The following is a 72,089-nucleotide window of genomic DNA, read 5'->3' as shown; positions in this document are numbered from 1 at the left end:
TTGTTACATTTTACCTCAGCTTGCAGTGTTCCATTTTTTCTAAGAGTTGTGTTTGCATACTCACTGTGAAGTGTCAATTTTTGCCATGTGTTTTATACAAGTAGTTTCAAAGTCTACCCATAAAGTGTCTAGAGATGATATATCATATCATGGAGAACAACTTTTATTGGAGACAAAATGTTCCACTGATGACCTCAGATGTTAAGTCCCATAGTGCTTAGGGCCATTTGAACATAATGTTCACTGACACTACCCAACAACACTAGGCACCTAGTATTTGCTGGTCCTGAGACAATGAGATTTCGTCAAACTATCAGGGTCTGTTAACCAGATGCGGTGCATACTACTTATCTTAGTAAACTGTTAGAGTTATCATAATAAAAAGTGTCTCTAAGCAAAGAAACTTATTTTATGAGGGACTCAGGCACTTTAATTGGCTTGACCTACACCCTTTTATATGGAGCAGAGAACTGAATTAAAGGTAACACGCATTGCTTACACATATTGCAAAGTGTCTATGCCCTGCCGGCTCTAACAGGCACAGACAGTACAAAAAGATGCCTCGGCATCTGTAAATATTTTGTCTCTAACAAATATTGTTTCCTGTGATGTGATCTGTCACCGTTAGACATTTGATGCAAAAGCTTTGAAACACGCAATATATGGGCCACTTGGTTTGTATGTACTAAGTTGTTTTCAGACTCTGAAATTTTCTTTATCCAAGTAACCATCTAAATAATGTACATGCACGGCAACAGTAGAAACTGGAGTGTTTTAAATAGGGGTCTTCAAGGGTTTATGGGTGCTGTATTTTCAGTTGCCATATGATCCACTTTTGTGCTGTAAAGCAGATTTTGATAATTGGTAAACTGCCTCCTTTTTTGTATACCTAGTGAGTATTTTTATGGCATAGCTTGTTTTACTTAATTTCCTGTCAGAGCAGTTGATGTGTGTCTACCATTTCAGGTTTTCCTGAATCCATATTCCTAGAAAATTTTCAGACTTAATTTTTTCTAATTGTGTACTAAAGTATTTATAGAGGGGATTAATGGATGTTTCTTTTATATGGAATGAAGGAGAACTGCAACAGTTTTCTCTGTGTTAACAACAAGAATGTAAATGGTGAACCATTATGCAATGTTTGAAGTGCAGTTTTGTTTTTCATGCTTTAATTCTCTGGGAACATTTGTGTCATATATAAATTTTATATGTTTATGGAACTGCTGAATGATTCTAATTGTAAGTCATTTATAAATATAAAGAATAACAGCTGACCCAAAATGAAATCCTTGAGGCATGACAAAGGCTACATAATTTGTTTTCTTTTCAAATGGTACGTGTATGTAATATTCACTTCCTGATATGTGATTTCTGCTAATTGTTCTCTTCTGTTCTGATATGATTTCACATATTAATGTGCCAAGCCTCTAATTCCTACATATTCCAACTCGGAAGGCAGTAAGCTGTAACCTATCACATCCAAAGCTTTGTGAGATCCTGAAATATTGCTGACAAAGTTTCCTCCTGGTCTGTTGTGGTTGAAACATCATTCTCAAAATTAAAAACGGCAGTTTATATAGAGCTGTGTTTTCTGAATCCATATTTGGTATGGCTGCTGCAGTCTTCGGCCCAAAGACTGGATTGATGTAGCTCTCCACGCTCCTGTAACCTGTGCAAGCCTCTTCATCTCCAAATAACTACTGCAACCTAAATCTATTTATTTAGTTATTTATTTTCGAGTTCCGTGGTTCCTTGACGCGAATGTATTGCTAGGATGTAGAACATGTCAGGTTATTACAGTAGATGATCATGAGGCAACCAATTTAACATGTATAAGCAGATACATGAAAAAGGACATCCACTTGTCAAATAATTACACACAAAAGTGCAGATAATAGTACAGTAATGACATAGATGACTGCATAAATAATAGTGCACTAATGACATAGATGATTACATAAACAAATTTAAAGTAGTACATCTAAAAAATATTCTGCCAACAAGTGATATGCTGCTTGAAGGTCTCTTGGGCATGCAGCCGGGTTGACTGGTCATTGTCCCTTGTAGGGACAGTGAAGGACGATTTAGGATTCCGGAAATCTGGAGTTTATTTCATACTGTGTGAGTGTGGGAAAGCATATGTGGGGCAAACCATTCGCACCATCGAGGAAAGGTGTACTGAACACAAACGGCACACCGATCTCCAACAGCCTACAAAATCTGCAATCGCAGAACATTGCCTTGAGACAAATCATCGTATGGAATATGAGAACACAGAAGTCCTGCACAACACATCAAGCTTTTGGGACTGTGTATACAAGGAAGCAATTGAAATCCGGCTGCACGAGAACCTTATTAACAAGGACAACGGATTTCAACTCAGCCAAGCATGGAATCCAGCAATAAAAGTTCTGTAGGAGCAGTGGAAACGGGGCACCACACCCGCCGAAGGCAGCATGCGTACTGATGCCCATCAGTCATCTTGTCAGCACAAGCTACCCCCACCACCGCAACCTGCACATCCCTCAGTCCATACACGGAGTCAGTGGAGGGGAGAGGCGACAGATATATATACCGCACCACCCGCCGGCCTAGGACGTCAGTCAACAGGAGTAACCTGATGATGATGGCACGTTACGCTGTCGAAAATTCGTTCAACAACAACCAGTCAACCCGGCTGCATGCCCGAGAGACCTTCAAGCATCTCATTCGCCAGGAAAATCTACGAACACACATAAGTGATATGCTAATCTACATAATCAGTTCTATCAGCAGTGCATGAAATTAAACACAAATTCATGAAGTATTACACATTTTCAAAGAATTCCTGTAAAGAATAGAAAGAATTATCCAAAAGATAAAGTTTTAGCTCTGATTCGAATTTAGTAAGATCCTCAATGACTGATTTGATATGGAAAGGAAGTTTATTAAACACTTTTATACTTGAATAATGAACTCCTTTCTGTAGCATGCTGAGATTTTTTAAAATCTTTGTGAAGATCATGTTTTCTTCGTGTATTGTGATCATGATACACACTATTCATTTTGTAAATTGCATAATTTTTGTTCACGAAGCACATTAGTGACAAGATGTATTGACAAGGCATGGTGAGGATCCCCAGCTGTTTGAATAAATTTCTGCACTCTGCAAACTTTATTTGCTTGTAGTTGATTTCCCCAGAATATGATGTCATATGTCATAAGTGAATGGAAATAACCAACATATGCAGTTTTGATTGTTTCCATGTCACAAACAGAAGGAATTGAGCAGATGGCAAATGCTGCTGAATTCAGTCTTTTACATAGGTCAGTGATGTGGACGGACCAGTTTAATTTGTTATCAATATGTAAACCCAGAAATTTGGAAGATACAACTTTAACTATTTCTTTGTCTCCACATTTTATTTCAACATTTTCCAATTTTGTGTTTACTGTTCGAAACTGAATGAAATGAGTCTTATTAACATTGAGGGGCATACCATTTGCAGTGAACCAATCTAGAACTTCTTGGAATATAGTGGTCACAGTGTTCTCTAGACTGCAGTTGGGTACCTTGTCAATCAAAATGGTTGTGTCATCTGCAAATAGGGTGAAGTGTGCTTCTTGGGTCACACACCATGGGAGGTCATTTACAAAGATTAAGAAAAGTAAGGGACCAAGCACCGAGCCATGTGGCACTCCACATTTTAATGTACCCCAATCAGACCTGGCAGGTGCCTTTGCACAGTTGTTTAATACTACCTTCTGATTACTGTCATCTAGATGCAACTCAAACCACTTCGTTACTTTATCTATTAAGCCATAATGCTCAGCCTTTCTTAGTAGACTCTTGTGATCTACACAGTCAAATGCTTTGGCAGATCACAAAAGATTCCAACTGGTGACATTTTCTTGTTTATTGATTCAAGGAGTTGGTTGACAAATGAGAAAATGGCTTGTTCAGTTGAAACACCCTTTTGGAATCCAAACTGATTTTTATTAAGAATATTATATTTATTCATGTGAGCCATGATTCTATTGTACATAAGTTTCTCAGGGATTTTTGAAAGACTTGTTAACAATGAAATTGGGTGGTAGTTAGAAACCTCTGCTTTATCGCCCTTTTTGAAGAGTGGTTTAACATCTGCAAATTTTAGTCTATTAGGGACAGTACCTCGATTTAGAGACTCATTAAATATGTGACACAGAACTTTAAGAATATATTTGTGGTAATGTCTCAGTACTTTGATAGATATATTGTCCACATTAGTGGAATTTTTGTTTTTTATTTGGCATATCACCTTCTCAATCTCATCTGTGATGTAGTGTACATACATCAGGCTAATTTTTCTCTGCACTGCTTTTTGTAGAAGGTTCATGGCTTCATCCATAGACCCTTTACATCCCATTTGATCTGCTGCTGTCAGAAAATGATTGTTGAAGATATTGGCAACTATTTCCCCTTCATCTACCATGCTTCCATTGTGACACACTTAGACACTGTCTGTATCCCTGAAACTTTTCTGTCTCCCTTTTTACCACCTTCCAGATTGTTTATATTTTATTATTTGATCTGTCAATATAAGACTTGATAAACATACTCTTGGATTTTTAATAACACTCTTTAGGATGTTACAGTACAATCTGTAGTGTTCCCTATGCTGAGGTTTATCAGAATTTCTGAGTGAAACATAAAGTGTTCTCTTTTTTCTACATGAAGTTTTTATTCCCTTAGTGATTCACTGTCTCCTACAATCATTCCGGTTTGTGCTTTTTGAAATTTTCTTAGGAAATACAGCTTCAAAAAGGGTAACAAATTCATTTAGGAAAAGGTTGAATTTATCATTTACATTTTTAGCCAGATATACTGCCTCCCAGTCTAACTGCTCCAAATGCCTACTGAAGGTTTCCAGATTCTCGCTGTTGATTAACCTGTATGACGTACTGATAGAACTGCTCTTGTTAGCAGGGCTTACATAACGTATTTCCAACAGCTGTACATCATGGTCAGAGAGACCATTTAAGATTTTTATTACAAATATATTTTTGATTCTGTTATTATATACAAAAATATTGTCAATCAGACTTGTACAGTTCTTTGTTACCCTAGTGGGAAAGTCAACAACTGCCCTCAGATTGAAAAAATTCATTACATTCTCAAACTCTGTTCTATCATTGTTTAACCCGCTTACTGTATTCATTTCTTGGTCTCCAGGTACAATTTTTACTCCCCACACTTCCCTCTATTACTGAATTGATGATCCATTGATGTATCAGAATGTGCCCTATCAACTGATCCCCTCCTTTAATCAAGTTGTGCCACAAATTTCTTGTCTCTGCAATTCTGTTCAGTACCTCCTCTTTAGTTATATGACCTAACAATATAATCTTGACCATTCTTCTGCAGCACCACATTTCAAATGCTTCCATTTTTTCTTGTCAGAAGTCTTTATCACCCAAGTTTTACTGCCCTACAGACAAACGTCTTCAGAAAAGACCTCCTAATACTTAAATTGATGTTGAATGTACACAAATTTCTCTTCTTGAGAAACACTTTTGTTGCCATTGTCAGCCTGTATTTTATATCCTCTCTACCCGGGCATCATCAGTTATTTTACTCCCTCAATAACAAAATTCATCTACTATCTTTAGTGTCTAATTTCCTAAAATAATTCTCTCAGCATCACCTGATTTAATTTGTCTATGTTCCATTACCCTTTTTTGTTTTTGTTGATGTTCATCTTATATCCTTCTTTCAAGATACTGCCCATTCCATTCTGTTCCTCTTCCAAGTCCTTTGCTATCTCTGATAGAAGTATTGTGTCATTGACAAAACTCAAAGTTTTCATTTCTTCTCCCTGAAGTGTGATTTCTTCTTCAAAGATTTCTTTAGCTTACATTACTGCTTGCCCAATCCACAGATTGAATAACATTGGAGACAGGCTACAACCCTTTCTCACTCCCTTACCAACCGCTGCTTCTCTTTCATGCCCTTAAACTCTTCTAACTGCTCTCTGGTTTCTTCACAAGTTGTAAACGACATTTTGCCCCCTGTATTTTACACCTGCTGCCTTCAGAATTTCAAAGAGCATATTCTAGTTAACGTTGTCAGAAGCTTTCTTTATTTCTACTTATGCTATAAACGTAGGTTTGATAAATATAGGTGTGCCTTTCATTAACCTATCTTTAAGAGAAGTCGTAGAGTCACTACTGCCTTACATGTTCCTACATTTCTCTGGAATCCAAACTAATCATACCCAAGGTTGGCTTCTACCAGTTTTTCCACTCGTCAGTAAATAATTTGTGACAATATTTTGCAACCATGACTTATTAAACTGACAGTTCAGTAATATTCACACCTGTCAGAACCTGCTTCCTTTGGAAATGGAATTATTACATTCTTCTTTAAGTCTGAGGATATATTGCCTGTCTCAATACCTTGCTCACCATGTGGAATAGTTTCATCAAGGCTGGCTCTCCCAAGGATATTAGTAGTTCAGATGGAATGTCGCTACTCCAAGGGCCCTCTTTCTGCACAGGTCATTCAGTGCTCTGTTCAATTCTTTTCCCAATGTCATATCTCCTGTTTCATTTTCAACTACATCCTCTTACCTTCTATCAGCATCAACTGCATAGTACTGGTTTTCCATCTGAGCTCATTATATTTATACAGGCACTTCTTTAATTTCTCAGTAGGCAGTACCTATTTTTCCTCTCATTATATACACCTCTGTAGCCTTGCATTTGTCCACTAGCCATCCCTGCATATTTGTTTTGCACTTTTTGTTAATACCATTTTTCCATTTTGCTGCTTCATTTTCTGCATTTTGATATTTTCTCCTGTCTTATTTTTTCTTGTAGGTCAGCTTCACTAACTCCCTTGATAAAAAGGCTCATATTGTCTGCAAAAAGTACTGATTCTGCTCATTAGATGGTTGGGAAAATCATTAATAAAAACTAAGAAGAGCAAAAGGCCTAGAACAGAACCCATGGGGTACACCACAGTTGACTTTCAGATATGTTGAGTAATATTTTGTGCCATTATATATTATTAGTTCAACATTTTGATATCTGTTGCACAGATACAATTGAAACCAGCTGTATGCTTTTCCATGTACTCCATAGCAATACAGTTTCTCTAGCAAACTATCATAGCTGACGAGGTCAAATGCCTTGGATGGATCTAAAAATATTCCACAGTTTAAGTCCTCATTATCCATTGCAGTTAAAACCTGTTCCAAGAAGTGATATACAGCTGTTTCTGTAAACCAGTTTTTCCTGAACCCATTCTGTGCATTGGTTAGAATTTTGCATTTGTTTAGGAAACTCAACAGTCTCTCATACATAGTCCTCTCAATTACTTTAGCAAAATCTGACAATTGTCACAATGGTCTATAATTTTGTATGGTATATGGACAGTCTTTTTCATAAAGTGGCTTTATTATTTATTTTTTAATTGCAGAAGGGAATTCACCAGTTTTAAATGATGTATTAATAATATCAACTAATTCAGTTATCGTTTTGTTTGCACTATATTTTATGACCTTATTGAGAATGCAATCACATCCACAGGACATTTTATTTTTCAGCTTATTAATTGAATTTTTTACTTCTGAATGCATAATTGGGTACAAAAGCATTGTCTTTTCATTTGCTGGAACTTTTGACTTACTACCATTTGAGTTCCCCAGGTTCTTGACAAGATTTTGAGCACTGTTAATGTAGTAGTCCTTTAACATATTGGCAGTATATCAAGGGTCTTCAACAACTTTTCCTCCCTTTTTTTATGATAAGATTATTGTTTGAAACTTTCTGGCAGATTAAAACTGTGTGCCCGACCGAGACTCGAATTCGGGACCTTTGCCTTTCGCGGGCAAGTGCTCTACCAACTGAGCTACTGATGCACGACTCACGCCCGGTACTCACAGCCTTACTTCTGCCAGTACCTCGTCTCCTACCTTCCAAACTTTACAGAAGCTCTCCTGCGAACCTTGCAGAACTAGCACTCCTGAAAGAGCGCACACTCTGCTGCAGAGTGAAAATCTCATTCTGGAAACATCCCCCAGGCTGTGGCTAAGCCATGTCTCCGCCATATCCTTTCTTTCAGGAGTGCTAGTTCTGCAAGGTTCGCAGGAGAGCTTCTGTAAAGTTTGGAAGGTAGGAGACGAGGTACTGGCAGAAGTAAGGCTGTGAGTACCGGGCGTGAGTCGTGCTTCGGTAGCTCAGTTGGTAGAGCACTTGCCCGTGAAAGGCAAAGGTCCCGAGTTCGAGTCTCGGTCGGGCACACAGTTTTAATCTGCCAGAAAGTTTCATATCAGCTCATACTCCGCTGCAGAGTGAAAATCTGATTCAAGATTATTGTTTGTCACTTTGGATTTACCAATGTTATGGTTTATGACCTCCCAAACTGAATTGGTTTTATTGCTGCCTTTTCTGATGATTAAATCATTGTTGAGTTTTTTTGCTGCATGAATAACTTTTATGTAGCATCTAAGATATGGCTTTATGCTGCATTATGCTTTGAATGCCAACCCAGATTTCTAAGAGTACCTGCAAATTTCTTAATTACCGCAGTTAACCATGAATTAGATTTGAGAGAGATTTTTACATTTTTGAGGGGGAAAATGACATCAAAGCAGCATTTATAATCAGAAAAAATGACTCATATTTAGAGTCTACAGTTTTCTTTGGGTCTCTGTCCCATTCAACACTATGCAACATGCTATGAAAATTCTAAAGGCTAATTTCATTAATGTATCTTGTTTCTATATAGTTTCCACTGCCATGTTTGTTCCTATTCATATTTTTTAGTAAAAGCTTGATTGCCATGTGGCCAGAGAAACCAGTATCTGTTACTTCAACCTCATAACTACAGGTCTCGTTGTTAATAAACACCTGATCAGTTGTTGTCTCACACCCATCTCCATACCTGATGATATCAGTTACTGTGGCTTCTAAATTATCTGAGGTGAAGAGATTTAGCAATTGATTCTTGTGTGCATTATTATTACTTCTAAAATTGATGTTGAAATCACCCTGTACAACTGTTGATTTTGACCTAAGTCTCAATTCATTCATTAGATCCTCAAGATTTTTTAAAAATAGAGGAATATTCCCAGAAGGTGACCTATATATACAGACAATTACCAAACCACAGTCAGTCAGTTTACAGACACAGTATTCAAAATATTTTTCTATGCGCTTTACATTGCTTAACTTTACTTCTTTATAATTAAGATTGTCTCTGACATAAATACAAACACCTCCATATCTGTACTTTTCTCTGCAAAAACTGCTTATGATTTTAAATTTGGGATGGGCTGTTGTACATATTTGAGAGTTTTGTAACCAGTGTTCACTGTTACATACAACAGATACTTGGTTAAAACTGTCACTTAACAAGACTTCAAGTTCACCCAACTTATTACATGAACCTTGTACTTTCTGATATAGGACTGAAAACTGATTATGAGACGCAAAGTTAAATAAATTATTGCTTATCTTAATGCTGCTTTCTTGAAGCTCTTTGACACTAAAAAAATCCTTGAGGTGATTTGGCTGCCTCACACTACTTCTAATTGGTAGCCCAGAAATTATTGCTGCTGCTATATGTTCTGATGAAGTGGTTACTGAAGCTGGTTGTGGTGTTGGTTGGGCTTCTGGCATTGTTGCTAAGACTGTTGTTGTAGTTCCTGGAGTACTCATTGGTGATACTGTTGGTGGTGCTGCAGATGAAGCTGACTGTGATGCTTGTTGGGCTTCTGCTGTTACTGGACTAATTGGTAGCTCAGAAATTATTGTTCCTGCTGCTGCTGCTGCTGCTGTTGTTTCTGATGAAGTGTTTACTGAAGCTGGTTTCGGTGTTGGTTGGGCTTCTGCTGTTGTTGCTAAGACTGTTGTGGTGGTTCCTGGTTTACTCACTGCTGACACTGTTGGTACCTTGGTAGGCCATAATAATGGGAAGACATATGGAAAAACATGGAAAAGAATCTGCTTAATGTAGAGGAAGAAAAAAATCATTGCATAACACCTGATTGTTGTTTCAAAGTGAGGATTTCCATTTTCGAAATTCAGTGTTCAGTTATTAGCACATAAATAATTGTGATAATATTGTGTGTATATAATTTTATAATTTAAATATTTTCTGTTCAACTCATGAGTGCGAGTCCATATAATGTACTTTCTTAACAAAATGTATTAAAGTCCGCATTGTCTGAGCCTAAAATTCCTTTAAAAAAATAAAAATGAATAACAAAGTACACCAACAGAGAGGCCAGTATCAACTGGCATGTGTGTGAACATTTATTTCTACGTAGCCTACTTTCATATGATGGTCAACGTAACATGGAGTACTGGGTTGCTTAAAATGTGTTTTCCTCAGTGACAGTGGACATTAATAAAAAGAAAATAACAGAAAACAATCCCTTGGTTATGAACTATAAGATACTACTTTCAGTGAAAATACAGATTGCTTTGTTTTTGGAGTAATGTTAAAAACACAAAGACAATCTGTCAAATCTGGATTGGTTGACGGTACATAAAAGAATTCCAGAAAGTCAGGTTACCTTCCATTCGGAAGAACTGTATTCAAAGAACTGTGACTGATACCGGAACAACAGGGATTTACATGCATTGAGAATAAAAAATAGTGCATTGAGAATGGCTAGCTACTAGCTGAAATCTGGATTTGCATAATAAAATCTAAAAAGGATGACTGATTGCTGCACTCTATAATTTATAATTCCAGAAAGTGTAAAAAATATTCAGAAAAATTTGACTCTTGGTTCAACATCTACACCCACAAATCACCATGAAGTGCATGGCAGAGGGTACGTCCCACTGTACTGGTTATTAGGGTTTCTTCCCATTCCATTCACATGAGGAGCACAGCAAGAATGATTGCCTCTGTGCATGCTATAATTATTCTAATCTTTTCCTCATGATTGCTGTGTGTGAGAGATATGTAGGTTGTTGTAAAATATTCACAGAATCATCATTTAAGCCAGTTCTTGAAACTTTGCTAGTAGACTTTCTTGGGGTAATTTATGTCTATCTGCAAGAGTCTGATAGTTCAACTTCATCAGCATCTCTGTAACACTTTCCCATGAGTCAAACAAACTTGTGACCATTCATGCTGCCCTTCACTGTATATGTTCAATATTTCTTGTTAGTCCTCTTTGGTATGGGTCCCAAACACTTGAGCAGTGTTCTAGAATCAGCCTCACAAGTGATTTTTTAAGCAATCACCTTTGTAGACTGATTGCACTTCCCCAGTACTCTACCATTAAAACATAGCCTACCACATACTTTACCCACAACTGAGCCTGTGATCATTCCATTTCATATACGCCTAAATCTTGATAAAAATCTAAATTGGAAGATACACATGACTACTTAGCTAATAAACTTAACATCTTAGCATTTGCAGTGGAAAAGCAGGCCAACACAGCTACTTTGAGTCATTTATTCATTATGACATAATCTTGTGGGGAAATTAATCAAATGTCATGTTACTCCTAATATTACAAAAGAAAATAAATGGGAACACGTGTGTCACCATACAGTGGATATCCTGTTGATCACTGTTAAAAGATTTAAAAATAATATATGTTCCCATTCTTTATATATATGAGGTGTTGTTAATCTTATATAAAAATCAGTATACAGTAAACACTTTTTGTTTCGATCACAACTGCAGCATTCATCACAGACACCATTTTAAGCTCCTGACACACCACTTAGAACTCTATGTCCAAGCACCAGATTATTTCAGGTTTAAAATTTACAATAAAATAAAATAAAATAAAATATTTAACATGAAGCTTGGTACAGGGAAAAGATTATCCTTCACACTTCCAATGGAAAAGTGTTATTAGTCTATTTAAGAATTTATTGAGGTCAGTTTCACAGTTTAAAAAAGGTAATTATATATTTTATTTTAAATTGAAACTACAGTCCAGTATGTATTTGTATAGTAGTAGCTCAGTGTAAAGTGGTGTGAACTATTTTATTTCTCTTAAAAATGTTTCTTACTGTAAGTTTTCACAAGTCTCCTATACACCAAATCAAATGATTTGAAAATTGTATGTTAGGAAATGAATAAATCACATTTTTTTATACACTTTATCCGCTGTTAACATCACCTTGTCCAAAAAAGATATGTATCATATGAGAATAGAACTTGTGAAAAATCCAGGATGGAATGTAAAAATATTATGAAAAGAGTAGTTGGTACTCATCATATAGCAGAAATGATGAGTTGTAGATAGGCCTTGTTGACTGAAAGCTCACTTTCCAAGTCTTTTTATTGTGCCTATCTGTGACTCAGCATCTCCACTATGTGATGAGTAACAACTATCCTTTTCATAATACTGAGTACAGAACTGTGCAACAGATTATCCTTATCTGTAAAATCTGTGTGTGTGAGCTACATATTTTAACAAATCTGTGGCATCCTGCCTGATACAAAGCTGCTTCAACTCAGTCTCACATTACCTCATGACCAAAAGTATACAACTCAACCATGATATCATACACATAAGTTTTGAGTGTACAATGTATGTTAGCCAATTCTTCACTCAATAAATTTTAAATGACTCACATTGTAAAAGTAACTTCTTAAAAGATTATCTATGCATCAGGTTGTGTAAAATATATACACGAAAAAGATTAATGGGCAAACACAAAATAAATATCAAGATGTTTCCCTAAAGAGCCTAAATCACAGGTAACTGAATCCTGTACATGACTTAAAATTGCTGGTTACCAAATGTCGTCACTCAAGAGTTCTATTGTCCATATTTCAGTTGTAATCAGCATTTAGCAACAAAACTCATTACTTTTGCTTTTAGTAATATTTGTATTTATACATTATCTTCTGTCTATGCCATAAGCATATCATTACCTGCAAATAAAATACTATTCAATCCATTTGGTGGTGACAGTTATGTATCTTTGTTACATTTTTCCCTCTGGTATCAAATTATTGTTGTTGTTGATGATGATCCAAAGACTGATTTGATACAGCTATCTGTGTTAGTCTATCTTGTGAAAGCCTCTTCATCTGCAAACAACCACTGCAACCTACTTCCATTGTAACCTGTTTACTGTATTCATCCTTTTTCTCCTTCTAATATTTTCATCCTGCACACTCCTCTCCATTACCAAACTGACAATTCCTTGGTGCTTGCGTAGGATGTGTCCCATTAACAAAACCCTGCTCTTAGGAAAGTTGTGCCATGAATTACTTTTTTCCCTACTTATTTGAATACTTCTGAATTAGTTACTCAGTTTACCCATCTCATTTTCAGCAATCTTCTTTAGCACCACATTTCAATAACTTCTCTTCTTGTCTGGGCTATGTATTATCCATGTGTCACTTCGATACAAGGCTACACTCCAGACAAATACTTTCAGAAAAGACAACCGAAAATTTGTGTTGAGTGTTAACAAAGACCTCATTTTCAAAATTCTTTTCTTGCTATTGCTAGTTGACATTTTATATCCCCTCAACTTCAAAGATTATCAGTTATTTTTCTGCTCATATAGCAAAACTCATCTACTGATTTTAGAGTCTCATTTCCTAATCTAATTCCCTCAGCCTCACCTGATTTAGTTCGACTATATTTCATTACCTTATTTACACTTTTGTTGATATTCATCTTGTAACCTCTTTGCAACACTATACCTTCTGTTCACTTGCTCTTCAAAGTCCTTTGCTGCCTCTGACAGATCACCATGTCATCAGCAAACCTCAATGATTTTACTGGACTTGAGATCCACCTGCTAAGCAAACATCATCTTTTCATATAACCACAGACATGTTTCAGCAATGTTCTGCCATCATCAGTGGGTATTCTTTACTCAAATTTGCAAAATGTGGACATGTTTTCAGCAATAATTATTCTACAAAAATTAGGCCTAAAAACAATTTCTGTCTGTTGTTATAATTACCTTATACTTTTACATTATTGGTTTGTGTAGAACCTTGTGTACATTATCAGATATTGGTACTGTGTCATCTGCAATTAAATGATGTTAATGTGAGTTTCTTTGGCAAGTTAACACATCAGTTCCAACTCTGTCTGGTTATTAATTACGGAAAAATTTTGAATTTAGCAGAAAAAAATAAATAAAAATTAAAAGTAAATTGTGGGAATTTACCACTGCAGTGTGCATCTTTTCCCCATTTGAGATAAACATGGATAAAAAAGGAGGACTGCTTAATAAAAACACTTGAAATAACTCTTTGTAATACTACTGTATTGTAACAAAGTTACTCAACACAATATTGAGCTTAAATATATCATAAATTTTAACATATGGTAAAAAATTCTTGTACAAAAACAATACTTTCTTCTCCATGAAAGGAGGATTAGCAGGGTAACCTGAAAGAGTTCAGAGACTGAGTCTAAGCTATCTAGGCAACTAGTAAACACTGTAGTTTGTTAACTTCTTTGAAAAAATTATTTAATTAAGGAACCATGCTATGTTCATTCCTGTGTTTAACAGTTTCATTATCACATTGTCAGTACCAATGAATGACTCTTCGTACATCTCAATAAATTTGTAGGCGCCTGGAAGTTTTTTGTAAAACATAGGTTCATAGCCTTCCTCTTGGTGTACTGAAGTTATCTTGGCCACAAAGAGCCAGAATCCACATTTACTACAGCAAAGTCATTGAGTAATCAAGAAATGTGATTCTTCCTTGAAGTCCCAGGCTCTTGTTCACCGAATAGCGAGTCATTACTACTACTGTTATGGCCTGAGAAGTCTGAATCTGAGTCTGGATGAACTAGTTGCTTGACCTGTTTTCTCTTTTTCTGGCACTGCTGCTGTAAAATCTAGTGCATGTCATTTTGTTTATATAGCACACACTTTTCTTCCTTTGGCATGTCTTTTGTTCCCAGCAGCAAGCTTTTCTTTTCCCATGGATTCTTGTTCCATTTGTTCTTTATTGGGAATCGACATTAGAAGCACAGATTACAATGCTTATTCAGAATTTTCCTCTAAATCTCTATTTTAGGCAGTGGAATTATATCTTAAGGTGAAATAATCTCACACCGTGTGGACTGTGTGAGAGTCTTCACATTGTTGGGGCCATGGAGATTTACGCCAAACACCTGTGGGGCCTCATCTATTAGTCTTTTCTGACAAAAGTGCCATGTTGCTTTTGGGGACCGACTGGAACAATTACTTCCTTGTGAATGTGAAGCTCAAATGCATTAGTGTCAATGAATAGCTTGTCAGTTCTTTTCAAACCCTACATTAAAAATGTTCAAGTGAAACAGCAGAAAAGTTATATGTAAATGGTATGGGTGTCAGCACGGGAAAGGAGACAGGGTGTATGTGCTCTAGGGGGAGGGGGTCAACATACATCCCCTGCCCCCCTCCTGCTGAATATTTTTTTAAAGCAATTTAAGTATTAGTTGACAAAAAATGACACCTTTGAATGAATATATTCAAGATTAGCTAATTACATATACTAAGAGCTCTTGTGCAGGAAAAATTAATAGTTTGCAGGATTTACCAACATGCCAGTAAATCAAATCCACTTATATTATTCACTGAAACAATGTTTCAAGTTTTAATGCAGTGTATTGGTACGACTATCAGTGATGAAGGAGGGGGTAGATAAGCGCAAATCTGCATGGTTTTGCTGTAAGTCTGTAGGCGGGTGGCCAGGAGGCAGATAGCTAACAATCAGATACCATGTGACAACTTCCAAAGAAAAAAGCGTTTTGTAAGCAGTTGTCTGAGGGTGCAGATCTGAATTGAAGAATTTTATGTGCAGGAGTATTTTGAAATCATTGACATTGCTGTCAAAGAGGTTAGATATAAAAAACTTGAATTGACCAACTGGGCTCTAAGAAACAGGTTTCCTCGGCAAAAGTGTCATTGGAGAACAAAGGAGATGATGTGGTTGCTCCATACCCAGAAATTGATGTTCATTCTTTGCAAGCAGAACTTGAACTCTTTCACACACAACGTAAAATGCCTGAAAGACACAAAAGACTTTTGGATTCTATGAAAAAAGAAGTTCAAGAATTATTTGCTAATGTTGAAGCCTTGGAAAGACTTACACTTGTGTGCCCAACCTCATGCCAAAAAGCCCAACGCAATTTTACTATTCTGTGACAACTGAAGAACCATCTGTATTCAACAGTGATACAGCAGAAGCTCAGTCACACAACAGTTTGCAGTGTGCACAAGTTGCTATTGGATAAAATAGATTTAAGAAATGTTACTAGAATAATTAGATCAAATTTTGATAACAGAAGAAAATTTATTTGAATCACTGTAGAATGAACTTCGTTAGATTATTTTACTTTATACTCTTGAAATAGCATTTAATTATCGTTACTGACTTTTTAACTACTTATATTTTTTATTCTTACTTCTCACGGTTTTCTTTTTGGGGTTTAAAATGTATTTTAATGTGTGAAGAAAACTAAATAAAAATGTATATGTCATACTGTTTATTTACATTTCCAGAAAGAATCAACTAGAATTTAATTTGAAAATTATTCAATTTGAAATAGTTCTCACATCTATTTAGGACATAATAATCATGCCCACACAGTCAATAAATTAAAATGCTAATATTTTATAATTTTTGTTATACAGTAATCAAAAAATGTTTCAATTCAGGCTTAAATTTGCAGTTTTAAGTGCCAGGGAAGTATGTTGTCTTGAGGCACCCAAAATTCTCCAGAAGTTGGTTTTAGATCCCAAGTTTTTCAATTTTTTTTTTTTTGAGGTGGTCTCTCATTTAGACCCTTTTGTGATCTATAACCTATCTAATGAGTCATCATGCCTCAATAATATAGTGCTAGTGATGCCTGTGGTAAGTAGTAAAAACAGACTTATCTCATTTTCTCATCTCTGAAGCAAACTGGGTCAAACTTCTATGGAACAATAAGTTACAACAAGACAAACCTCCACCTGGTGGTCACCTCCTGAGTTGATGTGAGTCACTTCAAAAATTTAGTGCAGGTTTACTCCAATCTACCCTATAACTATGATTACTTACATTCAGCTTTCAAAAATCCTTTTTCATCTGCATTCCCGTAAGTTGTTGAGAAGCACACACAAACACTACATGTATTTTCTGGAATTGTGTTTGTAAATAACACTCTCTCTCTCTCTCTCTCTCTCTCTCTCTCTCTCTCTCTCTCTCTCTCTCTCTGTGTGTGTGTGTGTGTGTGTGTGTGTGTGTGTGTGTGTGTGTGTGTGTGTTAAAAAGTGTGTTGAGGCACAGTGTGGTGTAGTCTTTTATAATCTATTTTCCTTCTAATATTGTCTTCTGTATGTGGAAGTTTTCTTGTACTGTAAGTTTCTGGTATAGGCAGTGGTTGGATTTTAATATGTGTAGTATGTGGCTATTTTAACATTAATTTTCTTTCAAATAGTAACAGTCATAAACAACTGGAAACATTGTTTTCAGCTTTCAGTCTACTCCCGGCAGTTTCAATCCCAACAAGACTATATGCACACACCAAGACCTTGATTGATAAATTACAATGATGTAAAAACACAAGCCATAACAAATGGTTTTTCTGATCACGAAGGTCAATTTGTCAATCAGTAGAAAAACTCATCAGCAGAAAAACTGTAAATGATCACAGCCAGGTTGCACAAGTCAGAGTAATAAATGTGGAATCTACTAGCTTGTTTAGAAACGCTTTACATCATGACCAATGGGAGGAAGTGCACCAGGCAGTACAATGAGTGAGAAGTTCAATTCATTTGTGGACTTATTTCTGAAACATTTTGAAGCCTGCTTACCCCAAAGAGAGATTAAAATGAAATCAACCTGTTGTGGAAGGACAGAGTGGATAATAGCTGGCATCAAAATTATCATGTGCTAAAAAGAAAGACCTGTATATAGAACATATTATGCTATTTATGTAGCCAGTCAGTGAAAACTGGGACATTTCCAGACAGACTGGAACATGCAGTAGTGATGCCCATCCACAAAAATGGTTCAAGGTATGTACTACCCAAGTATCAGACCATCTCTTTGCTGCCAAATGTTCTCAAAGGTGTTTGAGAGAGTAGTTTATGATAGGATTTATGGCCATATGACACAAAATGGCTTACTGTCATTTACACAGTTTGGCTTTCAGAGGGATTCTCCACAGAGAAAGTTATATTCAACATAACAGATGAAACTCTAGATGAATTAGAAGGTATCCAGTGGGGATCTATTGTGACCTTGCTAAAGCGTTCAACTGTGTAGATCACAACACATTGCTAAAAAAAAGCTTCCACACTATGGCATCAAAGACGAAATTTTGACATGGCTAGAACCTAATCTATACGACAGGAAGCAAAGAATTCTCTTCATGGAGGCAGGTGTAAGAGTAAACTCAGACTGGGAAAATATAAAGTGCGGAGTTCCCCCAGGGCTTGAACCTTGGGCCACCAATTTTCCTGATCTACATTAATGATCTACCAGTTACAATTAAAGACAGAGCAAAAATAGTCATGTTTGTGGATGATAAGAGTAGTGTGATCAAGGGTCCCAACTCCACAATGCTGAATACAAATGGTTCACAGCAAAAGCCTAACCTAAATTTACGAAAACTAACATTATGCAGTTTCAGATAGAAAATAAAATAACTCCAAGTTTCTGAAATGGAGATCAACAACCAAAAAATTGAAGAATTATTAATGGAAAATCTCATATAAAGATGTGAAACAAATACTAACAAAGAGATAGAGGGGCTGGCCAGTACTTACCTCAGCTCAGTACAGCCGATAGATACACAAAACAGAACAAAATTTACATTCCTAGTATTCGGAACTTTGTTCTTTCATCAGGGAGGAGAGAGGGGGAAAAAGGGAAGAAGGGAAAGTGGATTCAGTTACTCACAACCCAGGTTATGAAGCAACAGGGAAAGGTAAACAGGGAGGGTAGCTACCGATACCCCTCCACTGTGGTTCCACCTATGGTATGGCTCCTATATTGTTGAGGCATGCAAGCCAACCCATCTCAGCAAGTCCATGGTTCATGGAGGACTTAATTCATATAAAACGTATGTTGCAAATTTCTGAGATGATATGGCACTGTCAAATTCATATACTTACATTAACTAGCGCTATCAGTTGATTTACTTTGCCTATACAGCTACCAGTATAGCCAAATTATCATTTTTAATCATAATATTCCTGAATGGACTGCTGTTGAGGATAGAGAGATAGTGAGACTGTTGGTAGTTGAGACCAACATTGTTGTGAAACTTTCATATATCTTGATATATCTCTGTTGCAATTTTTTTCCAAACCTAAATTTCATCTCAACAATTTGTTGTACGTTGCTAGGTTTTCCAAATCCTGTGATACATCTCTCCTTTACAGTTAACAGTTAAAAACTGTTGTCACACAGTCAAAAGCTGCCGTCACATCTGGAACTCGTACCAGCAGTCGAAACTGTAATACTTTATTGCACATTTGTTTAAAGCACCGTTGTTTAAAAAATGAGTATGACTTTTTAATAAGCATTCTGCAAGCATGCAGCTAGAATGCAATTTTTTCTATTCATGTATTTTCTGTAATATGGTATGTACTAATCATTACAGAAATGGTTATATGACTTGTATGGTTGAAATCCCATATAAGTAAGAAACTTTGTTACATAATTAATCACAAAGCAACAAATCAGGAGGAAAAATATATTTCATGACTTTAGAATCGCTCATTAAATTGATTTCCATTGTAAATAAAAGTATTCAGAATAATATATGTTATGTGATATAAAATCTCCATAATATGCTCAGTATTTAAAACATATGTTTTAATTTATTGCTCAACACAGCTTATGCCTCAAGGATTATTATTTACTTTGTTACTAAGTACTCAATATTTTACAAGAAGATAAAACAAAAGTAGACAGACAAACTTAGTCGGGTAAAGAAACTTGTTTTTTCTGGAAACTTAGAGCTGTCAGTTTAAAGACTCTTCATTGTTTATTCATTCACATTCACATTTATCCATATTCCACATGTCCTTTGGCTTAACACAGTCTTCAGGCTTCCTGCCATTAATGCAGTTACACTGACAGTCACTTGCACTGTATTCCTGAAACCGTGGAGTGATATAAAGCATTAATACTGCCCATTCATATCAACATAAGGAATAGATCAACATACTGCTAATTTAAAAGTTAATTAGTTGCATGTCCCACAGATTATGTTCATGACACCGCACAATAATTTGAATGTCTCAATTAATTTACAATAATAATAATAATACACATTTTCAGTTTATCTTTATCTTAGGCTGCATCTGAGACAGTTTTATAATTACAGTAAGTTTAATTATTGGTTAATCAAAACACAAACACAAAATATCTATTTAAATCATTTTAATTTACTGAAATGTGAACTCATGATGAAGCAATTACTTATTAGACAATGAATTATCAAGTAGAGATTACTTTGATTTGCTGTGAACAATATTGGATCAAGAGAGATCATGAGACTGAACACTCATCTATTACAGTCACTGGCTACCAGCACCAAGACAATAGTTTTGCACCTACCTAAGCTTCCATCAGCCTAACCTCACTTTCAGTTCTCATCCTCCCTTCAAGGTGACAATATCAAGAGTTCAGTCCTGCACACACACCATGACAGACACATAAAGTGGTCAAAAAATTCTTATCCGAGATCCTCATTGCAAATTACTCAGGCTTTCCCATGCCACACTTTCTCTACACATGCAACTTGGCTCAGTATGTAAAGCATTTCATGGCACCAAAAGACATTTCCTCCCACTATCAAGAGCATGTGTCCTTGTGGGTACTGGCCGAGATTTAAGATCCCAAGCTTCATGTAAAAAGTGTCCTCCATTCCTCTGAACCTTGTCCAGGCCATTTCTCCCATGAGAGACATTATCAGTGCAGCACATCATGTTGGAAAAAAATTGTGTTTCTGCTGAAGAATGCTCAATGACCAGTTAGTGACTTTCTTCTGTGTCCCAAACTCTTGTGCAACATATGTAAAATGTTTATTTTGTGGATGCATCACCACTAAGGATGCTATTCATACTGTGCCTCTTGGTGCCATTCTTTTATTAAATGTTATCATATCAGCAAGTTACTTTCACTAAGAACTATTTGAGACTGTTTCAGTGGTCCCTGGAGTAATTTAGTTAGTTGAATGAACCTGTGCTTTGTCACACATCTCTTTTGAACATTATTTATTAAACCATCACCAATGTACCTATTCTCATGTCCTCAGCTGTAGCTGATTTTCTGTGATTATTTAATTAAGTCAGGTAAGGACACATTCCTACAATGGTGACATGACAATAAACTCTGATGACTCAGTTTTCAAATTTGGCATGTTGCTGGCTGCCTTGGTCCTAGCTGCCCCATTAGGCTTGTGTCCCGACCTGTTCTCACACTCACACTTCATGATCAACCTCTGTTTCAGTGCTACAAACTCTGTAGTACTGGGCTACTATTTTGTACTTCATGTGATGAACTGTTTCATGCCATGGGCCATAATTTGTGCTTTGCACCACAAGCTATTTCACTTTTGTGCATTTCATGTGTTTGCCACTGTGCCACCTAATGACCATGGCCTCTGCCACTGGCCTGACCAAAACCTTGCCACCCACAGTTGCCATTCCAGCACCCTCTGATGTTGTTGTCAACTAACCTCACTCCTTACAGAAGTGCAACACTGCAACATCGACTTGTCCATGAAAGTTGGGGCAGCCCAGTTCCCGGCACCGATCCAGACAGATGCCCACACTGGCCTCTGCATCTGCTGCCAACGCCATCCCACCTAGTCTCACCACTCCGACAACCAAGACCCTTCCGGTCACCACCACTTTGTCCGGCTGTGGCATGGTTCACCTACCACCCTTCAATCCCTAGGACCCTCATCTGTGGTTTTCTATGGTAGAGGCCATCTTCATTGGCTCCAGCTTCACCTTGATGGCACCCGTTTCACAACAGTTCAAGCCGACATATGCAATGGAGGTCCCTGATGTCATTTTGTTACCTGCAACTGCTCACCACTACAAGACACTTGGGCGCCACCTCATAAGGCAACTCAAGTCGTCCTAGATGCATCTCAGTCTGGTCCTTTCCCTGAAGCAGTGAGAGGGCCGGGCCGGCAAAGCTCCCCGTTCCTGTGCCATTTACAAAGCCTGACCGAGTCCCACAAGATCTCCTATGGCTTCCTGTATAACATCTGGCTGGCTTGCCATCTGGCCCCAAATAAAAAGTGTGGCATCACATGCTGATCTCTCCCTCACTGCCACTGCCAGCCTCAGTCACAGGGCACAGGAGACAGTGGCCTCCATGCCCGTTACCACCACCACCACCACGTACCGACTACACTCCCATCCAGCACTGCCAGCCAACAATTACACTGACAGCTGGCTCACCACGAGTTCACATTTTTAGCTTATCATGCCACTCCTCTCCCTTGGCCCACACCACAATACCCAGCAGCCCAGGATATATGATTTCCTTGTTCACCTTAGTGCTGACTTGGCAACACTGTAGGGTAGGGTTCTGTTTCCCACCTGGACTTTTACTACCCCTGAGTGCACAGCCCTAACCACTGATGCAATTATGGCTGCCACCACTGAAACTCCAGCTGTTCCAGCAATACCCCTTGTGATGTGGTTGGTTTCTGTTGATACTGAGAGAGCTTCAAACTGTACCGCTGCAACTGCAAAGAGCCCTGCTCTTGGGCCCGAAAGCCCAACAGCTGTTAAGATTAGGCACACGCAGCTGCTGCGCAGTCGCTCAGTGCCTGTTTGTCTGTGATTTCACTCAGCTATGCCATTCCTGATCGACAACGGCTGAGACCTGTCTATCTTCTTGTGTCGGCTCATACAGGCCCCTGGCATTACATCTGTGATCCTTCTGATGGTGGTGAACAACTCTACAAATCTACTATCACCACCTATCGCGTGTACCATTGCATCTGCAACCTTGACCTGCAATGGGACCTCCCCAACCACATTATGAGAATGGATCTCATTGGGCAGTAATGCCTGCTCTCTGATGTTGGCTGGAACCTTACTGACAGCTGTACTAGGAGATCAACTAAGAGCACCATCCAATTTGCTGTCTTCTTCAGTATGAAGCAGGCGGCTGGCATACTCTGGCCCATATGTTGACTTCCTGGCATAGTTTCCTGGTTTCAAACTTCTGTCCAGTGTACCTTAGTAGGTCTGTTATTCAGCTGCCCATTGTGTAGATACCACACCTGTACAGTCTGTCTTCTGCTGGCTACAATCTCAAGTTCATCAAGGTGGAGTTTCACAAGCTGACTGCCGCCACCATGCTCCACCCTTTGAAGAGCCCATGGGTGTCTGCCCTTCACTTTCTCAAGATGAATGTCTTCTGGCACTCCTCTAGCAATTACTATGTGCTAAACTCTCTTACCATTCCTGGCTGGTACCCTGTGCCATTCCTACAATAATGTACAAGCTGGAGCTACAATCTTCAGTACAATCAACTACAGTAGATCTTTCACCTAGATTCTTGTCACACCCAAGGACATCCCGAATATTGTCATCATCATGTCCTTCCACTTGTATGAGAGTGGCTTTATGACCTTCAGCCTCTGAGGTTGTTCTGGTGTTTCACCTACTTGAATGAAATCTTCATTTTCTCAGTGACACTCGAAGAACACTGCAAGCACCTTCACATGATCTTTGAATGCCTCCAGGATGCTGGCATCATTGTCAACACCGCAAAGCTTGTTTTCTGTGTCAGGAAAGAGATACTCCTGGGTCATACCATGTCCGCTGCCAACTCTCGTTCCCAGCCCAACCTTCCTCGATTTCCCACACCTTGCGACAGTCAAGTACCTCCATCATTTCTGCAGCTTGCTCAACTTTTGCCACTGCTAAATGAGGACTTCCACTGCTATGCAGGAGCCGCTCACCACTGTCCTTTATAGCATCAAAACAAAGGGGAACAAACTGATACCATGGACACTACAAATGAAGACGGCTTCACTGCCACCAAGTGCAACTTGGTGGACACTACCCTGCCTGCTCATCCCACTCCATCCCCCTGGCCCACTTGTCATCAGACTGATGCAAGTGAGGCAGCCATCAGTGCTGTCCTGCAGAAGCATGTTAGTGGTACTTGGTATCCACTCGAATTTTTTCACTTGCTAGCTCTCTGTCACTCAACAGCACTGGAACACAAATGGCAGAGAGCTCCTCACTATCTACAAGGCAATCAAATACTTTCGGCTGTTGGTAAAGTCCCATTCTTCACCAACCACAAACCTGTAATGTTTTCCCTCTCAAAAGATATTGACCAGTGCTCCCCACATAAATTCAAGCAATAGTCATTCATCTTAGAGTTTACTGCTGACATATGTCATGTTGTCGGAATTGACATCAAAAAAATGGTTCAAATGGCTCTGAGCACTATGGGACTTAACATCTATGGTCATCAGTCCCCTAGAACTTAGAACTACTTAAACCTAACTAACCTAAGGACATCACACACATCCATGCCTGAGGCAGGATTCGAACCTGCGACCGTAGCAGTCGCGTGGCTCCGGACTGAGTGCCTAGAACCGCAAGACCACCGCGGCCGGCAATTGACATCACCACCACCAACTATCTCAGCTGCAGCTGCACTGTTGCTTCATCTCTGGACTATGAGGCCCTCAGCACTGGCCAGGAGCACAAACTGGAACTCACTCACCTCTGCCTGGTTGCTGCTTTGGGCCTCCACTTCAATGTACTTTGGTCCATGGCTCCGACAGCAATACATGGTGTGAAGTATCCACTGGCTCACTGCACCTGTTCCTGTCCACTGCCTTCCACAAGGCTTCAATCGACTCTTATATAATCTGGTTCAAAGCAGCATGCATGCACACTTCCACCACTCTTCTGCCTCTGGTACATATTGGCCTTCATATCACACACAAAGCTGACCTGGAGATTTCAGCTACTGACATTGTTTATGTGCCAGACCACTTCCTGAAGCTCACCAATCTGCCTCTCTCCTGCAACCCATCTGCCTCCCTCCAGTAAATGACAAACTCATAGAACATTCACTCACAGCGACCTCACCTCATACACCCATGTCATGCTGTGCTTCAATGTTCACCCGTCCCCATTTTGCCCACACTACTCCCCCCCCCCCCCCACCACCACCAGTTCCTGAGGCAATACTCCAAGAAATTCACCCTACATCTTCAAGGCACTCCTACCTGTGTCTCGATCAAATCAATAGCCTGAGGCCTACATGCTGCCTGACCTCACACCACTCAGCCCAACCACCATCCTCATTAACACTCTACAGCCACCCACCAACGATAAAGCCAGCATCAGTGCCAACACCATTCGCAGTACCCCTGCTGCTGACCTGCAGTGATGCCATCCTACTGCACCACTGCCTTGGACATGGCAGAAATTCCACCAAATTATGCCGGTACTGCTCCCAACTCTGTCCCCAATCCACCAGCCACAAACAATGCAGGCATAAACATCATCGATGTCCAGGGCACTCCCACCCCTGTCCCTCTACCTCTCCTGAAGCCATTTCACCTATGCTATATGCTGACTACACCCCTGATGCCACACTGCCAACCTTGCTACATATGTCACTCTCTTAGTGGCATTATTTCATACTTTTGCAGTGCTCTAGCCCAGACCTGCCAGCCACTGTCCTAAATCTCTAGAGTGCCCGATGTGTGCATTTCGCACTGTCAAATGTAGCCTCTTTAAGTTGTCAGCCACTCCACGTAGTGACCTAGCAGTGCCACACTGTTCCTGCAGCTACCATCCCGCACTGCCAACATTACCCAGCACCTGCTCGCTGCATGTGCAGCTCCTGAAATAGGCTGCTCTTCATTCACTTTCCCTTCACCTCCTTGCTCTAGTAGACCTGGCTCAGCACCCCACAACCCACGCACCACCAGCTGATATATCACTCGAGCACTCACTAGCTCCTCCCTGTCATGCAGTGCCCCTGCACTACTGAATGCCAACTACCTGCCTAACTCATGCCTGTCGTCCTGAAGTCAGGTGGCAGCCCTGAGCCTCACCATTGGTAAAACACACCTCTCTGCCAGTACCAGCCTCCATCATTGCCACTTTGTTCCTCCTCCATGTACCATTCTTGTGGGAGTGGGAACTGTGTGATGGCCCTCCACTGCACATAGGTCTAAGCAACCCAGCCTCATTCCATATGTGCCTAACTCACTAGTGCCATCTGCTAATGCAGCACCTCTGCCTACCTCCACCCAAAGCTCTCAGTTCTGTTGTGCAACTGGACAACCGTCTACTATGGTGGTGGCTATGGGGACCAAGACTATAGCTCCACAACTAGCTAGACTTCTGTTGGCCTAACCTCACTCTGAGTTCTCATCTTCCCATCAAGGTGACAACATCAGAGTTCGATCCCACACGCACAACATGATGGACATGCCACGTGGCTGTGTCCTTCATATCTGAGGTGCTCATTGCCAAATACTGAAAATCATCCATGCCGTGCAGTCTCTACCCATGCAATGCAGGTTGGTATGTAATGCAGTATGTAAAGCATCACACTACAAGACATTCCCTCCAGCTGGCAAGTGTGTGTGGCCATGCAGGTACTAACCAAGATTTAACATCCCACCCATCATGGGTGGTACAATCATATCAAAAAGTTGTGTTCCATTTCCTTGAATCTTGCCATGACCATTTCTTCCATGAGAGACATTACCAGTTCCATGCATTGTATCAGCAAAACTCATCTTTGTGCTAGTGAATATTCAGCAACCAGTTACTGACTTTGTTCTGTGTCCCATACTCAAGTGGAACATGAGTAGAGCATTTATTTTCCTGGCAAATTGTCACTAAGGATGCTATTATTACTCTACCTCATGGTGCTGCTCTTTTATTTTGTGTTATTTTATCAGCAAGTGACTTTTGCTAAGAAATATTAATTTCCGATACCATTTCAGTGCTCCCTACAGTAACTGAGTTAGCTAAATAAACCTGTTGTTTGTCTTAAACCTATTGTGAACATAACTCACTGTGCTAGTGCTCAACATGCTAGTTCTCACATCCACGATCTAAGTTTTTTTTTTTTTTGTGATTATTTAAGTACATTCCTACATGCTCATTTGCGAAACAATGTTCTGTATTACTTCCACCTGTTGTGCAATTAGTTGTCAATCTATTACATCCTACAGTTGCTCAATGTGGGACATGTTTTAGTGATTGTTTGCCCAGTGGAGTTGGCAGTTGTATTCATGAGCATATCTGTCACAAGGAAGGTATGTAAGGGATTTGTTTTGCTGGAAGAGAATACATTTTATATATGATGCTAGAGCAGACTGTGTAATGTTCTGATGCATCCTGGACTGTTCAGTTTTCCTTCAACAAACCCCAGAAGTGTAGAGTTATTATAGACTATCGTTCCCCAGCTTATGTTACCCACAATTAACCCATCACTGCCTATTACACCTTAGTCTGTCCTTTTCGATACCACACTTACATATAACCATTACAAATTCAAAGGCAGAATCTACTCATCATCATCATCATCATCATCATCATCATCACATTCTTCTTCTACTACTGCTACAGTTTCCAGCCCCTGGTTGGGTCTGTTTGGAACATAAGCCTCTCCATCTTGTCCTGTCCTCCCACCACCAATCTCTCTCTCCATTCTTCTTTCAATTGTGGAAAACCTTGTGGAAACCCTTACACTGTAAGACCTGGAGGAGCACTCAAGACATCACTTCCACAAATTATCAAACTTCTTGACAATGTACTCCTGCCTTGGAGCACCACTGCCCATCAACACCAATTCCACCCACAGAGAACCCCCTTATCAACACTTTGTAGCACCCAGACCCTGCATGCTGACCTTGTCAGTTTGCCACATCCTCCAAAACTCCCTTCCAGCATTCCATGAAATAGAGAACTCAGACAAACCTGAAACATTGTTGTTAACATTTCCACCAATCCCACAGAAGATTCAACCCTATAGAAAAGCCTCACCTATAGGCCTGCACACATTTTTAACCACATTGGGCTTGTCAAAGGACTACTTTTCTTCTCTCAATCACTAAAGTTGAAACACCCTTTTCTGCAAATCCCTCCAACCAGTCAATCTAATATCAGCATTTAACCTTGCCTCTCCCAGTTAGTACCACCATCCAATTGTCACGTCCATCTCACTGTCACCTAACCGCCCCCTATTCACCTTCCAGGAATTCTTTGCCTCCAGATTGGCCCCACTGTACTACCCCAGGTCTCTCTGTAAGAATACTAACTTCTTAGTAGAAGAAAGGACAGCCATTTACAGCCTCAAAACAGATCCTGATGTAATCATCCTCCCTGCAGAAAAAGGCTCCACCACTGTCATGATGAATCACAGTGATTACCAGGGAGAACACTTCTGCCAACTGTCTGAGTCCTTTACCTACGTGGTCGTCCATAGTAATTCCATTCCAGAAATCCACCATAATAACCTCTAATCCTGAGTGAAAGCCTTTGGCTCATTCCAGAATCTCTCCCCTGAGTCTATCTGCTTTCTCACCCCCAACAATCCCCCCCTTCCCCCCTCACACACACACCAACCTTCTACATGCTTCCCATAGTCCACAGACCTAACAGTCCTGGATGCCTCAATGTAGTCAGTTACTGTGCTCTTGCTGAGAGGATTTCCACTCTTGTCAACTAGCACCTCCTACCAACTCCCCAAAGCTTAGCTTCTTTCATCAAAGATACTGCCAACTTACTTCGTTAACTCTCAATCATCCCCACACCATTACTACCTGGATCCCTACTGATCACTGTTGATGCCACTTCCCTGTACACCAACACTGCTCACGCCCTATTTCTCCTGCTGTCCTTCTGACTCCAAACCCAGAGCCACAGTCCTCATACATCTTCCCAACTATATTTGCATGCACAGCTACTACTCCTGTGAGGGAGGTTTGTAAATCTGCAGCACAGCCATTGGCATCTGCTTGGCACCTTCCTATGCTAACCTATTTATGGATCATCTAGAGAGAACCTTCCTAGCCTCCTGAAATTCCAAACCCCTTATCTGGTCCTGGTTCATTGATGATATCTTCATGGTCTGGACTTGGGGTGAAGACACACTATCCTCATTCCTCCACAACCTTAGCACCTTCTCTCCCATCCACATCACGTGGTCCTCCTCAAACCCACGTGTCACTTTACTGGATGTTGACCTCAAGCTTTCTGACAGCTCTATCTACATGTCTATCCATATTAAACCTACTAACCACCAACAGTACCTAGATTTTTGATTTGACAGCTATCACCCCTTCCACAACAAAAACTCACTCTCATACAGCCTGGCCATCTGCACATGGGGTATCTGCAGTATGAGATTTCCCTTGCCCAGTGGCTAAAGGTCTCACATCAAACGCAGATTTCTCGTGCCATATCCTCATTTATACCTAATCCTCCCACCATCCCCAAGAATCAGCTAGGAAGGAGTACCCCCCCCCCCCCTCAGCACCCAGTATGACTCTGTACTGGAGCAACTGAACCATATCGTATTCAAGGGTTTTGGTTATCAATGACCATGCCGGGAAATGAGGGCATCCTACCCCAGATCCTTTCCACTCCTTCCAAACTAATACTAGTAGACTTCTCTTGGCCAGGAATGCTTGTTTTTACTGTACTAGTCTGCTTTTTATGTCTTCCTTGCTCTGTCCATCATGGGTTATTTTGCTGCCTAGGTAACTTCTTCACCTTCATCTGCTTCACGATTGCCAACCCTTCGGTTATGTTTCTCGCTGTTGTCGTTTTTTCTATTTCTCGTTACTTTCACCTTTTTTCAGTTTACTCTCAATTCGTATTCTGTCTGTTCATTCCATTCAGCAAATTGTGTAATTCTCCTCCACTTTCACTGAGGACAGCAATGTCATCAGTGAATTATACCATTGATATCCTTTCCCATTGAATTTTAATTCCACTTTTGAACCTTTCTTGTAGTGACAAAAGACTACATCCCTACCTTACACCCTTTTTAATCTGAGGACTTTGTTCTAAGTCTTCCGATCTTATTGTTCCCTATTGGCTGTTGTACACATTATACATCTTTCCCTACAGCCTGCCCCAATTTGTCTCAGAATTTTTAACATGTTGCACCATTTTGCATTGTGGAATGCTTTTACCAGGTCGATAAATCCTATGAAGAGGTCTTGATTTTTCTTTTGTCTTCCATTATCAACTGCAATGTCAGAATTGCCTCTCTGGTGCCTTTACCTTTCCTAAAACCAAACTGATTGTCATCTAACACATCCTCAATTTTCTTTCCCATTCTTCTGTATAATTATTCTTGTCAGCAACTTGGACTCATGAGCTGTTACGCTGGCTGTATGATAATTCTTACTTCTTGTTGGCTCTTGCAATGTTTGGAATTGTGCGGATGATGTTTTTCCGGAAGTCATATGGTATATTGCCAGAGTCATACACTCTACACACCAGGGTGAATGGTTGTTTTGTTGCCACTACCCCCTATTTATTTCATTCCTAAGTGACATGTATTTTGACATTCCTGAATTTCCCCGAACATTTTTGTACTTCCTTCTTTCATTGGTCAGCTGAGTATTTCTCCTGTTACCCCTGCTTTCTTCACAGTTACCTTCTTTGTACCTATGTTTTTGTTTTCACCTTCTGTGATTGCCCTTTTTAGAGAAGCCCAGTCCTCTTCAACTGAGCTGTCTACTGAACTATTCCTTATCACAGTATCTGTGGCCTCAGAGAACGTCAAGAATATCACTTCATTCCTGAGTACTTACATATCCCATTTCTTTGTGCACTGATTCTTCCTAATTAGTCTCTTAAACTTCAGTCTACTCTTCATCACCATTAAATTATGATCTGAGTATACATCTGCTCCTGAATATGCATTAAAATTCAGTATCTTATTTCAGAATCCCTGCCTGACCATGATGTAATGTAACCGAAGTCTTCCCATATCTTCTGGCCTTTTCCATGTGTGCCTCCTCTTCCTGTGATTCTTGAACAGAATATTTGCTCTTACTAGCTGAAATATGCTGCATAACTCAATCAGTCTTTCTCCTCTTTCATTGCTACCAGCAAGCTGATATTTTCCCATAACCCTTTGTTCTACTGCTTCTCCTACAACCACATTCCAATCCTCCATAACTATTAGATTTCCATCTTCCTTTACATACTGAATGACGTATTGAATGTCTTCATACACATTCCCTATCTCGTTATATTCAGCTTGTGATGTCAGCATGTGTATCTGAACTATCATTGCCCATGCTGTTGATTCTGATGAGAACAACCCTATCACTGAACTGTTCACCGTAACTCACTCTATTTCCTACATTCCTGATTATAATGAATCCTATTCCCAATATCCCATTTTCTGCTCCTATTGATATTACTCTACATTCATCTGACCAGAAATCATTGTCTTCTTTCCATTTCACTTCACTGACCCCACTATATCTAGATCAAGCCTTATCATTTTCCTTTTCAGATTTCATAGCTTTTCTACCTTGTTCAAACTTGTGACACTCCATACCCTGACTTGTAGAATATTATCCTTCCATTTGTTACTCAATGTTTTTCTCATGGGTACCTCCCCATTGTCAGTCCCCTCCTGGAGATCTGAATGGAGATATCATCATGGCACTTTTTCAATTACAGGCCACTTGTCCTGTGGATTCACATTGTGTGTCTTTAATGCAGTGGTTTCCATTGCCTTCAGCATCCTCATGTTTTTGATCCCTGCTGATTCTCCCACCTTTAAGGGCACAGAGCAAGAGAATGCCCCAGACCTCTGTTCTCTCCTACACCAAGTGTCATATCACTGTGGAGGATCCAGGTGAAGACCCTGTCACAGGCTTGCCCTATCCCACCAGAGGCAGAGCCACAGGTGAAAGTAGCCATGCCATACAAGTTGCATCTTAAAAGTTTGCTGAATAGTCCCAGATGTTAAAAACTACACTGGTTATAATGATGTGTCCATGCATAAGCACTGAGAAACGTGTCAACAAGTGCTCTATCATGTAAATCACCAAAGTGATGCTGTGATGTATATTGCAGCAAAGCTAACAGAGTTTGTGTGAGAACTTGTGTAATTCAAAATGGAGTGCAAAATGCAGCAAAGTCTTAACTGAAGTTTTGCTTCAAATTAGGGAATGCAGTGAGGGAGACTCATGGAATGTTAGTCTCAGTTATGGTGTTGAAGCACTGAGTAAAAAGTGTGCTTCAGTAGTTTAAACCGTTTAGAGAAGAAAAGAAGGAGTCAAGGATGAGCTGCGTTTGAGTCGACCATCAACAAGCAAAATCCCAGACAACATCAACTGAATGTGACAGATGCTTGCAGATGATCAGCAGCTTGCTGTGAAAATGATAGTAAAAGAGTTGAAGATAAGCAAAAACAGCGTAAGAATTATTATTCATAAACATTTGAATATGTACCTGATTTGTACCACAAACGTTCATAGATGAGGAAGAGCAAACTCAAATGGAAACATCTAGGACTGATCTGGGAAAACATCATTCATCATCCTTCAATTGATGACAGTTGCAAGATCTTGTGGCCAATTCTGGTGGTACCATAATCAGCTGCATTTGCACAATGTGGGCCAGATGCTGACAGACTTATCCATCCCATTTCACAGACCACAGTAGCTGACATCACTTCCAAGCTCCAAGGGCTCAGTGCTTGGAGGCAACAGTGACCATGTGTGTGTGAGTTGTATATGTATGTGAGTTTGTACATGTGATGAAGGATTTCATTCAATAACTGTTGAACTGTCTACTTTTAAATATCCCTATCTTCTGTTCAACACCTCTTCTATGTGATGAATAGTATTCAATCGAATTCTTATTCTATCCCAGAATTTGAAGAGAAAGAATGAGATGTACTGGCATTGAGTAAATGAAAAATTCACATACAACTCCAGATTTCTGATGATAGTGCCACTGAGTAAAATATTATAACATTTTGGTAGTTGTCAACCTTCCCAGGTTGACTTTTCCTGTTCTGCATGCCTGCTAACATGTCTGTTGAAACATTTATTCACTGCAGGAATATATAATCAGTTTATCAGCCCTTCACTTCCCACAATTATTACACCAGTTTCACTCCCGAGAAGATTATCATGCCACCTCTGTAACTCTATTATAGCCAGTCCTTCTGCAAAGTCAAGTGAGTGTATGACTTCTCTTCAAAACTACCCTGGTCTGAAATGCATCGAGCAAAACTCTCCATCGAAGCTATGATTTCTTTTGGCCATTTCATTAGATTAAGTCCATTCTACCAGCTGTTTGCATACATCATACAAAATAAGATTTCTGATTTCCTATACTCCTCCTCAACCTACTTTCCAATATATGGCTTATATCCTTGTGTGTATGCTGTAAAAGTTGTTCTGCGCATGAATAAAGGAAAAATAAATATTGTTCTATTCCAACAATATTAGGAAAAGGAAAAATTTCTACTCACTGTAAAGATGACATATTGAATTGAAAACATGCACAATGAAAAGACTGTTACACATTATGGCTTTTGGCCAAAGACCTCTTCAGCAAAGAGAGCACACACACAAAACATACACACATTCACACAAACAAGCACACCTCATGCACACAAAACCGCTTACTACCAACAGCTCCACCCAGAATATACAAAGGGCATTCAAAAAGTTTTTCACAGTCGTCTATAATTTTTGTATTTTTTGCAGTAGGAGAATGAAATTTTTTGTGAACATACTTGAAACATTTAGCTATAAGTTGTTATATAAAAGTATTTTCTTTTATTTACAGGTGAGCCATAATGGACTGTGAAGTAGACGTCAGGTTGCGACAATGGTCGGTGATGGAGTTCCTCTTCAAGACCAGCGATGACTCTGCCACATCGATTCATAGGACGTTGCTCCCTATTTACGTGGAGGACACAGTGGATCACAGCAGTATCCAGTGGTGGTTGAAGAGTTTTAAAGAAGGTGATTTCTCTGTACTGGACAATCCATGATGGGGTAGACCATCGACAGCATGACAGATGTGTGATGACACGACAGCTTGTTGAAATGACACATTTGTCATTGGGTAATGTGGTATCACTGGTACAGTCACTAGGGTACAGAAAAATCTGTGCACATTGGGTGCCTAGATTATTGAAAAGAGAAATGAAAACGATGAGGAAGAATGTGTGCGAGGGTCTCATAGAGACCTTTACTGAAGAGTGGAAATGGTGTTTTGATGGCATCATTACCTAGGATGAAATACGGTTGTTTTTGTCCAAACCTGAGAACAAATCCCAATCCATGGAGTGGCATCTTCCGGGTTCCCCTCAGAAGAAGAAACCATGACTTTCACAAACAGCAGGCCGAAAGGTGATGGCCTCCTCCTTCTGGGATCAGTGTTGTGTCATTTTCATTGGCATTTTGGAACCTGGCTCCACAATTAATTGGGACCGTTACTGTTTGTCATTGGACAAGCTGCAACGTGCCAAGAAGACCTACAGACCACAGCTTCAGGGTCAGCTCAACAGGCTACACCATGACAATGCCAAACCCCATACAGTCCTTATGGCACAGGAGAAAATCAGGAAAATGGGTTGGAAAATTGTTCCTCATCCTCCCTACAGTCCAGACTTGACTCCATCTGATTTTTACCTCTTTGGTCATCCGAAGGCGCACTTGCACTTTAAAACATTTGACAGTGAATAAGACATTATTTCCTGTGTCAAACAATGGTGTAAAAGTCAATCCCTAGAATTTTACCAAAGTGCATTTACATCATGGAAAGAACTTTGGGCCAGATGTGTCACAGCTGATGGAGGCTACATTGACTAGGCTCAATGTATAGCTAAATGTTCCAAGTATGTTCACAAAAAATTCTCCTCCTGCAAAAAATAAAAAAAATTAGAGATGATTGTGCAAAACTTTTTGAACACCCTTTGTAGCTATCGCATAAATAACAATCTGGCATGGGGCAAGGAAGGGGAAGGGGTAGCAGGGAAGAGGTGGGGACAAAAAATGCACTGTCTGTCAGGGCATGCAGGGACTAGATGGCAGCCTGACAAGAATTGCAGGTGCAGCTGGAGTGGGGCAGAGAAGGGGGAGGGGTAGGGGTAGCAGGGAAGAGGTGGGGGCAGAAAAGAGCACTATTTGGCAGGGCATGCAGGGACTAGATGGCAGCCTGACAAAAATTATAGGTGCAGCACTGGGAGGTGGGGTGTTTGACAGAAACAACAGGGAGCAGAAAAGGAGAGAATCAGGGAAGGGGTAAGGACAGGTGAGTGCATTTACTGAGGGTGAGAATCAGTGAGGGTGTAAGGATGTGAAAAGGGAGGATGTGGTGGGACAGAGGGACAGAAACCATTCAGTGGAGGGAGTTGGGATAGTAGAACACTGTAGGTTGAGGCCAGGATAATTTCAGGAGTGGAGCATGTGTTGTACGGGTAATTCTGATTTGTGCAGTTCAGAAAAGCTGGTGGTGGATGCAGATGCCCAGGTTGTGAAGCAGCCATTGAAATAAAAATGTTATGTTTAGCTGCATGTTGAGCCACAGATTCGTCTATTTTGCTCTTGGCCACAGTTTGGTGGTGGATGTTCCAACTTGCTACCTGGTTTGTTGTTGTTGTTGTTGTTGTTGTTGTCTTCAGTCCTGAGACTGGTTTGATGCAGCTCTCCTTGCTACTGTATCCTGTGCAAGCTTCTTCGTCTCCCAGTACTTACTGCAACCTACATCCTTCTGAATCTGCTTAGTGTATTCATCTCTTGGTCTCCCTCTATGATTTTTACCCTCCACACTGCCCTCCAATGCTAAATTTGTGATCCCTTCATGACTCAGAACATGTCCTGCCAACCGGTCCCTTCTTCTTGTCAAGTTGTGCCACAAACTCCTCCCCAATTCTATTCAATACCTCCTCATTAGTTATTTGATCTACCCATCTAATCTTCAGCATTCTTCTGTAGCACCACATTGCAAAGGCTTCTTTCTCTTCTTGTCCAAACTATTTATCGTCCATGTTTCACTTCCATACATGGCTACACTCCATACAAATACTTTCAGAAACGACTTCCTGACACTTAAATCTATACTCGATGTTAACAAATTTCTCTTCTTCAGAAACGCTTTCCTTGCCATTGCCAGTCTACATTTCATATCCTCTCTACTTCGACCATCATCAGTTATTTTACTCCCCAAATAGCAAAACTCCTTTACTACTTTAAGTGTCTCATTTCCTAATCTAATTCCATCAGCATTACCCGACTTAATTCAACTACATTCCATTATCCTCATTTTGCTTTTGTTGATGTTCATCTTATATTCTCCTTTCAAGACACTGTCCACTCCGTTCAATTGCTCTTCCAAGTCCTTTGCTGTCTCTGACAGAATTACAATGTCATCGGCGAACCTCAAAGTTTTTATTTCTTTTCCATTGACTTTAATACCTACACCGAATTTTTCTTTTTTTCCTTTACTGCTTGCTCAATATACCAATTAAATAACATCGGGGACAGGCTACAACCCTGTCTCACTCCCTTCCCAACCGCTGCTTCCCTTTTCATGCCCCCTCCACTCTTATAACTGCCATCCGGTTTCTGTACAAATTGTAAATAGCCTTTCGCTCCCGGTATTTTACCCCTGCCACCTTTATAATTTGAAAGAGAGTATTCCAGTCAACATTGTCAAAAGCTTTCTCTAAGTCTACAAATGCTAGAAACTTAGGTTTGCCTTTCCTTAATCTCGCTTCTAAGATAAGTCGTAACGTCAGTATTGCCTCACGTGTTCCAATATTTCTACGGAATCCAAACTGATCTTCCCCTAGGTCGGCTTCTACCAGTTTTTCCATTCGTCTGTAAAGAATTCACGTTAGTATTTTGCAGCATGGCTTATTAAACTGATAGTTCGGTAATTTTCACATCTGTGAACACTTGCTTTCTTTGGGATTGGAATTATTATATTCTTCTTGAAGTCTGACGGTATTTCGGCCTGTCTCATACGTCTTGCTCACCAGATGGTAGAGTTTTGTCAGGACTGGCTCTCCCAAGGCAGTCAGTAGTTCTAATGGAATGTTGTCTACTCCCGGGGCCTTGTTTCGACTCATGTCTTTCAGTGCTCTGTCAAACTCTTCACGCAGTATCGTATCTCCCATTTCATCTTCACCTACATCCTCTTCCATTTCCATAATATTGTCCTCAAGTACATCGTCCTTGTATAGACCCTCTATATACTCCTTCCACCTTTCTGCTTTCCCTTCTTTGCTTAGAACTGAGTTTCCATCAAAGCTCTTGATATTCATGCAAGTGGTTCTCCTTTCTCCAAAGGTCTCTTTAATTTTCCTGAAGGCAGTATCTATCTTACCCCTAGTGAGATAAGCCTCTACATCCTTACATTTGTCCTCTAACCATCCCTGCTTAGCCATTTTGTACTTCCTGTCGATCTCATTATGGGACGTTTGTATTCCTTTTTGCCTGCTTCATTTACTGCGTTTTTATATTTTCTCCTTTCATCAATTAAATTCAATATTTCTTCTGCTACCCAAGGATTTCTACTAGCCCTCGTCTTTTTACCTACTTGATTCTCTGCTGCCTTCACTACTTCATCCCTCAGAGCTACCCATTCTTCTTCTACTGTATTTCTTTCCCCCATTCCTGTCAATTGTTTCCTTATGCTCTCCCTGAAACTCTGTACAACCTCTGGTTTAGTCAGTTTATCCAGGTCCCATCTCCTTAAATTCCCACCTTTTTGCAATTTCTTCAGTTTTAATCTACAGTTCATAACCAATAGATTGTGGCCAGAGTCCACATATGCCCCTGGAAATGTCTTACAATTTAAAACCTGGTTCCTAAATCTCTGTCTTACCATTATATAATCTACCTGATACCTTTTAGTATCTCCAGGATTCTTCCATGTATACAACCTTCTTTTATGATTCTTGAACCAGGTGTTAGCTATGATTAAGTTATGCTCTGTGCAAAATTCTACTAGACGGCTTCCTCTTTCATTTCTCTCCCCCAATCCATATTCACCCACTATGCTTCCTTCTCTCCTTTTTCCTACTCTCGAATTCCAGTCACCCATGACTATTAAATTTTCGTCCCCCTTCACTACCTGAATAATGGAGACCTGGTTTGTAGTCACACCAATATAAAAAGCTGTGCAATGGTTGCAACAGAGCTGATATACAACATCGGTGCTTTCACAGGTGTCCTGGCCCCCAATTTACCTTTTCCTTTTTCCAGTCATTTGCATTTGTTGATGCCAAATTGATACGTTACTGATTTCAGAGCCAAATGGCTCAAAGTCATTTGGATCTGAATTTAATAGCAGATAATGTTGACATCAATACATACAGCTGAGTGGAAAAAGGAAAAGAAAAAGAGGGGCATATAAAAAACATTAATTTTCCCTCCATTAATGGTAAAGCAGCTTTAACAGAGTGGTCACAATGATAAGACCCATATCACACAGGAATACGCAGAAGAAGGGTGCAGTATATTGCCAGGAGGTTGAGATGATCAGCTGTGTGGAGAACAGTTGGTAAGGCAATGGAGACATTGCTTGATGCTTATCAGATCAGGGTAATATTGAAAGAGAAGAGGTAAATTCATTTGATTTTTAATAGTATTGACCATAATGGAGTTACTCTTCTGTCTTCCATCACAATGGAAATCACAAGATCGTTCTGTGCGTACTCTTTACAGCTGCCTACTCCAGTCCCATCACTAGTTGAATCTGCTCCATCAAAAGGGCATCACATTTGAGATGATCCTTGGAGCTGCCACAATTGTCACTGATTACTTATTCGCCCTCTTCTCCTCATATCATAATGATCACAATTTACAAATTATGATTTTTCTTTTAATTTTACATAATTTCTTTCCTTAGCTGCTGTTTCTCTACCATTTCATTTTACTTTCATTCTTTCTGTTGCTCCACATTTCCATATAATTTGTGCTTCTGTTGTTCACTGCCCTTGTCTTTTCTCTGACTTTATTCACCGGCCTTCCTGCTGCTTCAAACTTTTAAGGTTTTTAATCTCATTTGTTGCTAATTTCATTTTCCACTCATCATGTCCAGTTTTTTTTTTCTTTTTAGACTGTGTGTCATAGACAAATCCTCATCTCCCATTACTCTCATTCTCTCCAAAAACATGTAGGCATCTTTGATTCAGAGAGCTTGTGTTTCTTATTATTCTCAGTTTTGCTTACTGCTGCAGCAACATGGTAAATATAATACCTTTTCTGTATAAGTTTCATTAAAATTCCATTAGTTTAATCTTCTCACATACACTTTAATTCATTATTTTTATTTCAATCGTGTCCTCTGTGAACTCAGGAAACTTGCATTTTCTTAAGTTCTTACTTTATAATGAGCCATTCTGAAGTTGTTACATCAATTGTGTGTACTAATTTCCATTATTAATACTCATATCTTTGACTTTCTGCATAGAATATAGATTACACAAGGTACTTATATGTCATTTTTTATTAGTGTTTTCAACATCAAAACAATAAAAGCTTGAAAGGACAGATTGTCTGTATCTATGTTTAAAACTGATATGCTAATCTTGATTAAACATGTACACAATGTAATGAGATGAGTCAGGAAGCTAATACAATAAATCATTAATAAATTTTGCTATGCTATTCCCTTTTTTTGTTTGCATCTCTCAGAAAAAGAGTTTTCAGCATAGTACAACAGAGCGTTCTTCTACATATCGTACTGGTCCAAGAAAATGTGAACAGTAAAATGACTAGTACAATTTAATGAAATTTTCATAATTTCCCTCACCTGTAAGTCATTGCAGTCACCGGGCATTACTGTACAACCACATTTGCAGGAGATATGTTCTTCTATTTGCACGTACCCACAAGTTACATAACCAGTGTTTCGTTCGTTACGTCTTACCTGGAAGTTCCACAATAAAATATTATGAAAACAATTTTAATTTATTAAATATGATGGAACCATGGCTTCTCTCTCTCTCTCTCTCTCTCTCTCTCTCTCTCTCTCTCTCTCTCTCTCTCTGTGTGTGTGTGTGTGTGTGTGTGTGTGTGTGTGTGTGTGTGTTGTTTCTTTTCTTGTTTATATGTCTAATATATTTTAAATTAATAAATAAAAATTCCAAAAGACTTTCATTCCCCCATCCTCTCTGTCCCTCTTTTAAAAAAACACACTACATTTTTTCGCATGACCAAGGTTATGTAGGCTCCATATACAGGGTGAATCATGTAAAATGTAACACCCCTTTCATTTCATGAATGGTTTGAGATATCGAAACAAGGTTTTTGGCAAATGATAGTATGCAAAGGGGCATTTACCTTGGAATGTGATAAGAAGCCGTAACTCCTGTGTCAATTGAGGTATTGAAGCAAGTGTGATATTTTAAATAGAATGATATACTATATTTAATGACATTGAAAGCTCTTGAAAAGACAAGTACAGTGATAATCCTTGTTAATGTAAAGGCTGAAACTCTTCACAAAAGGATCCAAGAAAAATTCTAAAATTTAAAGGTAAGTCAGCTGGAATTGTGTTGTAAATATGCTCATGCCAATCCACATTGTAGTACCCAGCCTTATGACTATTTACTTGTCTGCACTGCAGAACTAGCAGAAACTGTCATCTATCAGCAGGTCACTTCTGCTTCAACATTCCTTGCATGCAGCCATCTACACCAATGAGAAAAAGTTAGACATGCAGGTTTTATACAGGAAATGGTAGCACAAGATGTATTTCCAAAGAACGTGGAATCAACCACAGGAGTATCATTCACATCTTGCATCGACATCAATTCCATCTGTAACATCAGTCACCACATCAGGCACTCCTCAGGATGTAATTTCAAAAGTTTCTTAGAATTTTACTGGTTTGCTCTGCACCAGTTGCAAAATGACGCTATGTTTTTACAATGTGTGCTCTTTACTGATGAAACAACTTTTACAAACCATGGTAATGTACAACAACAAAATGACCATGAAGTGTAAACCTATGGTTGGGCCTCATAGGAAATTCCATTTTCAGGCCTTTCTTCATCTCAGGAATGTTAACTGGAAATATGTATAAACACTTTCTTACAGACATTCCATCTGTTCTTCTACAAGATAACCACTGGATAAGCAGTGGTGTATAAAGTTCCAACATGATGGCTGCTCAGCTCACTCTTCCCAAGTTGCAATGCAAATACTAAATGTAAAGGTTCCTGACCATTGGATAGGATGGAATGGCTGACCAGGGCTGTTGACTTGACACCTCTTAATTTCTTTTTATGGACAGCAACTATGCCATATGATATATGCAATCAAATCACCACAGCATGAAATGCCATGTCACTCATTTTACTTTCATATGTTCATCTATCTCTCAAACAGTGATTGTAAATGTGCATTGCAGTTGATAATAAACAGTTTGAGAACATATTTAAGAAAAGTATAAAACTGCCTTTCATTAAGAAAAGTATTTATTTTGTGGATGACATGTCATCAGTCATTCTGAGTAAACTGTTTATTTAAATTGTACCCAATCTAGTTACAATTTCAAGTAGTATTTATACACCCATTTGTCCAACAGCAGGTGGTTTACTTCAGGAAGTATTCAGGTGTTTCCAGGAAAAGACAGGTCAAGTATTTTTTTTTTTTCCTGAATTTAAATAAGTTATCACAGCAGTTTATTTTTTCTCTGGATTAGGGCTGTTTATCATGAGGAAGTATGAATGAATGATATTTCTGTTTTAGCTTTGACAAGTAAGCAGAAACGGGGAGGGTTTAAATGGAAAACTGCCTGATGAAACACTAGTTGTCTCCACAAAAACCTGGAGACACAAGCACAATTTAAATACTTTTCTCAAGTCCCAGCTGAGGCATAAGAAGCTATCATTTGCTGTAGTTCCATACACAAAAATCATAGATGACCCTGTAATCGTGTCACAAAAGAGATGAGGTTTCATCTTAGTAGCCTAGATTTGTCTTGCTGCATTTAACTACAGTGCCTCACATGAGAGCTCTTTTGGCAGTCTTTAAACTGCAGGAGCTGACTCTGGCCACATTCCTTTCCAGTTTTAGTACATTTCTCAGATACTTTTGTTAAGAGTTTCAACCTAAACATTAACAAGCATTGTATCGCTGTGCTAATCTTTTTAAGCATTTAAGGATGCTTTTAAAGAGAGTATACCATTTTATTTAAAAAATCATACTTGCTTCAATATGTTGATCACCACAGGAGTTAAAACACTTTATTACATAACAAAGTACATGCCCCTTAGCATACTATCATTTGCTGAAACCCTCATTTCTATAGCTGGAACTATTCACTAAATAAAAGGGGATTTACATAAAGTTCAAAGTTCTCGGAAAATGGTAGAACTTTGATAGCACCAAGCCCATTGCAGTTATGATTGCTCAGATACAATAAACAGTTATCACCAACATTGTGCTGGCTGGACACATAATGCTGGGATTGCAGGTGGCCTGACGTGGAGACTATATCAGTTGGGGTGAGTTGTGGGAGAAAGAGGTGAGAAGCAGGAGGATGGATCAAGGATGGTAGGTAGTGGCTTAGAGGGAGGCAGCAGATGTGCAGAACTGGAATGCAGGAAGGGCCGGTGGCAGGTGCCGAGGCTAGGTATGTGAGACATGGGCGTTGGAGTCTGTCAGGTGGGGTGCACAATCAAGTTAGCATGGACTGGGAGGAGGTGGTATGATAGAGGTAGGGGAAACTGTTGGGCAGGCGGTATGGGGAAAGTATGTTAGCAGAGATAGAGACCAGGAGAATTACAGGAGTGAAGGATGTGTTGCAAGGATAACTCCCATAATCCTCCTGGTCCCAATCACCACCAGTCTACTGGCCAACAACCTTTGCCAAACAGTTTTCTGTTCAGAACATTTTTAGAACACTGTTCTTGGGAAACACAGTGGTTGATAAAATTATTCCAATAAATCAGTCTAGATACATTTACGACTTGCTGATGAGTTTTGGTATCCTATAAGGCCATTACCAGACCTTTCTTTTTTAATCTTGTAACAAGAGTGTTACATTTTGTAAGTTGTCAAAGAATGAATACAATCATAAAAGTAAAATAACCTAAAATAAATCATTGTATACCCTTGGTGACACCAGGAACCAGTTCTACAGAGCAGGCTACTCTAAAGAGACGTGTTTGGGCACAACAAATAGACTCTCACAATTATAGTTTTTGGCCATTAAGGCCTTCGTCAACAATAGACAAGACATCTCTCTCTCTCGCCCCCCCCCCCCCCCCCCTCTCTCTCTCATGCAAACACAATTCACACACACGACTGCAGTCTCAGGCAACTGAAACCACACTGCAAGCTGCAGCAACACTGTGATGGGAGTGGCGACTGTGTGGGGGTAAGGAGGAGGCTGGAGGGGGGAGGGGGAGGGATAGCATGGTGGGGGTGGCGGACAGCAAAGTGCTGCAGTTAGACCGAGGGCAGAGGAGAGGGGGGGGGAGGGGAAGAGGTGGAAAAGGAGAGAAATAAAAAGACTGGGTGTGGTGGTGGAATGACGGCTGTTTAGTGCTGGACTGGGAACAGGGAAGGGACTGGATAGGTGAGGACAGTGACTAATGAAGGTTGAGGCCAGGAGGGTTACGGGAATGTAAGATGTATTGCTGGGAAAATTCCCACCTGCGCGGTTCAGAAAGACTGGTGCTGGTGGGACGGATCCATATGGCACAGGCAGTCATTGAAATGAAGGATATCATGTTAGGCAGCGTGTTCAGCAACAGAGTGGTCCACTTTCTTCTTGGCTACAGTTTGTCAGAGCCATTCCTGTGGACAGACAGCTAGTTTGTTGTCATGCCTACATAGAATGCAGCACTGTGGTTGCAGCTTAGCATGTAGACCACTGGCTTTTGATGGGATAGATGATGTTAGTGACCAGACTGGAATAGGTGGTAGTGGGAGGATGTATGGGACAGGTCTTGCATCTAGGTCTATTACAGGGGTATGAGCCATGAGGTAAGTGATTGGGAGCAGGGGTTGTGTAAGGATGGACGTGTATATTGTGTAGGTTTGGTGGACAGGGGAATACTAGTGTGGGAGGGGTGGGAAGGGTAGTGGACAGGACATTTCTCATTTCAGGGCATGACGAGAGGTAATCAGAACCCTGCCAGAGAATGAAATTCAGTTGCTCCAGTCCTGGGTGGTCCTGAGTTACGAGGGGAGTGCTCCTCTGTGGCCAGATGGTGGGACTTTGGGAGGTGGTGGGAGACTGAAAAGATAAGGCACAGGAGATTTTATACAAGGTTGGGAGGATAGTTACAGTCTGTGTCTGCCACGATAGATGAGTGGTCAGCGTGACTGATTGCCGTCCTATGGGCTCGGGTTCGATTCCTGGCTGGGTCGGAGATTTTCTCTGATCAGGAACTGGGTGTTGTATTGTCTTTATCATCATTTCATCCCTGGCAAGCAGGTCACCCAATGTGGTGTCGAATGTAATGAGACCTGCACCAAGGCGCCGGACCTGCCCCGCAAGGGGCCTCCCAGCTAATGACGCCAAACGCTCATTTTCATTACAGTCAGTGAAGGCTTCAGTGAGACTCTCGGTATATTTCAAGAGGGGCTGCTCATCACAGCAGATGCAACAACCATGGGTGGCTAGGTCGTACAGAAGTGACTTCCTGGTATGGAATGGCTGGCTGCTGTCAAAGTGGAGGTATTGTTGGTGGTTAGTAGGTTTGGTATGGACAACCAGCAATGCATCCACAGCTGCCGCCCTTCCCTACCTTCCCCCCCCCCCCCCCTCCCCCAATTCACTGTCCACCATCCCCACCATACTATCCCTCCCCCTCCCTGCCCCAGCCTCCTCCTTTCCCCCAACCCATCGCCACTCCCATCATGCACTGGTGCTGCTGCTCACAGTGTGGTTTCAGTTGCCTGAAACTGAGTTATGTGTGTGAGTTGCCTTTGCGTGAGTGTGTGTGTGTATGTACGTGTGTCTATTGTTGACAAAGCCCATTGGCCAAAAGCTTTCAAGTGTGAAAATCTTTTAGTTGTGCCCATCTGCGACTCAGCATCTTCGCTATATGGTGAGTAGCAACTTTCCTTCTCAGAATATTGTTACATTTCATTCTGTATTTTCCATTGTTTGAATACATAGTTTGTGAAGCATTCACACAAACATATTTCCCACCCCAAAAGGATGTGCATTTGCAGTGCCCTACACTTCATGTCCTTCTTGTGATATATACTGAAGCTGCACTGTTCGTCTTTGGCACGCTAGTGTAAAAAGGGACAACAAGTCAGCTAAGTTGCAAAATCTGTGCAAGTCAACCATTTATGTACTTATAGTTATGTATATAAGATGACTCCTGGTGTTTCCTTTGTCTTTGAGGTAAGTCACATGCATCACACAAATTCATTTTGAAAACTTATGTTCAAAAACTTTACGTACAATTTATGCATGTTTTTTCATCTTGACTTTATCAAAACTCATTTGGGTGTCATTATATACTATGTCATATTTAATTGTCAGTTGTAAACATTACCTATGCTTTACAGGAATGTGATATATTGTGTAGTATTATAACATCAATTGTAAACTTTAACTGTGATTTTCACAAACCTTGACCACAATATCCTCATTCACAACTGACAGTTCTCAAATTTCAATACCAGAGAAGGAAAGTTGCTACTCACCATATAGCAGAGATGCAGAGTCGTGATAGGCACAACAAAATAGTTCACACAATTATAGCTTTTTGGCCATTAAGGCCTTTGTCAGCAGTAGACACACATACATACACGCACAAACACACACTCACGCAAATGCAACTTGCACACACGTCTGCAGTCTCAGAGAGCTGAAACCTGCAGATTCCAACACACCCAGACAACATTGTGAAAACCATCAATGTTACCCTGTTTGAGCTTTTCAAGTACCTATATATGCCATACAGCTTGAATAATGTGGCCCACACATAGCAGTGATTCATTGATGGACACCTCACTGCCTACCCCACTGCTACATGTATTTAGACGTTTTGATCTACTCCAGTACCCTCGAAGACCACTCAGTTCATTTAGAGCAGGTCTTAGACACCTTCTGTAAAGGAGAGACTATCATTAATGAGGCTAAATCCCAACTTGAACAATCTAAGGTCACGTTTCTGGGCCGCATCTTGAATGGGGGTGGCATCTGCTCCATGGCAGAACATACAGGTACAGTCCAGAATCTTCGTCTACTGGAAACATACCATGACTTACGTCATTTCCTTGGTACACTAAGCTTTTACTACCACATCTTACCACAAATGGCTACTTCACATGCATTGCTGACAGACACACAAGCCAAAAAGGACAAACACAGCAAGAGGAAGGTCACATGGCTAGCAAGCATGAAAGAAACATTCCTGACCTCCAAAGAATCACTAGTCAGTGCTATCACACTAGGCCATGCCACCTCAAATATGTGACTCACCCTTACAACAAGACACTGGCAAATTGTCAATGATGTACTGCAGCCACTAGATTCATCTCCAAGAATCTTACATTTCCCCTGTCTAAATGGTCTGTGTTCAATCAAGAGCTGCTTGTGATCTACACTGCCATTAAAAATTTTTGAGAGGACATAGAAGGGCACAACATAACAGTTTACACTGACCATACGCCATTTGTGACCCAATATAAAATCAGCCTCAAGACATCAGCCCCTGCCGTTTTCACCACCTAGACCTTGTTTTGCAGTACAATACTGACATCCGCCACATTGAAGGGGCAGACAACATAACGACAGATTCCCTTTTGCAGATCAGTGCAATTTTGTTACAGTATAACTGTGAACTTATGGCCACAGAGCAAGCCAACAACCCTTGCATAGTGAACTCTTAACAGATATGACAGCCAATCTTTGAATAAAATGCTGAATCTTACCCAGTACAGAGCTAACACTGCTGTGCGACATGTCCCAAAACAGAGTATGTCCCCATAGTGCCACTCAGTATCTATCAGGGAATGTTCAACAGACTACAAAACTTGAGCCACCCAGAAATCAGAACATCATAATACCACCATCATGATGGGTTAGAGTGACATGGGGTTAAGCAAGACTGCAGGCACTGGGCACAGTGCTGCCTACCTTGTCAATGAAGCAAAACCTGCTGATATGCCCAGCTACAGCCAAGACACTTTCTGATACCCAAAGCATTTTTCAAGCATGTACGTGTCAACATTGCAGCATATCTTCCTCAATCTGAAGGCATCTGTTACCAGCTTTCGGCCATTGATAGATCACTGAGATGCGGTCAAGGTAGTACCCATCCATGATATACAGTAGAAACAACAGAGCACACATTTATAAAGTCATGGATCATGCATTTTGTAATCTTGGAATGGATTACCACAGACCAGGCCCACAGTTTGAATCCTCCCTCTTCACAGACCTATACTGCCTGTGCAGCATCAGTCACACGTGTGCCACCTCTTACTATCTCCAGAGCAACAGCTTGGTCAAGAAGTGGCACAGGACTGTGAGGCCCTAATGTGCCATGGTGGGTCCTGCTATGAAGCACTGACGTGGGTGTTCCTTGGCATTCGGACAACACACAGAGACAACATCCATGTGTCACTTACCGCAATCCTATAGAGCAAAGCCCTATCGCTTCTGGTAGACTTCATACGACTTAGGTTCGATATAGTGCACACTGACCTTCATACTAAAGGCATTATTATGTTACACCCCATTGCTTTCCATAACATAATAGACACATCAAAACAGTAAAATAAGCAAGTAACAAAATACCCTCCACATAGTACAGTGTTAGAAGATGTGTTCCTGCTGCAGCTAGAGTCAGGCCGACAACACACGAACGAACTTCTAGGTGCAAGAGGCTGCCACTAGGTGGCGCTAAATACTTAGTATGGAAAATTTACAAAGACATGCAGTTACAAATGTGCCTGTATCATAGTAATGTACGAATGCATAAAAAAACGCACGAGGATTTAATTCATAAAAAATATAAAATAACTGTGGGACAGAGCTGCCTGGATATAACCACAAATGTTGCAAGGGAAAAAAATTTGGTCAACCTCATTACAAAAAACCACAATGATTATTTACCTATTATTGTAGGATTACAGCATTCCTTCATGAAGGACATATTCCAATTTTTGTAATATTGCAGCAAATTCATTGGTACAATACACTGAACAATAAATAAAATATCTGATAAAATGTCAGCCACATACACTAATGGGTGTGTCTGAACGTATGAAATAAAATAAGAGATGAGACCTATTGCATATTATAAGATGTTGAAAAATATAAATTACATAACACTTTTTATTGGTAATATCACATAGGGATAACTATATACTTTCTGATTATAAACCAGACATCAGGCTTGCATGTTGTATCTAGTTGCGACCTAGACTTGGAGCCAGCATCATTTTTTTCATTGAAAGGCAATGCTCATATGTTTATGCAGTGTTTATAGTCACATACATAAACATTTTTTAATAAAAGATTTTCATTAAAGTTTGCAAAAATTCTTATGTTACATTAATTTGAATAGTGTACACACACTTTTCCGTGCTGCTCAGTACTATGCTGTATTAACTTCCCGTGATGTGTGGTAATGTGCTGTCTTATGACTTATAATATATTAAACTTCCTGGCAGATTAAAACTGTGTGCCGGACCGAGACTTGAACTCGGATCCTTTGCCTTTTGCGGGCAAGTGCTCTACCAACTGAGCTACCCAAGCACGACTCACACCCCGTCCTCACAGCTCTACTTCTGCCAGTACCTCGTCTCCTACCTTCCAAACTTATATTCTATAATATATTGTTTATTACTGCAACTATTTCCATGACAGTAAAGTGAGGTGACCGAACAGCAATTGATTTGAACGGCAGTTTAGCATCTTTTTAAAGTAAATGCACACTCTGTTGTTTAAATATGGAACTAAGGCTACAGTCATTAAAAATTACCAATATTTGATACTTTCAGATGATGTGACAGTCGATACAAAATAATGTTGTATATCAACTTCAGAAAATAAAGTACTTTTCTGGAAATGTAACCACAAACACCTTTCCTTGTTATTAGAAGCATTTTTGGTTTTAGAATTTGAAATGAGTTTTTATGGGCAAAGTTAGCGCTTGAATGGATATTTACAGAAAGCATAACATGTTGTATTTATACTTTGGTGATGTAAAAAAATAAAATATGAAGGCTTGTCTTTCAAGGGGTGACTTTGAGCAGTGCCGTCCATATTCTTTGACACTGACAGATCAGTTGATCAGTGCTGGCTAATAGTGTAAAATTTTATGTTGGACAACTTATAAGTGATGTAAAATTTTGTTTCTGAGAAACTGCATTCCAAGATGGAATCAGATGAAGATTTTTTTGTATAGCCTAATGTTCCTGATGTGTCAGGTTTTCAGGAAGAAGACATTTGTAGGATGCTACCTGGTCCTAAGGCAGGTAGATGGGAAAGGCTTCATTTTGGGTTTAAATTTGATGGCTATGACATCTCTTGGAATGGACACTCTTTCTCCATGACTTCCTTTGCTGTAGAGTATTTACAAATATATTTCTTTAAAATGTGATGCCTGTTTTTCCATTAGCATGAATAAACTCACACAAATTGTTTTGAAAAGGTCTATTATTGAATAATTTCCATTATTAGCAAAATTAAACTATAATCATACAAAAAGTTTCAAGTAAATAAAACTGAAAAGTAAGTGGTAATCTTACAAGATGAATTCTTTAAACCTACCTGTGTTTTTGCTTTTTTCAGTTACAACACTTTTATTCTGTAACTCTTGTCTTATATGTATGAGTTAGAATACAGTTTTGGGAATTTTGGGTGATTCTGGTAATTAGTCACGCAAATATCCTCCAATTCACATGCTCTACAAAAAGCCTCATGCAAAGCATGCCATAGTGTTTAAAGGGTGACAACAACACAGTCTGTGAGGAACATTCTCTCACAGCATGTAAACATCTTTTATTTTCGAGGAGCAGTTCCCGTTAGCTAGATCTCTGTGTTGACATACACAGGTGTACCAAAACATTATGACTACTGTCCCCTGCGAGACTAAGTCCCAAACGGACATGTTGCAGGCATGTGACACAGTAAGGATCAAGGGAGTGGAGATGAAAGGGGAATCATGCTAGTAATGATATGGTCCTCAAGTGACGTAAGTGACTTTGATAAAGAGCAGACTGTCAAGGTCCAGCACCTGGGAATGAACATCTCAGAAATGGGATAGATAATCAGCTGTTTCTGTGTTATGGTCATAGCAGCTATGAAAATGGCTGGAGGACAGTGATAGCCCAAGTTGGTGATAATGTGTGAAAACTTCATCACAAATCGTGGAGGTCAGAGGCTTGTCCACTCTGTAAAGCAAGATAGGCAGCAGTCTGTGGTAGATCTGATGACGAAGTACAGTGACTGTGTGTTCCCACACTGATCCAATGATATCCTTAGCCACATCTGCGGTAGTCACAGGATCATCACTATTGGATTGTGTATCAATGCGAACATTTTGCCTGATCAGATGAGTCATATTTCTTATTACTCTGGTCTGATGGTTGTGCCTGGATATGCCATCATTCGGGCAGATGCCTGCTCGGGACATGCACCATGCCATAGATGAAGGCCAATGGGGCAATTTTATGCTGCAATGGATATTTTCCTGGGCTTCCAGGAGACCTGTGATCAAAGGCACACTGACAGCAGTGGACTATATATATGAATATTCTCACACTCCACTTTCATCCTTTCAAGCTTGTGTCTTCCTTGACAGCAATGACATGTTCAAGCAGAATAAACTGTCTGTATCACAAGGTCAGAATCATGTTAAAGACATTGAGAAGCATGATAATGACTCATGTTGAAGTCTGCACCATCAAATTTGCCTGATCTGAACGTGGTGGAACACATCTGGAATGCTATCAAGTTCCGGTTCTGCATTCACAAACCACCAGCCCATAATTTACAGGAATCTTATCACCTGTGGATAAGCATCTGTTGCCACATACCTGCAGAAATGCCAAGGACTCGTCAGATTCATGCTATGCAGAACTGCTGCTGTATTGTGTTGCAAAGATGGTCCAACATGCTATTAAGCTTGTGGTAATAATGTATAAGCTCATCAGTTTAGTTCTTCACTTGTTCGACATGTTTTAATATTCTTCATCATTATGTGATTGGCACAGTGTTGTGTTATTTATGGTCGATACCTGTTATCTGATGCCATAAACTTAAGGTAAGACTCAAGACTCCAGAAGCGAGATAAATTTGCATCTACAATTTTGAAAAGCGAGGCTAGGCTTGTGAAATATAGAGCATAACATTTGAACACTTACATTTCAGGAGCTTTGTAGTAGCATAAAGAAAGTATATAGTGAAAAATAATGCTATAAATTTTGGGGTTGCTTATGATGTACAAAATATAACCCATAATTTACTTACTGCAATTGGTGTCATTTTTTTCTTTCTTGGAATACATGTCATGCCGGACATACAATGTCCAGCACATCGTTTCACAGTTACTTTTGAAGGTAAATACTGAAAATATTTAGAAAAATGTCAAAAAAATTGATAGGGATTTAAGCATATTTCATTTTATATCTGTTCTCATAAATGTAATTCAACTTACATATATAAATACTTGAAATATCTGTGTCAGTTAATTTTTACATGGAATGTAGTGTACTGTTTACTTACAGTGTATGATTTATCTTCTGATAAAATATCAATAATTACATCCTTTGGTTTTCCACACATATTCTTTATGGTAACATCACTTAAGTGTTTCATATGAGTCTTAGTAGAACAGTGTGCTGCACCTAGAACACAATTATAAAATATGGTTGGTATGAAATTTTGGTTTGGAGAGAGCTAAAATTGAATGTATAGAGCAGATAAACCAAACATGTAACTAAAAATTCAAGTTACAACCATCTTAATAACAGTCATGGGGATGCAGGAGAACATATACTATGTACATGGTAATGAACATATGAATGAACAAAAGATGTAAAAAAAAATGGTAGCTTTCAGAACCAGGGGTCACTTCAGTTCATAAAAGGAGTGATTATATATATGCAATATGATGTTCAAGAATTAAAAATGCAGAGTTTAGGTATGTGATTGGAGCCAACAAAATAGCGTAGAGAGAATTCCATGGGCATGGGAAAAGAGGGAGCGAGTGGTGGTGCATGTGGAGTAGGAGAGAGGCAATGGCTAACATGGCTGATGGCGCATGAAGCAGGCATGTTTGTTGCACCTACAATTCGTCAAACTTTTCCATCCACTTACAGAAAGGGGTTTATCAAGCTGAGGGAGGAAAATCACTCAGCAATAAATGAATAGAAATGTATACCTGTTATTAGATGTAATAAACTGAAGGTAAGAATACCAAGTGTAGTGACAGATAGCCAGCTCCTGCTAGTCACAATTTAATGACAGCATAACCATCGCAGAAAGCAGGAAGTAGATGTTTCACTGTTATGCCAACCTTTCTGTCTCCAGTACACAGGTATGGTTGGTTTGTTTGGGGGATCAAAGGGACCAGACTGCTACGGTCATCGGTCCCTTTTTCCAAATACAAAGAACACCCACAGAGAATAAAAACGAGGAACAGAATAGAACACAGACGATACAGAACAAGAGAAACTGAGACAAAGACAAGACAAAACGAACTAAAACCACACAGAGTGTGACGGTGGTTGGCCGACCATAGAAATAAAAAAAAAAAAAAAAAAAAAAAAAAAAAAAAAAAAAAAAAAAGGAAAAGCCAACCACTTAGAAACACGTTAAAAAAATCAGTTTAAAAGCATAGGCCAAGGGCCAGAATCAACACAAAACAATAACATAAAACAGAAACACTCAGATTAAATGATAAAAGCCCCCTGCCCGAATAAAACGTAAAACTAAGTCAGCCATTACGGAGTCGTCTGTTAAAAGGGCAGGGAGCATATCAGGCAGCGCAAATGTCTGCCTGACCACAGCTAAAAGGGGGCAGGCCATCAAAATGTGGGCCACCGTCAAAGCCGCCCCACAGCGACATAGAGGAGGGTCCTCCCGGCGCAGTAAATAACTGTGTGTCAGCCGGGAGTGGCCAATGCGGAGCCGGCAAAGAACTACTGAGTCCCTGCGAGTGGCTCGCAGGTATGACCGCCACACAGCCGTCGTCTCCTTGACAGCACGGAGTTTATTGCGCGTCGTCAGTTCGCGCCATTCATCGTCCCATAGCGCCAAAATTTTGCGGCGGAAGACTGCCCGCAAATCAGTCTCTGGGAGGCCAACATCAAGAGATGATGTACTCGTGGCCTCTTTCACCAGACGGTCAACATTCTCATTCCCGGGGATCCCAACATGGCCCGGGGTCCAAACAAAGACCACAGAGTGGCCGCAACGGTCAAGAGTAGACAGGGACTCCTGGATAGCCATCACCAGACGGGAACGAGGGAAACACTGGTCGAGAGCCCGTAAACTGCTCAGGGAGTCGCTACAGATAATGAAGGACTCACCTGAGCAGGAGCGGAGATACTCTAGGACTCGAAAGATGGCGACCAGCTCAGCAGTGCAAACGCTGCAGCCAGCCGCCAAGGAACGTTGTTCGGAATGGTCCCCTAGAGTGAGCGCATAACCGACATGACCAGCAACCATCGAACCGTCAGTGTAAACAATCCCAGAGCCCTGATACGTGGCCATGAGGGAATAAAAGCGGCGGCGGAAGGCCTCAGGAGGGACTGAGTCCTTCGGGCCCCGTGCCAAGTCGAGCCGAAGGTAAGGGCGAGGAACACACCATGGGGGTGTACGCAAAGTGGCCCGGAAAGGAGGTGGAACGGAAAAATCCAAGCCCGGAGAGAAGCTCCTTGACACGCACGGCGATCGGACAACCCGACCGGGGCTGACGTTCTGGCAGATGGACGACTGACTGCGGGAACAGCACACGGTAATTTGGATGCCCGGGCAAGCTAAAAACATGGGCAGCATAAGCAGCCAGTAAGTGTTGGCGTCGTAACCGCAGTGGAGGGGCACCTGCCTCCACTAGTATGCTGTCCACAGGGCTGGTGCGGAAAGCACCAGTGGCAAGGCGTATCCCGCTGTGGAGAATTGGGTCCAGCACCCGCAACGCAGTCGGGGATGCTGAGCCATAAGCCAGGCACCCATAATCCAGACGGGACTGGATTAACGCCTGGTAGAGCCGTAAGAGGGTAGAGCGGTCGGCGCCCCAGCGGGTGTGGCTCAAACATCGCAGAGCATTGAGATGCCGCCAACACGCCTGTTTGAGCTGCCGGATATGTGGCAGCCAAGTCAACCGGGCATCGAAAACCACCCCCAAAAACCTGTGGGTCTCCACCACAGCAAGCAGTTCGTCAGCAAGATAAAGCCGCGGCTCAGGATGGACTGTTCGGCGCCGGCAGCAATGCATAACGCGGGTCTTGGCTGCCGAAAACTGAAACCCATGCGCTACAGCCCAAGACTGAGCCTTACGGATAGCGCCCTGTAGCTGACGTTCAACAGCTGCAATGCCAGTAGAGCTGTAGTAAAGGCAGAAGTCGTCAGCATACAGTGAAGCGGAGACAGAATTTCCCACGGCCGCAGCAAGCCCGTTAATGGCTATTAAAAACAGACAGACACTTAAAACAGAACCCTGTGGCACACCGTTCTCCTGGACGTGGGAGGAACTATACGAGGCCGAGACTTGCACGCGCGGAAGGTACGAAGCGACAGAAAATTGCGGATAAAAATCGGCAGACGACCCCGAAGACCCCATCCATGAAGCGTAGAAAGTATGTGATGACGCCATGTCGTATCGTACGCCTTCCGCATGTCGAAAAAGACAGCGACCAGGTGCTGACGGCAGGCAAAGGCAGTACGGATGGCCGACTCCAGGCTCACCAGATTGTCGGTGGCGGAGCGGCCTTTACGGAACCCACCCTGAGACGGAGCCAGAAGGCCCCGAGACTCCAGTACCCAATTCAAGCGCCGGCTCACCATCCGTTCAAGCAACTTGCAAAGAACGTTGGTGAGGCTAATGGGACGGTAGCTGTCCACCTACAGAGGGTTCTTTCCAGGCTTCAAAACGGGGAGGGCAATGCCTTCCCGCCATTGCGACGGAAACTCCCCCTCGACCCAAAGACGGTTGTGAAGATCGAGAAGGCGCCGCTGGCAGTCCACTGAAAGGTGTTTCAGCATCTGACAGTGGATGCCATCTGGCCCAGAAGCGGTATCAGGGCAAGCAGCTAGGGCACTGCAAAATTCCCACTCAGTAAATGGAGCATTGTAAGATTCTGGGTGGGTGGTGCGAAACAAAAGGCTCCGACGTTCCATCCGCTCTTTAATGGAGCGGAAGGCCTGGGGATAATTCGCAGAGGCAGAACTCATAGCAAAATGCTCTGCTAAGCGATTTGCAATGACGTCAGAGTCAGTACAAACTGCTCCATTCAGTGAGAGCGCAGGGACGCTGACAGGTGGCCGATAGCCGTAGACGCGTCGAATCTTGGCCCAGACCTGCGATGGAGTGACATGGAGGCCAATGGTGGACACATACCGCTCCCAGCACTCCTTCTTGCCTTGGCGGATAAGGAGGCGGGCCCGCGCACGCAGCCGTTTGAAGGCGATAAGGTGGTCTATGGAGGGATGTTGCTTGTGACGCTGGAGCGCCCGCCGGCGATCTTTAATCGCTTCAGCGATCTCAGGCGACCACCAAGGCACAGCCTTCCGCCGAGGGGACCCAGAAGAACGGGGAATGGCAGATTCGGCGGCAGTAACGATGCCAGTGGTGACCGATTGAACCACCGCATCAATGTCATCAGTAGAGAGAGGCTCAAAAGCGGCAGTGGAGGAGAACAAGTCCCAGTCAGCCTTATTCATAGCCCATCTGCTAGGGCGCCCAGAAGAGTGACGCTGTGGTAGTGACAAAAAGAGCGGAAAGTGGTCACTACCACACAGGTCGTCATGCACACTCCATTGGACAGACGGTAAGAGGCTATGGCTACAGATTGAAAGGTCAATGGCGGAGTAGGTGCCATGCGCCACACTGAAGTGTGTGAAGGCACCATCATTTAACAGCGAGAGATCGAGCTGCGACAATAAATGCTCAACGATGGCGCCTCGACCTGTTGCCACTGACCCACCCCACAGAGGGTTATGGGCGTTGAAGTCGCCCAATAGCAAGAAAGGTGGCGGCAATTGGGCGACCAGTGCAGCCAGGACATGCTGCGAGACATCACCATCCGGTGGAATGTAAAGACTGCAGACGGTAACAGCCTGTGGCGTCCACACGCGTACAGCGACAGCCTCTAAAGGCGTCTGGAGAGGGACAGACTCGCTGTGCAGAGTGTGAAGGACATATATGCAGACGCCACCAGACACCCTTTCATAAGCTGCTCAGTTCCTATAATAACCCCGATAGCCACGGAGGGCGGGGGTTCGCATTGCTGGAAACCAAGTTTCCTGGAGAGCAATGCAGAAGAAAGGGTGAAGGCTGATAAGTTGGCGGAGCTCAGCTAGATGGTGGAAGAAACCGCTGCAGTTCCACTGGAGGATGGTATTGGCCATGGCTGGGAAAGGCGTGACGGGACTGGGAAGGCAGATTACGCCGCCGGGTCACCTGCTGCCTCCGATTGAGCACCTGCGCTAGTGCTATTCACGGCGTCTGAGGGACCGCCGAGATCGAGGTTCTCAGCGGACGCCAGAATCTCCACCTCGTCCTCAGACGCAGAGCTGGAAGGTTGCGGTGGGGTGGCTGCCACCGCGAGTTCCTTGGGCTTAGATCTCTTCTTCTTTGGTTTCTGGGAGGGCTTCACCGATTCAGTCTCCGGGACTGAGGAGGATCGTGAAGCCCTTCGGCCAGCTGATTGTGGGCACTTACGCCACTGTCGGTCGTCAGCCTTCCCGCTGGTGGAAACCTGGGAAGGGAGGGACCCAAGGGACCCCTTGCGAGCGTGAGAAGCCGAAGAAGTTGGACACTTCTCCGGCTTAGAAGCAGGGACGGATGTCCCTGATGGGGGGGATGGTGTTGCCCCTGAGGTAGGTGGCGCAGGAGCAACCCGGTGGGTAGAGCCCCCCACTGGCAAGAGGGCAGGAGGAGTTGTACCACTCAGCGATCCGGCCGGAAGTCGCGAAACTGATGGGGCGAGCACAGGTGTTGTAGCAGCGGCATAGGAAGATGTCATTCTCACTGGATGTAATCGGTCGTATTTCCTTTTGGCCTCAGTATAAGTCAGTCTGTCCAGGGTCTTATATTCCATGATTTTGTGCTCTTTCTGGAATATTCTGCAGTCTGGCGAGCAAGGTGAATGGTGCTCCCCACAGTTGACGCAGATGGGAGGCGGGGCACATGGAGTATCGGGATGAGATGGGCGTCCGCAATCTCGACATGTGAGGCTGGAAGTGCAGCGGGAAGACATATGGCCGAACTTCCAGCACTTGAAGCACCGCATCGGGGGAGGGATATAGGGCTTGACGTCACATCGGTAGACCATCACCTTGACCTTTTCCGGTAACGTATCACCCTCGAAGGCCAAGATGAAGGTACCGGTAGGAACCTGATTGTCCCTCGGACCCCGATGAACGCGCCGGACGAAATGAACACCTCTACGTTCTAAGTTGGCGCGCAGCTCATCATCAGACTGCAAAAGGAGGTCCCTATGGAAAATAACACCCTGGACCATATTTAAACTCTTATGCGGTGTGATCGTAACAGCAACATCCCCCAACTTGTCACAAGCAAGTAACCGCCGTGACTGGGCAGAGGATGCCGTTTGTATCAGGACCGATCCAGAGCGCATTTTTGACAAACCCTCCACCTCCCCAAACTTGTCCTCTAAATGCTCGACGAAGAACTGAGGCTTTGTGGAGAGAAAAGACTCCCCATCAGCTCTCGTACAAACTAAGAATCGGGGCGAATAACTGCTACTGCCATCCTGAGATTTACGTTCCTCCCACGGCGTGGCCAGAGAGGGGAACGTTTTCGGATTGTACTTTTCAGCATTAAATTGAGCCCGAGAACGCTTAGAGACTGCTGGCCGCCAGCGAGAGATGATGTACCATGCTTCATTGCGGGTCATCCGCCCTGATGCCACCTACTCCGACCAAGGGCCCTCCCCACGGGTGCCACCCAGCCGCAGCAATAGCCACCTGGCAGGACGGCCATTGCCGGGAGTCCTGATGCCCCAAGGAGATGGGCATCTACTCCTTGGCATACGTGGGGAGTTAACGGCGCAGGCATCAGTAGAGCGATCCCTGTGTTGTCAGGGGGCTACAACCAAGAGGGTACATGGCGGCCCCACCACAACGGGCTGGCTACCGTGCTGGATCTTAGGTGCAAAACTGTCCAAGGTCGTCGTCGCAGTTAAAAGAAAGACTGCAGATTGCAGCGTGGGAATCGCACCCAGGGACGTACCCTCGCCCAAGAGATGGAAAACGAGCGGGACACCAGTGCAACGACGAAAAAGCCAGCTAAAGGTCTCAACGCACGACGGATACAGTGCACCATGTAAGGCGCCCTTCCCCAATTGGCTCGCTCTTCGGAATAATTTAGAAAGATGGAGGTCAAACCCGAGAGGGGACCTGCACATAAGGCCGAAACAGTTGAGACTCCTTTTAGTCGCCTCTTACGACAGGCAGGAATACCGCGGGCCTATTCTAACCCCCGAACCCGCAGGGGGGAGTACACAGGTATGACAAACTGTTTGGAATCAGTGGTACTATCAAAACATGGGATGCCTTCATCACTACAACAGGGAGACAATATGACACCTGGGGTGTCTGCACATGTTGGATCATGGTCTGTATTAATAGGTCTGTATTAATAGCCCTCTCCCAGGCCAGGATATCAACTCAGTGACTGCTGTAGACTGAGTTACTGCGTGTGTGTTCCTGAGAAGCATCATCACTCAATCACCATTCAATGGCATAGCCATCAACATCAGTTAGCAATTCTATAGGATTGCTTGTCACATGGTCCTTCATGGAGCACCAATGGGCCCAAGGGCCAAATTGGGACTCTACTGGCAGATAACCTGCTTAGAGACTCCACCAGACGACCACTGGGGAACGGAGTTTGCTTGCTGGATGACTTCAACTTCACTGCAAATCACTGCTATTCACTGGATACTCATGAAGTATGACTGGGGCACCAACACTGATTCAATATTAGCTGTCATCAAGCTGTCTGCCTAGTGAGAATACTGTACTCCTTAGACAATGTCCACAGTGGCCGGGATCCTGGCAATGTATGCCACTGATGACCTTGGATTCTGCAGACACTTTTCCCACTACACTTGTGCCTGAAGCATTGGTGTACACTGTATGAGACCAACAGATGAGTCTGTTGGCAATATCGGCAATGCTGAACTTGCTCCTACTCTCCACTGAGTGAATCTGCACAGTCAGGGAGAAGAAGGTGGAATAGCCTTTGTGACAAGCTGACACCTGCTCCCCCATCATCTGACAGGGCTGACACTGCCTAACACAGATGACACTGTCACAGTTTAGTGGCAGAAAAGCTAGCGGGGGCAACACTAAAGCCAGGAGACCTGGAGTAACTTTGTTTCTGGCACACTATATCACATCATAGGACATCACATCCTGGTGAGCCAACAGCAGTGTGTGATGTAATTATTATTGATTACTGAAACATTTAACAAGTACTGAGCGAGGTGGCCCAGTGGTTAGCACGGTGGACTTGCATTCAGGAGGACGATGTTTCAAACCTACATCCGGCCAGCCTGATTTAGATATTCTGTGATTTCCCTAAATTTCTTCAGGCAAATGCTGGGATGGTTCCTTTAACAGGGCATGGCCGACTTCCTTCCCCATTCTTCCCTAATCCTATGGGACCAATGACCTTGCTGTTTGGTTCCCTGCCCCCCCCCCCCACTAAAAAAAAGAAAAAAAAATTAACAAGTAACAGAAAGAATGAGCAAGATATATGAGCTGCTTTTGTTTGTGGTACGATATAATGGTAATAGAGAGATTTCAGAACCAGTTTTGAAACTGTAAGACATTTCCAGGGGCACATATGGACTCTGGCCAGAATTTATTGGTTATGTACTGTAGATTAAAACTAAAGAAATTGCAAAAAGAGAGTAAATGAAGGAGATGGGTCCTGGATAAGTTAAAAGAACCAGAAGCTGTTGGGAGTTCCAGAGGGAGAATTATGCAACAGCTAACTAGGATAAGGGGAAGGAATACAGTAGAAGAGGAATAGGTAGCTTTTAGAGGTTAAATGGTGAAGGCAGAAGAGGATCATGTAGGCAAAGGGACAAGACGTAATAGAAATCCTTGGATAATACAGGAGATACAGAATTTAATTGATGAAAGGAGAAAATATAAAAATGCAGTAAATGAAGCAGGGGAAAGGGAATACAAACGTTTAAAAAAATGAGACGAACAGGAAGTGGAAAATTGCTAAGCAGGAATGGCTAGAGGAAAAATATAGGATTTAGAAGCAGATTTCACTAGGGGCAATATGGATAGCAACTACAGGAAAATTAAAAGAGGCACTGGGAGAAAAGAGAACCACCTGTGTGAATATCAAGAACTCAGATGGAAAACCAGTCATAAATGAAGAAGGGAAGGTTGAAAGTTGGAACGAGTATATAGTGGCTCTATACAAGGGAGATGTACTTGAGGGCAATATTACAGAAGTGGAAGAGGATGTAGAACAAGATGAGGTGGCAGATATGATATTGCAAGAAGAATCTGACAGAGCACTGAAAGACTTATAGTCAAAAAATGGCCTTGGAAGTAGATGACATTCTGCCCAACCTACTGACAGCCTTGGGAAAGCAAGTCACTACAAAACTGTTCCATCTGGTGTGCAGTATGTATGAGACAGGTGAAATACCCTCAGATTTCAAGATGAATACAATAATTCAAATTCCAAAGAAAGCAGGTGCTGACAGAGTGAACATTACAACTATCAGTTTAAAAATTCCTCTTTTGTCTTTAATTTTCCCCTCAACTATCAGTTTAAGAATAATGATACCTTTCATTTCATATCATGTGCCTTAAGTAAGCTTGTTTCTTATGTTTCATTGCAGTTAGCAGTCTCCTTTTACTATTCTCAAGATCTCTTCATTTGTTTTCCTTGCTGTACATGGAATTTTAAGAATTCTTCAATATAATCACATCTTGAATGCTTAAAAGTCCAACTTTCCACACCATACAAAACCACTGACCACACATAAATAGTTAAAAAGCTATGGTTGTAAAATAATAACTCAAATTCTTTAAGGAATAGTGGAAAAACTGGTAGAAGGTGACCTTGGGGAAAATCAGTCTGGATTCTGGAGTAATGTAGGAGCACATGAGGCAATTATGACCCTACAACTTATCTTAGAAGATATGTCAAGGAAAAGCGAACATAAGTTTATAGCTTTTGTAGACACAGAGAAAGCTTTTGACAGTGTTGACTGGAATACACTCTTTGAAATTCTGAAGGTAGGAGGAGTAAAATTAATGGAGTGAAAGGCTCTTTACAGCTTGTACAGAAATCACTTAGCAATTATAAGAGTCGAGAGACATGAAAATAAAGCAATGGTTGAAAAGGGAATGATACAGTGTTGCAGCCTACACCCAGTGTCATTCAATCTGTACATTGCAGCAAAGGAAACCAAAGAGAAATTTGGAGTAGAAATTAAAATTCATGGAGAAGAAATAAAAATTTTGAGGTTTGCTGATGACATTGCACTTCTTTCAGAGGCAGCAAAGGACTTGAAAGTGCCGTTGCATTGAGGAATCATGCATTGCTCTCTCGCCAGACAAATGCATTTTACTCAGTATGTGTTTATCTACAGCTCTGTGCTTTGTTCGACACCTATCATGCAGTAATCTTGGTTTCTTTAGAAGTATCTTGAAAGGAGGATATAAGATGAACATCAACTTAAGTGAAACAAGGATAATGGAATGTAGCTGAATTAAATCTGGTGAGGCTGAGTGAATTAGATTAGGAAACAAGACACTTTAAAAGTAGTAGATGAGTTTTGTTAGCTGTGCAGCAAAGTGACCGGTGATGGCCAAAATATAGAGGATATAAAAAGTGGCAATGGCAAAAAAGAATTTCTGAAGTAGAGAAATTTGAAAACACTAAATATAGATTTAAATGTTAGGCAATTCTTTTCTGGAAGTGTATGAAGTGTAGTCATGCATGGAAGTGAAGCATGGACATTAAACAGTTTAGAGAAGAAGAGAATGGAAGCTTTTTTAATCTGGTGCTACAGAAGAATGCTGAAGATTAGATGGGTAGATTGTATAACTAGTGAGGAAGTATTGAATAGAATTGGGGATGAAAGGAATTTGTGGCACATCCTGACTAGAAGAAGGGATCAGTTGATATGGCGTGCTCTGAGACATCAAGAGACTGACAGAGAAGGTTGAGAAGGCAAGCCTTGCTTATGGAGTTTCAATGGCGCTCACACTTTGCAGCATTGTCCCCTTTGCTTCTGAGCTGAGTGGAAGCACCGGACCAGAGACTGCAAAACATCTGTGACAAGCTAGGCTGCAAATTTCTGGACTTGCACCATAGGATTGTGTTGCGACAGTGCCACGAGATTTAAAAGTGCCGCTACGTCAGTACGCGAACACGGCGATAGAGGCGCTCCGCAGCTCGGCCGAGCGCGGGAGCGCCACCTGGCTATGAACGGCACCGGCCGCACGTCACGGCACAGCAGTTGAGTGACAGATACGGAGTTGGTAGCATGTAACCCGCTATTGTTTCTACGTTTGTATATCCACGCAATTTATTAGTGATTAAAGGTTATAACACTTTTTGGCGACGAGGTCGGATATTTTTTTTCCTGCGTTGTGGAATTGTGTGTTTGTGTCGGGGCATACATGGAACAGTTTCTGCAAGCGCTCATTGAACAACAAACACGGCTGACAGCTGCTATTCAGGCGTTGTCGACGTCGCTTACTCATCATCTGTCTTCCTCTTCTCCGCCTCCGTTCCCTCCTTACGACGAGGCCGCTAAAAACTGGGAGGATTATGAGAAGCGTTTGCGGCAACACTTCTTGGCTTTCGGCGTTGTCGACGCTCCTATGTGTAAGTCGTTATTTCTATCTTGGATTTCCCCACGGATCTATAAGCTGCTATCTCAGTCAGCCCCTCTGCGGGAACCTGCCTCTCTGTCCTTCCAAGAAATGTGTGACTTATTGTCTAACTATTACCGAAAAAACACCAACGTCGTTGCCGCCCGCGTGGCGTTCTACCGGTGTCGTAAACAGCCCCATCAATCTTACCGGGCTTGGGCGGCGGAACTACACGGTCTGAGTAGGAAATGTCAGTTTGTCACGGAGTCTTATGTTGATTCAATGGTTTGGGACGCTATTCTATGGCTTGCTCCTGATAAAGAAGTTCGGCAACGTGCCTTACAACTGCCAAACCCGTCATTGTCGGAAGTTCTCAGCATCGCTCAATCTTTTGAAGTGTCTCACGCTGCTGGTGCGCAAATAGACGCGTGGTGTGATGTAGGCGCTGTACAGACCACTTTCGATGTGGACAATTTGCCTGTTTCACAGGGGAATGACGATGTGGCGGCGGTTCATTCGCGTCAACAACATCGCGTTGGGCCGCCACGCTCGCAGCGAAACCAGCAACCACAGAAGCAGGTTCGTTCCGCACTTCCTTGTTGTCCACGTTGTTTCGTACAGCATGACAGGGCCGCGTGTCCAAAACGTTGGGCCACGTGTAATTCATGTAGGAAAAAAGACCACATTGCTTCTGTGTGTCAGTCCCCTAAAGTTCCTGTCAACGAGGACGAGGCATTGGACATGGATGTTAACTGTGTGCTTTCTCGAACAAATAAGTTGTTTGTTACTGTTCGTGTTCTGGATAAAGACATTCGCATGCAAGTGGACACTGGCTCTGCAGTAACTCTCATTAATTCTCGGACGTATTTGGAGTTGGGCTCCCCTCCCTTGTCTCCAGTTACGTGAAATCTGTGAACTTATAATAAGCAGAAAATTCCTATCATTGGCCAGTTTGATGCTTCCACTGCCTATAAGTCTGTTGTTAGGCCCCTCACATTTTATGTGGTGGATCATGCGGGCACTGAAAACCTGTTCGGTTATGATGCTTTCCAGTTGTTCGGGTTCTCTATTGATGATGATGTGCACCTCATATCTGAGGATATTCCGTATCAACAGCTGGATGGATTGTGTTCTGAATTCTCGTCCGTGTTCTCTGCTGGTCTGGGTCGTGCCAAGGATTTTGAAGCCCACATTACTCTTAAACCTACAGCTCGCCCTAAGTTTTTCCGGGCACGCCCTATTCCGATGGCGTTGCGTGCACCTGTCAAGGCTGAGATAGACAGGTTAACAGCTTCAGGGATTCTCCTTCCTGTTACCTCCATATATGTGGAAATGGTGTTTGTGCAGAAATCAGCGACACAGTGTAACTGAGCTGGAATAAGGCAAACCAGCCAGCATTCTCCAAGGTAGATGGAAAACTGCCTTAAAAACCATCCACAAGCTGGCCGGCACACCGGATCTTGACACTAATCCACCGGGAAGCAGAGCATTAGAGCACTTGGTTAGCCGAGTGGGCTCCTTGCCCCTTTGTCTTTTGCATTCCATAAACTAAAAACACTGACTTTCCCATCCATGTGGATACCAAAAACAATAATTTCATTAGTCAAAGGCACCACATTACTAGAAAAAATGCAGATGTTCATTCCACAAGAAATAAGGTCAGCTGAGAAGTATAAGCAAAACAGGTTCACAATATGCAGGTGTACAGTTGGTAAAGAATCTTTCCAGTAGTCTACAGGACAGTATGAAAAAAAAAGAAATGCAGGAAACTTGTAAAAGATTACTTAATGGAAGAAGAATTTTATAATGTAGAGGAGTATACAGGCAAAGAATGAGGAATGCTGTTATCACTTGTATGTATGTATTGTAATCCATTGAAAATATTGTAGTATGGAGTATGTAAATAACTTACAGTATGTTGCTCTCTATTGTAATAGGTAGGTTAAGTATTTTAAGATATTAGGTTAAGTTGACCTGTCCTTTATTGCTAGTACACATTCCATACATATGTTCACAGGAATGGTGGTAACAGAATATCATCTACAGTTTATCCATGAATAGAGTTGATATTTATTTCAGGTGTGAAGAAAAAGACAAGTGATATCTGAACTGTACTGTTCTATGCCTACATACAAATTTTACCTAGGAATTAGTTACTGAAAGATAAAATGTAATGATTGTACAGCATCGATCACCAGAAGTCCCCACCTGGGGACGTTCAGCTGCTGAGCTGGAAGTCTTTTCAGTTGACACGACTACAGGTGACTTGCACACTGATGAAATGATGATGAGGACAACACAGCACCTAGTCCCAAGTGGAAAAAATCTCCAACCCAGCTGGGAATCGAACACGGGCCAATTGCGTGGGAGCCAGACAAGCTGACCACTCAGTTAAGGGGGTGGACATAAGTTGCTGACAATGCCTTTATGTTATTAAAAATAGAAAATGAGCTACAGCTGCAAATAAAGTATGTGTACTTGTATTTAACTTAGTTCATCTAATGATGTGCTTAGGAACTGCACCTTAAAGGTATCTTTACAACAGATTTTACTTTATCTCATAGCAGTTACAATGTCAATGTTAGCAACCATTACAGAAAGAATTATCTTAATAGGATGAGAGAATGTCATAATGTTTTCTGAAAGCAGGAAAATACCACAGTCAGCCTAGAACAGTTGAGAATATTGAAAACATATTCGGTATTGTGTTAAATGATATCTACGCTGGTAGAGAAGTAACAGATTAACACATTCCAACAACAGCAGATCAATTACTTTTATTTCTATTGCTTCTAGGCCAATTAGGAAATAATTATGACAACATAATGCAGGTCATAGGAGAGCTAGAGCTTACCTGTATCTGTAAATTCAGGTGTTTCAGCATACTGCAACAGACAAAAAATTAATGTGGCTTTCTGTTGCTTTGTTTAAAGTTATATGTTTTGTTTGTTAATCTCAGGCAATGTACCATAATGAAATGTAATGTATATCAGTTGACAACTAGGCAAAAGATTTTGAGCCCTGTGAATTATATTGAAAATAGTTTTGTCTTGCTCTGTTATTTACTGTATTGATTGCTGCTGTGCCTGCAGTCTTCATTCAGGCATCACTCAGTTGTATGTTTGCCACCTAGATGTTGCTTCTAAACTGGGATCTGTTTATGCTTTCTGTCACAAGACCTCTTTAGATATCATGCCACCTGCTGCAAGTTACGTCAGCCACTGCAGCTGGTGCTGATAGCTGGAACTGCTTTCCTCTTCTGCAAAGTAGAATGTATATGGACATAATTTTGTTTGTCATGGATCATCATGGATATGCATCAAATTTGGCCAGTTGTGGTTCAGCAGTTCACACAGTCCCTGTTACAGTTAATCACCAGCACCAGCTCTACAGTTATTGCCTGCTGACACAGATCATCAGTTGCTGCCATTATAGCCAGCTGCTATGAAAGACTGATCATCTCACAGCAACCACTGAGTATTTAAGTGATATTCTCATTCAGAGCCAGACTTATAAACTATTAGAACTGAACTTCTATAGATTAGATAGTGCTCTTTCAGTGTGTGACATTGGCTTAGCACACTGACTACAGAACCAAGTAGCATTCATCACGCAAAGCTGAGTTTCTCATTCTGTATAAACTATTTTAATAAATACCATTTAGTGTTTATCACTGCATTACCCATATTATGTATGCTTTAGATGTAACACTGGAAACAAGTTGGAATATCAGCAATATAAGGAAAAGATACGTTGCTACTCACTGTAAAGATGACACATTGAGTTGCAGACAGGCACAATGAAAATACAATTACACATTTAGCTTTCACCCAAAACTTTCATCAGAAAAGGAAACACACACAAGAGATTCATTCATACAAGCAAGATATCTCATGCACACATGAGTGCTGTCTCCATCAGCTTGTACCAGAATGCCATTCCATTCTGAGCTGCTGGAGATGACAATCATATATGCATAAGGTATGTTTCCTTATGTGAATGAATGTGTATGTGTTTTCTTTTCTGATGAAAGCTTTGGCCAAAACCTAAATGTCTAACTCTCTTTTTGTTGTGCATGTTAGCAACTCAATGCATCATCTTTACAGTGAGTAGCAATATCTCTTTTCCATATATTTTAGGTACATCACTCTGTAAGCACACCAGTTGCCAGCATACTAGCCAGATTACTTGCACAACTAGTTTTCTGTAATAGAAATTTCACTTCCTGCTACCATGGATGTTGGGCATCTGACTTGTTTTGATGAATAAAGCAATTGTAAGCTCCTATGAATGATTTATACACTCCAGGATGTCTCAATAAATGTTATATTAGTACTTAAAATCTTCAGAAAATTGCATTTTTTAAGGACTGAGATAAAAAAGATAAAAGGCCACATCATGCCCTTGTAATTTTTTACTCAAATATAACAGAATGATTTAGTGCCACATTTGTGCTAGAAGACAGCACTGAAATTTTAAATTCTCAAAAGTATACATAAGAGCCAATTTAAAGATAAACACTGTGATTAGAAAGTGATAAAAAATTGAAAAATCTATCTTTTGAAAAGCACAAAAGTAACTCAACCAGTTTTCCATAAACATGATTATTTAATAAGAAAATGTTTAAATCCATACTAGATACCTTTTTGTATATCTGTAAGGCAAGCTTCATTTGCTTGAGTGTGTGCTGGGTGGAGGGGGTAAGGGAACAACTAAAGGAGGTGAAGGGAGGAGTGTGGAAAAGTTCATGATGGATAGGGAAAGGCAGGCATCAGTGGCTCAGGATAAGAATTTGCCACTGGTGAGTCCAACTTGGCACATGCAAGGGAAGCTGCTTGTGGTACACAGTGAAGTGACCTAAGGGAAACCTCTCTCAAATAAATACATTCTTGTTTAAAATGAACTGCTATTTCAGTTCACCTGCATTAAAACATATTGCTAAAACACAGGGAGAATAGCATGAATATTTAATGTGTAGCTGAATGTATTATGTTAAACCATAATTTTACTCTACATTTCCTGAGGAAGAAAGATGGTCACTGTAATGAGGCACTGATCCCTCACTACCAGGACAAAAGAGGAGTCATAACAATGAAACAAGAAATTTACTCTAACCTTGAGATGCAAAAAAATTAATGTTCACCACACCCAATTGTAAAATATGTCCCCCCTTAGATCGCAACTGGCCTCATCACTAATGGAATTTGTATGATATAAGAATAAAACTCAATAGTGTCAATCTAAAAGTAAAAGATTACTTTTAAAGTAAGCATCACACACAAAATTTCTGGGACCAATTGTACCTTACACATAAAAAGGTCTGAACATATCATAATATTTTCACAAGTAAAGCACTAAAGCATGCCTTGCACACTGAGTAACTAATAAATTCAGCATAGCAGCTCATGCACTAGAATAATATTCACTGCTTACGTCCATTCCATAATTAGTTCAAGATTAAAAGAATGATAAGAATCACAGAAATTGATTTTTCTTTTGAAAAATTAAAACCAGATTTTAGTGCTTATTCCTCCAGCTTCCTGAAAGAAATCTGCAGCCAGTGTGCACCTTCTACAAGATTAGAAAATGAACTAAAAACTGAAAAGTTGTACATAAATAAAGAGTACTTTTCAAGAGTCCTCCTTGTGCAAATCTCTCTATCTACAGCTATTAAATGCAAGAAAGCTTTCGAAATGCTAGCTTGAGGTATGTTGTTTTCTGGCCTGATAAAACACTGTTGATTTGTTATCTAAAATAATACACACAGAAGAAGGACCATAAAAGTAGAGAAAGGTGTTTTCAGAAGCCCCATGAGTGGAGTTATCAAAGCATATTACACCTTCAAGTAGTATCATAAGCTTTTTCAAAGGCATAAAAAAAGATGACAAGTCACTGCGTGGGCACCGAGCTGAGAGGGATGCCAGGAGTGACACAACTGTAAGATTTCTATACAAGATGTATCATAATTAGTAGCTGCCACTTGTCGCACCAAGCTGAGAGGCATGTGCAAGTTCAAGGTTTGCATACAGTGCATATCAAGTCACTTATGACAAAAACATTCTCAAACCAGCTGTTCCCCCACAAGCCCTTAGCTGATCGCATCATACATGACATGCTGAACTCAGTTTTCAAATGCTCCTTTGCACTATGGGACTCAACTTCTAAGGTCATCAGTCCCCTAGAACTTAAACCTAACTAACCTAAGGACATCACACACATCCATGACCGAGGCAGGATTCGAACCTGCGACCGTAGCGGTCGCGCGGTTCCAGACTGCAGCGCCTTTAACTGCTTGGCCACCACGGCCGGCAGGCACAAAAGGAATGTCTATCAGTTTCTATGCGGAATTTGCAGCCGAGTTACCTCCTCTTTTAACCATAACATATCATACATCCCTTGAACAAAAAGCCATGCCCAGTGGCTGGAAGAAAACACAGGACACACTTCTCTACAAGAAGGGCAGCAGAAGTGATCCACAAAACACCTGTCCAATGTTCTTGACATCTATTTATTGTAAAATCATAGTACATATTCTGAGCTCCAACATAATGATAATCTCAAACAGAATGACCTCCCTCATGGGAACCAGCATGAGTTCTGAAACACTCATCATGTGGCACCCAACTCATGCTTTTTTTTCACGTGACATCCTGAAAGCCGGGGACCAAGGCAGTCAGGTAGATGCAGTATGTCTTGACTTCAAAAAAGCATTTGACTCTGTAGCACACTACACTTGTTATTGAAAGTACAGTCATATGGAATATCGAGCAAAGTTTGTGACTATATTGAGGATTTTTTGGTAGGGAGGATACAGCATGCTATCTTGTTGTCTTGGATGGAGAGTCATTGACAGATGCAGAAGTAACTTTTGATGTGCTCCATAGAAGAGTGTTGGGACCCATTCTGTATGGTTGCTGCTATTGGCCTTGAAGGCAATATTAATAGTAGCCTCAGACTTTTCATAAGTGATGCCATTGTCTACAATGAAGCATTTTCTGAAAAACCCTGTACAAACATTCAGACAGGTTTTGATAAGATTTCAAAGTGTTACAAGAATTGGTAACTTGCTTTAAATGTTCAGAAATGCAAAATTTTGTACTTCACAAGCTGAAAAAATATAGTACCTAATGACTACACGATCAATGAGTCACTGAAAGTTTATTCAGTAGGTTTCAAGAACCAACTCTAGGAATATACTATAGCACTCCTACAAATAACTCCTGCAGGTATTAAGAAAATAAGATTAGTCTAATTACAGAGAACAATATGGTATTTAAGCAATTATTTATCCCATGTTCCATAAGTCAATGGAGCAGGAAAATGTCTTAATGGCAGGTATGATCAGAAGTATCCTCTGCCATACACTTCACAGTGATTTGCAGATTTTGAATAGATGTATACATGATCTGCATATGAATACTTCTAGTAAAATGCTACTTACACAGCTCTTTGACAGAAATATCCAATTTGGACAAAGGACTATCCAGCTATGGTCATTTTTAATATTCATATTATATTCCGGGGGATAGAGCTGTAAGTTAGGGTAAATTTAGTTGCAGTTGAAACAGCTACTACGAATGTGTTATCTTGCTGGTTGGACACAATCTTGAGCATGAACATATCTCATTCAATATTCTCCATCACATCAGAAATATCCTCATAAGTAAAATGAACACACATTATCAACACAGGAAATTAAAATGGAATGTTGAAGCTGTGTTATGCTTATCAGGGCATTACTTAGAAATTACAGAAAATAAATGGATAAATCTAGACAGATACAAGGTAATATCAACTCTAGAGGTAACATCAATTGTAGAGCTACTATGTAATGTCCACAAACACACAAAATAAACTCCATGCAATTGTATTCTAGTATTATTATCTGCAGTTTTTTTCTTGAATAATTTTTTGACAATGTGGGAAGTTGATTGTTCTCATAGTTCGTCAGACATTAGAATTGTAGAGGCTCTCCACACAGACATTTTATACACACACCATTTAACAGCAGTTGTTCACTTGCAGTATTATTGCCAAGAGATTTACACATATTAGAAAACTACTTAAAATGACAGTAATATGCAAGGTGATTTTATACCTGTGGACAATGTTGTGCACAGCACAAAGACCAAAAACAGACAACAAAAATGACGATAGTACTCTGCATGGCTTCAGTAAATATGTGTTGGTCACTCTGAAGTTCTTGCTTTTACTTCACAAAAAAAGGAAACAGGAAACCACTAAGTTGATATAAATATCAGAAATGACCACAAGGATGCAGGATGGATACGGTCTGCTGATAACTTAAACCAATAAGAAGGATTACCACAGATTGTGTAATTTAAAAATTGTGAAATATCTTTCATCATTTCAACAGACCTAAAAAAATTAAAAAAATATATTTTTCTAAAATAAACTAAAGTTACATAATACTGACCTTAATTTAAGAAGGTACAAGCGAACTTTATGTTTGACCATGCTATTGTAATTTACATTCCCCGCTTTATTTGATGATTTAGCAATCAAATGCTTCTGCAATGAAATATAAATATAATTTTTTAGTGTTCTGAGCTGAAACCAAAGTATTGTGAATACTGTTCCTAAACCATATCTTGCTGGATTATACATTTGGGAAATTATAAACTGACAACTTACCAATTTGCTCTCTAAGGAAATGGATTCTGGATCCAATGTCATGACACTAATTACCTAAAGATATTTATCTATCGATACCCTTTATGTACATAAAAACTCATTGTCTGCATTTTACAGAAGTTTCTTGATCTCTTACCAGCTCTCAATTTGTGTGCAAACTAAAAGACAAAATTTTGTATTGTGGAATGATTTTAATATAAACTTTAGGTTACTGACAGCGCTTCTTTGTCTTTGTTATACAAAAGGCCTACATGAAACAAGTGACATACAATTTCCTTCGCATATGCAAGCATGTTTTGATAATCAGAGATAATCTCTGAGATGTGCAATTAAATGTGTGTTTTCGATGTAGATACTACAGGAGACATTTTTCTAAAAACCCAAATGCTCTTCGGGGAAGTTGATAAGTGGGAACTGAGTGGTGAATCTCACATTGCTTGGAATATACTGTAAAA

The 72,089-nt window shown here is 40.9% G+C and overlaps 1 protein-coding gene and 1 non-coding gene across 2 annotated transcripts; one reads left to right on the top strand and one right to left on the bottom strand.

The window, feature by feature from the left end:
- The first annotated feature begins 8,189 nt into the window (after positions 1-8,189).
- Trnas-uga (transfer RNA serine (anticodon UGA)) lies at positions 8,190-8,264 on the top strand. The gene has a single exon. It is a non-coding gene; the product is annotated as a tRNA-Ser (tRNA).
- An 11,377-nt stretch (positions 8,265-19,641) lies between these two features.
- Positions 19,642-71,202, bottom strand: LOC126251550 (uncharacterized). Its single transcript, XM_049952062.1, has 6 exons — positions 71,078-71,202; positions 65,834-65,864; positions 51,655-51,776; positions 51,400-51,495; positions 39,751-39,867; positions 19,642-20,061 (listed from the first exon to the last, which is right to left on the bottom strand). Exons 1-6 carry the CDS (start codon positions 71,144-71,146, stop codon positions 19,954-19,956), a joined length of 543 nt encoding a protein of 180 aa, XP_049808019.1. The 5' UTR covers positions 71,147-71,202; the 3' UTR covers positions 19,642-19,953.
- Between the last annotated feature and the right edge of the window lie 887 nt (positions 71,203-72,089).

Source organism: Schistocerca nitens, chromosome 4, assembly GCF_023898315.1.
Source record: "Schistocerca nitens isolate TAMUIC-IGC-003100 chromosome 4, iqSchNite1.1, whole genome shotgun sequence".
NCBI classification, from domain to species: Eukaryota; Metazoa; Arthropoda; class Insecta; order Orthoptera; family Acrididae; genus Schistocerca; species Schistocerca nitens.
The sequence above is the reverse complement of the archived record's forward strand: the minus strand, read 5'-3'. Positions and strand labels throughout refer to the sequence as shown.

What these genes read in the sequence shown, in the direction of transcription:
- LOC126251550 (XM_049952062.1), bottom strand. Translation starts at nt 71,146, where the DNA reads ATGCAGAGTACTATCGTCATTTTTGTTGTCTGTTTTTGGTCTTTGTGC. An exon ending in CAGAAGATAAATCATACACT is followed by an intron (nt 51,496 to 51,654) that starts GTAAGTAAACAG and finishes AAATATTTTCAG; the next exon opens with TATTTACCTTCAAAAGTAAC. An exon ending in GTGACTGCAATGACTTACAG is followed by an intron (nt 20,062 to 39,750) that starts GTGAGGGAAATT and finishes CCACGGTTTCAG; the next exon opens with GAATACAGTGCAAGTGACTG.